The 72089-nt window shown below is 41.1% G+C and overlaps 1 protein-coding gene and 1 long non-coding RNA gene across 2 annotated transcripts; one reads left to right on the top strand and one right to left on the bottom strand.

The window, feature by feature from the left end:
* Positions 1–14141: 14141 nt before the first annotated feature.
* On the bottom strand, positions 14142–29820 carry LOC118938723. Its single transcript, XR_005035983.1, has 3 exons — positions 29266–29820; positions 24299–24724; positions 14142–15901 (listed from the first exon to the last, which is right to left on the bottom strand). It is a non-coding gene; the product is annotated as an uncharacterized LOC118938723 (long non-coding RNA).
* A 19214-nt stretch (positions 29821–49034) lies between these two features.
* On the top strand, positions 49035–59744 carry si:ch211-153b23.7. Its single transcript, XM_036943325.1, has 7 exons — positions 49035–49636; positions 52804–52966; positions 53139–53282; positions 53382–53516; positions 57062–57346; positions 58548–58673; positions 59101–59744. The coding sequence occupies exons 1-7, from the start codon at positions 49512–49514 to the stop codon at positions 59359–59361; spliced, it is 1239 nt and encodes a 412-aa protein (XP_036799220.1). The 5' UTR covers positions 49035–49511; the 3' UTR covers positions 59362–59744.
* The last annotated feature ends 12345 nt before the right edge of the window (positions 59745–72089 follow it).

Raw genomic sequence — 72089 nt, 5'->3', positions numbered from 1 at the left:
TAGCTACCGTTAGCTGATAAACTAGCTAGGCATTTTTCAACTCACCTCTTCCGAAGAACTCATTTTAGCTGTCTTCCCTCGAAGTTCTTTGCCCTTAAGAACTTGTAGCTACAACTTCGGATTATAGGGAAATAGTTAATATCATTATCAACTGTTAATTTGCCAACAGGTAGCTAATTTCACTATTTTGGTTAACTAGCTAACGTTAGCGTTAGTCTTTTAGCTAGCTAGCTCCCACTAGCTAGGTACATATTGTTAGGGTTGCGTCAATTGAATCTGGTATCAGGATAAATATGACACTGAGTCACCGAATTTAATACTATGTATTTCTTATTAGCTAAGCAATAAGTGGTAAATGCAATTTTCGTATATACGGGCTCTCTGTCCCACCTCGCAGGGCAAACAGAGAACTGACTTGTTCCTGACAAAGATATTATAATATACTCTTGACAGAAGTAGTTCCTGCTTCCGAGCCGGCCTGTCAGAGTAGAGACTGGGCGTGGTTTAGACTCACCCAGCGGGTGAGTTGTTGTAGTTGAGTAGAATATACAGTTATCAGGCACTTGGCTCCTGTTATCTAACAAAATACCATTTGTTCTCGCAACACTACGTTCTGAATGTGCCCCCACAACTCATTGCACAGTTCCTGTCTTCATGTTATTCTGTATTTTTCCATCACGAGAAAGGCCCATGGCCCTGAAACTGTTAACAATGTCTCAAGTCAGCTATGTTGCATAACACATATACCCACACAAGCCAACAGCAAATAATATTCCATCACACATGATATGGTAAGGGCTATAGTGTATAACACAGAACCTCACAATACATGGTAGCTAACACTGTAGCTAGCTAGCTACATTACAGTATGTTTCTGTACTGTAATTTAGCACTAAAACGTGTTGATGGTACTAGCTACTGTACATTACCGAGCTAACAAGTTATTCTCAATATAGCTAATAACATAGCAATGTTTTACTAGTTAGAGCCTGGTATTCTAGCTAGCTAACTAAATTACCTACCTTTTGAAACCGTTGTTTGGGAAAAACTACCCAATGTAATCCGACCGTCCACAGCTCAGTCACTCTAAATTAGTCCTACTCTCCCTATTGTTTTTCTTGTGTTACTATTTCCTTTTTTACTTGGAAAATATTTGTCTTTATAATTCTGCATTGTTGGGAATGGGCTCGTAAGTAAGCATTTCACTTTAAAGTCTTCACCTGTTGTATTCGGCGCATGTGACCAATACAATTTGATTTGATCCCTCCTGGAGAGCAAGCAGGATTTTCTCCCAGACCTATTTTAAAGAGAGAGTTCACCCAAATTACAAAATACAAAATGTTTGTGTCCTTACCTTGAAAGCGGTCTATGGACAAGGAGACTGGTGGTCACCCACTACCATCAACCATGAATATGTCCTGTGCAGAGCCCTGGTGTAATGGTAACACTTTCTCTGCATGTTCTGCATACAACTTTCCACCTGAGAACAGAGACCAATCCCTGATTCCAACCTTCCCACTGTTTCTAGCCTTTGCCTATCTCATTTCATTACTGTCTGAATAAAGTGTCAAACCACCTAAGAAAATGCCCCCCATAAGAGAGATGTTCCAAGGGGCAATGACATTCACATAGCAAATCTCACTTTAAGCTTCTTTCAAAATAAAATCTGCCCTGTTGTTAGTTATACCCACAATGATCTAAAATAGGTTTGTTGTTGTTCATTCAGGCTTTTAAATCTTAAATTAAATCTGAAATGAATGACCATGCAGATATATATCCATTGCTTTTACGCTATAGGCTACTGGTCAGATTTTTCTCTGCACCAAGACACAGGGGGGGGGGGGGGGGGGGGGGGGAGAATGAGAGGAAGGTAGACAGACAGGGAGAGAGAGACAGATGGAGAGGGGAAGAAAGAGGGTGGTAGAGAGAGACAGGGAGAGAGAGAAAGATGGAGAGGGGAAGAAAGAGGGTGGTAGAGATAGACAGGGAGAGAGAGAAAGATGGAGAGGGGGCGAAAGAGGGTGGTAGAGAGAGACAGGGAGAGAGAGAAATATGGAGAGGGGAAGAAAGAGGGTGGAAGAGAGAGACAGGGAGAGAGAGAAAGATGGAGAGGGGAAGAAAGAGGGTGGTAGAGAGAGACAGGGAGACAGAGAAAGATGGAGAGGGGAAGAAAGAGGGTGGTAGAGAGAGACAGGGAGAGAGAGAAGGGCCTGTCCAGGGTGTATCCATCAGGTGTGGCAGTAGGTTGGAAGGATGAAAGGATGGATCTGGGCACGCTCCCTGAGGGGCAGAAGAGGTCTTCACTCCCACTGACACAGCACTCATACACACACACACAAATACAGACACACATATACACAAATACAGACACACACACACACACACAAATACAGACACACACACACAAATACAGACACACACACACACAAATACAGACACACACACACACAAATACAGACACACACACACAGACAAATACAGACACACATGCACACGCATACAGAAACACACACACACATAGAGGCACAAACACACATAGAGGCACAAACACACATAGAGGCACAAACACACATAGAGGCACAAACACACATAGAGGCACAAACACACATAGAGGCACAAACACACATAGAGGCACAAACACACATAGAGGCACAAACACACATAGAGGCACAAACACACATAGAGGCACAAACACACATAGAGGCACAAACACACATAGAGGCACAAACACACATAGAGGCACAAACACACACAAAAGAAGGGATAGAGTCATACAGCGAGAGAAAGTGATGAGAAGTTGGTGTAAGAGCAGCGAGCGTGGGACAGGCCCAGCCCTGTAGGCAGAAAGGCAATATCCGTCACCATGGCATTAATTATAGTCTGTGTTCATTAGAGTGGCCCCCCGGGGCCCGGGTTATTAGACAGGCCCCAATTAGGTCTGCGGTGAGCTAACGACACCGCTATCTCAGCCTGGGACGGACACGGAGCGATGGGAGGAATACGGAAGTGTATGTGATCAAATGCCTTCATCAGCCCTTTTCTTTGGGATGGGGGGATGAAGGGAGGAAAGGGGAATAGAGAGATGGAATAAGGGGGATGGAAGGATACTAAAGGGAAGTGTAATCTTCCAAGTAATATTCTGTATTTTTCCTCAGGATTTGGAAGATTCAAATTGTAGCTTTCCTTGCATGGGTCAGGAGGATTATTACTGTGATGTGAATGGGGTCCGTAATGTATTAATTTGATGTGAATGGGGGACGTGTAATCTGGTGATGTCCATGGGGGCAGTGTAATCTGGTACTGTGGTGTGAATGGGGGCAGTGTAATCTGGTACTGTGGTGTGAATGGGGGCAGTGTAATCTGGTACTGTGGTGTGAATGGGGGCAGTGTAATCTGGTACTGTGGTGTGAATGGGGGCAGTGTAATCTGGTACTGTGATGTGAATGGGGCAGTGTAATCTGGTACTGTGATGTGAATGGGGCAGTGTAATCTGGTACTGTGATGCGAATGGGGCAGTCAGTGTAATCTTGTATTGTGATGTGAATGGGGCAGTGTTGTCTTGTGCTGTGATGTCAATGGGGGCAGTGTTGTCTTGTGCTGTGATGTCAATGGGGGCAGTGTAAACTGGTACTATGATGTTAATGGGGGCAGTGTTGTCTTGACCTGTGCCGTCCCCTTTGGTAGGTTGAGGTACTACAGGGAGGAAGGGACGGTAGTGCAGGAACCAAGGTAGAGAAAGATTGTCAGGGAAGGCCAGGGTTCATGTGTGTCTGATCTTCATGTATCTACAGACCGAAGCCCTTGAGAACCAAAACCTAAAATCCAGACCAGACCCCACTGGACACTAGTAGGTCTTGATATGGATACTCCCCATCTCTAGTTTCAGATTAGAGAAGGTAAGGGGGTGGGGGTGTCCTCATTTAAACCCAGTGTCCGTTCATATCACAGAAACTGTAGAAATATCTGTCATTGAGCCAAATTCATAAGAGTCCCTTGAATGACAATGACATCTACCTATTGCTCATCTTTACAGTCCCAGCAGGCAAAACAATAAAAGGTAAATTGAGAATTTGATTTGATCCAGTGGAACAGATGTCCAGCAAAGACAAGAAGACTGGTCTTGGCACCAGTGTAACGTTGCAACCTCGTCTCAGAGCATTTCATATTATTCTGTACGTAAATCAGATAAATACGATTCAGTATGATATGTTATGTTTCATATGGTAGTATTGATTTGTGGATGTCCATCATCCATTTTGTATGACATGTTACAAATTTCAATTCCTACAATATGTTACGAATTTGCAAAAGGTATGATATGCTACGAATTCCAATTTGTTGTTAGCGTTAGCTAGGCTAGGGGTTAAGGTTAGGAGTTAAGTTAAAGGATTAAGGTTAGGGTTAGGGAAAGTTTTAACTAGCGAAAGGGTTAACTAGAAGGCTTAAGGTTAGGGGAAGGGTTAGCTAAAAAGGGTTTGGCCCATAGGGCTCTGGTCAGAAGTAGTGCACTACATAGGGAATAGGGTTCTATCTGGGACTCAGTCTTAATAAACTCCATCTGTGCATTATCTTTGTTGCATCAATGGAGAATTGTGAAACACTGTTTGACCTTGTAGTATATACGTGAATATACAATTTAAGGCCAGATTTAGGAATAACAAAGCCCTTTTTTCTAAATGAAACGGGATGACTGGGGGGATACAAGCTGTCGTGTATTCTAATGTTTGTGATGTATAAGGGTATATTGTAATGGTGCTACTTTTTATCCCATACAGATACACAGTGCTGATCCTGCATATCCTAGTTCCTCTCATAATACAGTAGGCCTATAGCACTCTACTGACCCTGCATATCCTAGTTCCTCTCATAATACAGTAGGCCTATAGCACTCTACTGACCCTGCATATCCTAGTTCCTCTCATCATACAGTAAGCCTATAGCACTCGACTGACCCTGCATATCCTGGTTCCTCTCATAATATAGAAATAACAATTTAGCAGTAGTAAAATGTAATCTATACGTATGTACACCGGGAGAATTGACACAAGATAAGCAGCAGATATATTGAGTGAGCTATGTCAAGAATCCAGTATAGAAATATGCAGTGTGCACAAAAATACAATGTACAGTAGTCAATATATTAAAATTAGCCATGTTGGGGATAGAGTATTGCTGTGAATCAATGCTTGACTTCACATTGAGAAATGTTATATTTTCGGAGGGTCAGATGAATGAAATGCACATATCCATCCTATAGTAGCATAGACAGTATGGTCTCATTTTGTTTAATATCCTTTCATACTATCTCTCCTTCATGCTAAGACAGAGAGCGGGGATGAGGCATCTCCAGTCCAGATCATCAACTACATTCAGCCACAGGATGGTCGGGGAGCCAGAACATAATTACAAATCATTTGTAGACTGTAAATTAAACGCAAGAAGCCCAAACAGATATAATGTTTGACTAAAACATAATAATTACATGCGTATACGATCACGTGTCTCTATCACACACTTGGAAACAGATTTCTTAAATAAAAACCACTTGGACCTGATTTCCTGGTGTTTTTACAGTCTTATGTTCAACAATAATAATACAAAATATCTATATATATATATGTATTATTATTTTTCTCAGAAAACAGGCTATGTGGGCCAAATAAAACTACCTGCAGGTCACCAGTTGGGGTACCCTGACATACAGTATGCTCTCATCTCATTTAATATCCTTTCATACTATCTCTCCTTAAAGCCAAGACAGAGAGAGAGAGGGGCCTCTCCAGTCCAGGTAAAGGCAAGTTCATTGTTTTTGTTGGAGACAGTCAATCAGTCTGCACGCTTCCCTAACTGCGTCCCAAATTGCACCATATTCCCTATGCAGTGCACTGCATTTGACCTGGGCTCTGTCAAAAGTAGTAAACTAGGGAATAGAGTGTCATTTGGGGTGCACTGGGCTGATTAAACCCATTGACTGGTCTGTCAGAGAGGTGGAGGGATAGCCCACCGCAGTCCACCACACTGAAACACATCTCTTCTCTCTTCCTCTCCTTTCCCTCTCAGCCTCTTCACCACATCACCATCAGCTCCTCCTGTCTCCTATATTCTTCTTTCTATCTCTCATCCTCCCCACGTCATCTCCTCATATGGCTAATGGCTCGAACACAAACACCAGATATACACTGCAGGGTTCAGTAAACTCTCCTCAATTTTGTAGTCAAACATTTCAATATTGTTATCCTTCCTAGAATTTCCTAACTAGACTCCTAACTCACTTGGAACTTTCAGTGTACACATGGAGTTCCATTGACAGTCCACCCTCAGTGGGTTTCTGCTGAACTATGTATGACTGTACATGGAGGGCTCTGTGGTTCCACAACCACAAGCTGATTATGCAGTGTTTGCCCTCAACCATATCCCGCTAACGATCCAGGGATTTCATATTTATTAAACTCAGTTCTCCCATGTAACGTCCTGTGGGCCCTGGTCAAAGGTAGTGCACTATATAGGGTACATGGTGCAATTGGAAAAGCAGGCCATGTTTTCAGATTCCACTGTATACTCATGAATGATCCGACTGGTGTCCCACCACAGTTTCCGACTGAAGTGTCCCACCACAGCTTCCGACTGAAGTCTCCCACCACAGCTTCCGACTGAAGTCTCCCACCACAGCGTCTGCTCTTGCCGTGAAAGCTCAGGTGGCTGTGGGTTTCACTTCACACATAGTAGGTCTACCATATTTAGACAGCCCGGCGTCTTCTTTCACCTCTGAAATATGTGTTGCCTGGTTTGTTTATTGTTTGTTGTGATACTGTGTGAATACTCTGAGAACAGCCTGCTCTTCCATCAGGTTCAGAATAACGACCAAAGCATGAGCAAATCACGTCTAACATTCATTAACGTCATCTTGTATATCTGCCCTAACTTCTGAATGTTTTCAGCCATATGTAAGAATGATTCTCTCTTTCTCTCTCTCCCTCTCTTGCTCTCTCTCTCCTACTCTCTCCCTCTCTTGCTCTCTCTCTCTCTCTCCTTCTCTCTCTCTCCTCTCTCTCTCTCTCTCTCTCTCCCCTACTCTCTCTCTCTCTCTCTCTCTCTCTCTCTCTTTCTCTCCCCTACTCTCTCTCTCCCTCTCTCGCTCTCTCTCTCTCTCTCCTTCTCTCTCTGTCTCTCTGTCTCTCTCTCTCTCCTACTCTGTCTCTCTGTCTCTCTGTCTCTCTCTCCTACTCTCTCTCTCTCTCTCTCTCTTTCTCCCTTGGGAGGGCAGAGGAGCCATCCAGGCTTCACTGCCCTGGCTACACACACACACTCTCCTCTCAGAGAGATGAGTTGATTAGTATGTTGGTTTTGGGCCTGGTCTCCACGTTAATTGAACCCATTGATTCTGTCAGACTGACCTAAAGCACACAGGGCAAAGCCATAGCTGTCTAGTCTGGATGTGTAATTGTCCTTTAGGGCTCAGGTCAGATCCCTGCGCCATACATCAACATACACAATACAGGCACACACACATTACACAGGCAGCGGAGTCCTGCTTCCCTCCCGGGAATGGCAGCACGCTGTTCTGAAAATGGCCGGAATGGTAATTTCTGTGTTTTCAGCGTGTATTCTTTGCTGTGTGTAGTCCCTCATGGGGGAGAGCATGGAGCAGAAAGAGGCAGCCAGTGGACATGATGTATTATACTATTAACACAGCAAAGATTACCTCTGAGTTGGAAGGCTTGGGAAGGAAAAGGAGGAGGGGGGGGTAGAAACAGGAGTAGAGGGGTCATGTTGACTGGGTCAAGGCTGTGATTGGTCATCAAAGGGGTCAGTCACAGTCAGTTTGTGGTCTATAGATCTGCCTGAGAATGTTTCCCCACACTGTATAACCCTTGACCTCTATGGTTGATAATGTCAGGTCTTTTCAAATCCATTTGGTCCATGAGGCGTGTCTAATGCTACCCATTGTACAGTATGTACCTGTACCCAGCCACCTGTAGATTACTGTATATAAAGCATACTTCCTGAACATGCATTCATGTATGGAACAACCTCATTCAGAGAGGGTACTGCATGTACCTGTATGGAACAACCTCAATCAGAGAAGTTACTGCCTGTATGGAACAACCTCATTCAGAGAAGTTACTGCCTGTATGGAACAACCTCATTCAGAGAGGGTACTGCCTGTATGGAACAACCTCATTCAGAGAATGTACTGCCTGTATGGAACAACCTCATTCAGATTGGGTACTGCCTGTATGGACCAACCTCATTCAGAGAATGTACTGCCTGTATGGAACAACCTCATTCAGATTGGATACTGCCTGTATGGACCAACCTCATTCAGAGAGGGTACTGCATGTATGGAACAACCTCATTCAGATTGGGTACTGCCTGTATGGAACAACCTCATTCAGAGAGGGTACTGCCTGTATGGAACAACCTCATTCAGAGAGGGTACTGCCTGTATGGAACAACCTCATTCAGAGAATGTACTGCCTGTATGGAACAACCTCATTCAGAGAGGGTACTGCCTGTATGGAACAACCTCTTTCAGAGAATGTACTGCCTGTATGGAACAACCTCATTCAGAGAATGTACTGCCTGTATGGAACAACCTCTTTCAGAGAATGTACTGCCTGTATGGACCAACCTCATTCAGAGAGGGTACTGCCTGTGCTGACGTATTGGTATGGGAGAATTCCACTTCATGCCTGCATGGAGATAGCATCCCAAATGGCACCCTTTTCCCTATATAGTGCACTACTTTTGACCAGAGCCCAAAGGGTGCCATTTGGGACTCAGCCAATCTGTATAGACGTCACCTCATTAGCTTTAGGTGGGACTCCTGGTTCTCTATGTGTGGTGAATTTATGTTTATGTTTGTCTTTGAATTCTCCTCTCCTCTTTGAGTTTTTAATCTGACACTCCTCTACGCTCTGTCTCCCTCTCTCCTTCTCCCTCTCTTCCTCCCCGTCTCTCTCTGTCTCCCTCTCTCCTTGTACCTCCCTCTCCTCCATCTCCCCCTCTCTCCCTGATCTCCCTCTCCCCCTTTGTCCCCCTCTCCCCCTCTATCTCCTTCTCCCTCTCTCATTGTACCTCCCTCGTCCCCTCTCTCTCTCCATCTCCCTCTCTCCCTAATCTCCATCTCCCTCTCTCCCCCTCTCTCTGTCTCCCTCTCTCATTGTATCTCCCTCTCTCCCTCTCTCCCCCTCTCTCCCTCTCTCGGTCTCTCTCTCCCTCTCTCAATTTCAATTGAAGGACTTTATTGGCATGGGAAACATTGCCAAAGCAAGTGAAATAGATAATAAAAAAAGGTCTCTCTGTCTTTCTTTCTTTCTCTCTCTCCCTTTCTCTCCCTTTCTTCCTCTCCACCTCTCTCCCTCCCTCTCTCCCCCCCATCTCCCCTCTCTCCCCATATCAATTCAATAAAAGGGCTTTATTGGCATGGGAAAAATGTGTTAACATTGCCAAAGCAAGTCAAGTAGATAATAAATAAAAGTGGAATAAACAATAAAAATTAACAATAAACATTACACTCACAAAAGTTCCAAAAGAATAGAGACATCAAATGTCATATTATGTGCAAATATTTCAAGTACAAAAGGGAAAATAAATAAATATGGGCAACAGGTCACAAATCTTCTTGCTGCAATGTTACACTGTGGTATTTCACCCAGTAGATTTGGGAGTTTATAAAAATGGTGTTTGTTTTCGAATTCTTTGTGGATCTGTGTAATCTGAAGGAAATATGTGTCTCTAATATGGTTATACATTTGACAGGAGGTTAGAAAGTGCAGCTCAGTGGGCAGAGCCAGGTCTGCCTCCAGAGGCCTTTCTCAATAGCAAGGCTATGCTCACAGAGTCTGTACATAGTCTAAGCTTTCCTTAAGTTTGGGTCAGTCACAGTGGCCAAGTATTCTGCCACTGTGAACTCTCTGTTTAGGGCCAAATAGCATTCTATTTGCTCAGTTTTTTGTAAATTCCTTCCAAATCAAATGTATTTATATACAGTGCCTTGCGAAAGTATTCTGCCCCCTTGAACTTTGCGACCTTTTGCCACATTTCAGGCTTCAAACATAAAGATATAAAACTGTATTTTTTTGTGAAGAATCAACAACAAGTGGGACACAATCATGAAGTGGAACGACATTTATTGGATATTTCAAACTTTTTTAACAAATCAAAAACTGAAAAATTGGGCGTGCAAAATTATTCAGCCCCTTTACTTTCAGTGCAGCAAACTCTCTCCAGAAGTTCAGTGAGGATCTCTGAACATTATGTTTTCGAATGACATCCCCAAGAGGTAAAATATATAGTGAAAACAATAGTGGTCCTAAAACGGAACCTTGAGGAACACCAAAATGTACAGTTGATTTGTCAGAGGACAAACCATTCACAGAGACAAACATATCTTTCCGACAGATACGATCTAAACCAGGCCAGAACTTGTCCATGTAGACCAATTTGGGTTTCCAATCTCTTCAAAAGAATGTGGTGATCGATGGTATCAAAAGCAGCACTAAGGTCTAGGAGCACGAGGACAGATGCAGAGCCTCGGTCTGACGCCATTAAAAGGTAATTTACCACCTTCACAAGTACAGTCTCAGTGCTATGATGGGGTCTAAGACCAGACTGAAGCATTTCGTATACATTGTTTGTCGTCAGGAAGGCAGTGAGTTGTTGCGCAACAGCTTTTTCTAAAAGTTTTGAGAGGAATGGGAGATTGGATATGGGCCGATAGTTTAAAAAAATATTTTCTGGGTCAAGGTTTGGCTTTTTCAAGAGAGGCTTTATTACTGCCACTTTTATTGAGTTTGGCACACATCCGGTGGATAGAGAGCCGTTTATTATGTCCAACATAGGAGGGCCAAGCACAGGAAGCAGCTCTTTCAGTAGTTTAGTTGGAATAGGGTCCAGTATGCAGCTTGAAGGTTTAAAGGCCATGATTATTTTCTTCATTGTGTCAAGAGATATAGTACTAAAACACTTGAGTGTCTCTCTGAGTCCTGGCAGACTCAGGACAACTGAGCTTTGGAGGAATATGCAGATTTAAAGTGGAGTCCGTAATTTGCTTTCTAATGATGATCTTTTCCTCAAAGAAGTTCATGAATTTATTACTGCTGAAGTGAAAGTCATCCTCTCTTGGGGAATGCTGTTTTTTAGTTAGCTTTGCGACAGTATCAAAAATACATTTAGGATTGTTCTTATTTTCCTCAATTAAGTTGGAAAAATAGGATGATCGAGCAGCAGTGAGGGCTCTTCGATACTGTCTTTCCCCTGCCCTCTCTCTCTCCTGTCTTCTCTCTCCCCTGCCCTCTCTCTCACTCCTGCCCTCTCTCTCTCCCCTGTCCTCTCTCTCCCCTTCCCTCTCTCTCCCCTGTCCTCTCTCTCCCCTTCCCTCTCTCTCTCTCCTGCCCTCTCTCTCCCCTGCCCTCTCTCTCTCCTGCCTTCTCTCTCCCCTGCCCTCACTCCTGCCCTCTCTCTCTCCCCTGCCCTCTCTCCTGCCCTCTCTCCCCCTGCCCTCTCTCTCTCCTGCCTTCTCTCTCCCCTGCCCTCACTCCTGCCCTCTCTCTCTCCCCTGCCCTCTCTCTCCCCTGCCCTCTCTCTTTCCTGCCTTCTCTCTCCCATGCCCTCACTCCTGTCCTCTCTCTCCCCTTCCCTCACTCCTTCCCTCTCTCTCTCCCCTGCCCTCTCTCATGCCCTCTCTCTCCCCTGCCCTCTCTCTCTCCTGCCTTCTCTCTCCCCTGCCCTCACTCCTGCCATCTCTCCCCTGCCCTCTCTCTCTCCTGCCTTCTCTCTCCCCTGCCCTCTCTCCTGCCCTCTCTCTCCCCTGCCCTCTCTCTCTCCTGCCATCTCTCTCCCCTGCCCTCTCTCCTGCCCTGTCTCTCTCCCCTCACTCCTGCCATCTCTCTCCCCTGCCCTCTCATTCCTGCCCTCTCTCTCCCCTGCCCTCTCTCTCTCCTGCCTTCTCTCTCCCCTGCCCTCACTCCTGCCCTCTCTCTCTCCCCTGCCCTCTCTCCTGCCCTCTCTCCCTTTCCCTCTCTTTCTCTCCTGCCCTCTCTCTTGCCCTCTTACACTGATCCATCTATTTTTCTCTGTCTCTCTCCATACATCTCTTTCTTTGTCTTTCATCTCTCCCTGTCTCTCTCTCCTTCTTTCTCACCCTACCTCTCATCTCTCTCTTGCTCTCTCTAACGAACAAACAGACACATTAAATCATTAAAACAAAAATCTTTATTACGTGAACCGTGTGGTGTTAGAAAGTGAAGGAACTGATGTCCTGTTTAACAGAAGGGCCAGAGTGTGGTCGTTTGTCCCTTTCTAGGCTTTATGATTAGAGCTACAGTAACATATTGACAGTATCCCATATGGCACCATATTTCATGTAAAGGGATTAGGTTGATATTTGATATGTAGCCATTTATGAGGACATTGGAGTCAGTCATTAAAACAGACAATTTGTTCCCAATTTCTTCTTTTAAATGTAGATTGTTTTTCCCATTGCTGTCAGTATTTCTCAATAGTAGGCCTTTCTCAGTAGGCCTATTTCTCAAGGTGAACGGTCTAACACCCTCCCCACGCTCCACCCTGCGTGCATGTGTCCAGCTCCAAACCGTTACAGGTCATTACGTTCTCAGACAAGAGGCTAAACTCCTATTAGTCCTGCCTGCTGGTCTATGAATCTTCCCAACACATCTGGGATATATTGCTGCAGCAAAACATGTACTTAGATTAGGAATTAATTATGATTAAGATAAAACAAGGCTTAGCCTGAATAACCAACACTTAATTATTAACAATCCCTCAATACAGTTGATTGTTTTCCTGGTGTAGCATATGATTGGTCCATTAACTGAGAATATGGTGTTGTTTACTAGAGATGGAACTGACAAGCAAGGATAACCTGACCTTCAATCACTACCTAGTTTATTTTTTTATAATTTTTTAAAACTTTTAATTTATCTATATGCTATTATACTGAACAAAAATATAAACGCAACATTTAAAGTGTTGGTCTCATGTTTCATAAGCTGAAGTAAAAGATCCTAGAAATATTCCATACGCAGAAATGCATACGCTTAATTCTCTCAGATTTTGTGCACAAATTTGTTTACATCCCTGTTAGTGAGCATTTCTCCTTTGCCAAGATAGTGCATCCACCTGACAGGTGTGGCATATCAAGAAGCTGATTAAACAGCATGATCATTACACAGGTGCATCTTGTGCTGGGGACAGTTTCTCAAACTAGACACTCTAATGTGCTTGTCCTCTTGCTCAGTTGTGCACCGGGGCCTCCCACTCCTCTTTCTATTCTGGTTAGAGACAGTTTGCGCTTTTCTGTGAAGGGAGTAGTACACAGCGTTGTATGAGATCTTCAGTTTCTCAGAACAAGAATAGACTGATGAGTTTCAGAAGAAAGGTCTTTGTTTCTGGCCATTTTGAGTCTGTAGTCGAACCCACAAATGCTGATGCTCCAGATACTCAACTAGTCTAAAGAAGGCCAGTTTTATTGCTTCTTTAATCAGGACAACAGTTTTCAGCTGTGCTAACATAATTGAAAAAGGGTTTTCTAATGATGAATTAGCCTTTTAAAATAATAAACTTGGATTAGCTAACACAACGTGCCATTGTAACACAGGAGTGATGGTTGCTGATAATGGGCCTCTGTACGCCTATGTAGATATCCCATTACAAATCCGCCGTTTCCAGCTACAATAGTAATTCACAACATTATCTACACTGTATTTCTGATCAATTTGATGTTATTTAAATAGACAATTGCTAAATTGTTTTTCTATCAAAAACAAGTACATTTCTAAGTGACCCCAAACTTTTGAACGCTAGTGTACATAATACATATACCATAATCATTGCAGAATAAATTCCTCACTTTTTCTGGCCATGATGAGTTGATATTCCCAAAGTAGCCGTACAACAAATGACCACGCACATCTCTCATTTAATTGGGCCTATTAGATAGGCTATTATAATTTCAATAAATGCCCTACATCCGACAGAGAGCCCAGTTTATAACTTACAGTAGAATTTAACAGGTGAACAGACTGGTGGTCTTTTGTGTGTACTGTAGTTTCCATTTTTTTCCAGAGTAGACAATGTTTCAGAATTTGCCGGCAGTGCAGTATATTTAGGTTTGGGAAAAAATGAATGCAAACATTATTATATTCAAACGATCTGTTTATATGTCCACAATAATTTGTAATTGTTTTCGTCTTTCAGAAATGGTCAGATACAGCAAATGTCACTGTAAAGGAAAACATTCTGCCAACACCTCCAAAGACATTTCATCAAGTTGATAGTACATTGCTATTTCGTTTACATATGGTCTTGGCCTAATTCTAATACTTCCAAAGTACACAGCAAATAAGGGCTTTATTGTCACCATAAAAGGTGCCTGATGGGCGTTTTTCAGGCGGAGTCTTAATGCCCTTTCCCCACACACAGTTTTACGGCAGGCCTGGTTTATAACGGGAAACATGCGCATTTCTGAGGTGCATCAAGTTTAAAAATATATTTTTGTGCGTGCATAGTATTTTTAGAAATGGCACATGCAGCTATTTAGTGTTAAATTTACACAAAGGTTATAAATGAGGCCCCTGGAGAGAAAATAAACTGGCCTCAGAACAACTCCCTACTCGGAGTCAGACCATCAACAGTGAATACATAGAATGATGAAGATGAGAGAATCCTTCTCTGGGTGTGAGTTGCTCATATCTGACAAGACGAGCAACGAAGGATAGGAGATGTGTATTTTATTATGATATCAAAAACAGATTTAAATCTTGCCATGTTTATGATTTGAGGGGGTATACATTTCAGTTCATAAAGATTAGTTAAATATTTACATTTAAAATACACATGCGTAATTTACTATATTTAAATGTGAGTTTCCTGAATATCATATCAGAATAATTCAACATTATCTATCAGAGTTGGGGTCAATTCCATGTCAAGTCCAAATTTTACTAATTGAAAAACATTGGAAGAGAAATGGAATTTAAATTGTACCTCCTGAACTAATCCCAAACCTGGTATCTACGTACAAAATACTTCAGTCATGTTTCTTGATAGAATATAAAGTTACTGAATCTCATTGTCACATTACCATCCTAATTACAAGTGTAATCTTCTTTACTTTTTAAGAACACTGGTGCGTCTTTAGATTTAGAATGAAAGTCTTCCGACACTGGGAGCAGTGGAATGGCTTCTCTCCTGTGTGAATGCGCTAGTTTATTTTTAACTTTCCTGACTTCCTGAAATGCTTCCCACACTGGGAGCAGTGGAACGGCTTCTCTCCTGTGTGAGTGAACTTGTCTATTGTAATCAGTCCCTGTATTGAAACTCTTCCCACACTGGGAGCAGTGGAACGGTTTCTCTCCTGTGTGAGTGCGCTGGGTGTGCTGTTAGAACGTCTATGAAACCAAAGCTCTTCCCACACTTCTTCCCACATATCTTGAAATTTCCTGACTTCCTGAAGCTCTTCCCACACTGGGAACAGTGGAATTGCTTCTGTCCTGTGTGAATGCGCTCATGTATCTTTAAATTTCCTGACTCCCTGAAACTTCCCACACTGGGAGCAGTGGAACGGCTTCTCTCCTGTGTGAATGCGTTGGTGTGTTCTGAGATTATCTTTAATGAAGCTCTCCCCACACTGAGAACAGTGGTGTGGTGTGGCTTTGGCTCCTGGTGGGAGCTGGGTTGAATAAAGCTGTGGTGGTTCCATGGTGTTGTGAGCTGCTGGAGGACATGAGATTCTCTGATCTGATCTCTCCACTCCTCAACAGTCTGACATACTCATCATGGTGACATCTCTTTATGTGCTTGAGGAGGAAGATCTGAGAGGTGAAGGAAAACGGACGGCCAGCGCACGAGAAGATCTGGAAAGACTCAACGTTCACACCTGTGTGTGTGTGAGAAAGAGAGAGAGAAATTAAGAGAAGGGAAATCACAACAAATACATTTACAATATAGATATTATCCTGACTATGTGACCTGCACAGGAACATCTCAGGATATGATAATACACAACAGAAAAAAAGTTTAAACGCAATGATAAATTTGTCATTAGCTAGGCTTCCATTAAATTGTCATCAGATTTTCATGCAAATATAAAAAAAAAAAAATCACATTCAAGACAATATGCGCATTTTCTGACTTAAAAAGCTGCGTGTGATAACTTATTGCACGTAGCAATGACCTCTTAACTCCGATGCCGTTCGGTGGCATTTTCCAAAATGATGCATAATATGAATTGTTTCTGCTGTTTAATGTATATCAATATTGACTGATATAAAGTGCCTTCGGAAAGTATTCAGACACAATGTTACATTACAGTGCTAATGTAACATGATTTACATTACCGTGAGGTTGAAGGAATTCCAAATCAAATCAAATTGTATTGATCACATACACGTGTTAAGCAGATGTTATTGCAGGTGTAGCGAAATGCTTGTGTTTCTAGATCTGACAGTGCAGTAGTATCTAACAAGTAATAGCTATCAATTCCATAACATATACCCAATACACACAAATCTAAGTAAAGGAATTATGAATTAAGAATCTATAAATATTTGGACGAGCAATGTCAGTGCAGCATAGACTAAGATACAGTAGAATATAATAAAGTATATACATATGAGATGAGTAATACAATATTTGTTAATATTATTAAAGTTACTAGTGTTCCATTTATTAAAGTGTCCAGTGATTTCAAGTCTATGTATATATGCAGCAGCCTCTATGTGCTAGTGATGGCTATTTAACAGTCTGATGGCCTTGAGATAGAAGCTGTTTTTCAGCCTCCCAGTCCCAGCTTTGATGCACCTGTACTGCTCCGTGAAGAAATACTTGCAGTCCTCACAGTCTGGGAGAGAGAAAGATAAACAGAACATGTTAAAATGTAAAACACCAGAGTGGGAGAGAGAGAAAGAGAGATGACTCAGAGGTAGTGGTCATCTTTGGGGATCTCATCCTCTGTGTAAGTGATTCTTGGTCTGTCTCTCAGGTTTCTTCCGCTTGTGTGTCTTTATCTTTCCAGCCACTCTGACACACACACACACACACACACAGTGCTTTCAGAACAATCTACAGTGCTTTCAGAACAATCTACAGTGCTTTCAGAAAGTATTCACACCCTTTTTTTCCAGTGTTGTGTTACAGCCTGAATTCAAAGGGAAAACAGGTTGTGAAATTGTTGCACATTTGTTGAAAATGAAATACAGAAATAATATCTAATTTAAATTAGTAGAAGCACCTTTGGCAGCAATTAATGCTCGGAGTCTTTCTGGGTAAATCTCTAAGAGCTTTCCACACCTGGATTGTGCAACATTTGCCCATTATTCAAGCTCGGTCAAATTCAAATCTAATTTTATTTGTCACGTGCCGAACACAACAATTATTACCGTGAAATGCTTACTTACAATCCCTTAACTCTATTTATTGAACTGCATTATTGGTTAAGAAAATATTTACCAAATAAACAAAAGTTTAAAAAAAAAGTTGAACAAGAAATGACATAACAATAACAAGGCTATATACAGGGGGTACCAGTACGGAGTCAATGTAAACAGTCCGGGTGTCCATTTGATTAATTGTTCAGCAGCTTTATGGCTTGGGGGTAGAAGCTGTTGAGGAGCCTTTTGGTCCTAGACTTGGTGCTCCGGTATCACTTGCCGTGCGGTGGCAGAGAACAGTCCATGACTGGAGTTTTTGACAATTTTTGGGGCCTTCCTCTGACACCACCTAGTATATAGGTCCTGGATGTCAGGAAGCTTGGCCCCAGTGATGTACTGGGCCGAACACACTACCCACTGGAGGTGCCTTACGAGCAGTTGCCATACTAGGCAGTGATGCAACTGGTCAGAATGCTCTCAATGGTGCAGCTGTAGAACGTTTTGAGGATCTGGGGACCCATGCCAAATCTTTTCAGTCTCCTGGGGGGGGGGGGGGGGGGGTGTTGTCGTGCCCTCTTCACAACTGTCTTGGTGTGTTTGGACCATGATAGTTCATTAGTGATGTGGACACGAAGGAACGGGAAACTCTCGAACTGCTCCACTTCAGCCTCGTCAATGTTAATGGGGGTTTGTTCAGCCCTCCTTTTCCTATAGTCCACAATAAGATCCTTTGTCTTGCTCACATTGAGGGAGATGTCCTGGCACCACACTCCCAGGTCTCGGACCTCCTCATCGTTGTCGGTGATCAGGCCTATCTACCACTGTTGTCTTCAGCAAACTTAAATGATGGTGTTGGAGTCGTGCTTGGCCACGCAGTCGTGGGTGAACAGGGAGTACAGGAGGGGACTAAGCACGCAGCTCTGAGGGGCCCCAGTGTTGAGGATCAGCGTGGCAGATGCATTGTTTTTTTAATTTAATTTTTATTGAATATTCGAAACATACAATACACTTGCAGTGAAGCCGCTCAATAACTACATCATACCAATCATCCAACAGATTCCCATTCAGAGCGACACACAGAAGCATCCAGGGTCAATGCCCTGCTCAAGGGCATGTTGACCGATCTACCACCAGGCCAAAAAACGTGAATCCGAACCCGCCAAGATCCCCCCACAGTTCCCCAATAGCTGTCCCTCAACCATTCGAGACCCCTCGACACAGCCCCCCAAGGAAGAAAATATAAATACAATTCATTCCATTCCCCACCCCCAAGAAACCCCCAATGCACCAACAACCAAGAGAATGAACTAAAGAGGAAAAAGGAAAGACAGAAGAAAAAAAGCAAACAATGCAAAAATATAAATAATAATACATTTCAAACAAAGGACATCAAGGACAACTAAAATCATCAAATCAAATGTATTTATATAGCCCTTAGTACATCAGCTGATATCTCAAAGTGCTGTACAGAAACCGAGCCTAAAACCCCAAACAGCAAGCAATGCAGGTGTAGAAGCACGGTGGCAAGGAAAAACTCCCTATAAAGGCCAAAACCTAGGAAGAAACCTAGAGAGGAACCAGGCTATGTGGGGTGGCCAGTCCTCTTCTGGCTGTGCCGGGTGGAAATTATAACAGAACATGGCCAAGATGTTCAAATGTTCATAAATTACAAGTCAAACAATAATAATCACAGGCAGAACAGTTGAAACTGGAGCAGCAGCACGGCCAGGTGGACTGGGGACAGCAAGGAGTCATCATGCCAGGTAGTCCTGAGGCATGGTCCTAGGGTTCAGGTACTCAGAGAGAGAGAAAGAAAGAGAGAAAGAGAGAATTAGAGAGAGAATACTTAAATTCACACAGGACACCGGATAAGACAGGAGAAGTACTCCAGATATAACAAACTGACTCTAGCCCCCCGACACAAACTACTGCAGCATAAATACTGGAGGCTGAGACAGGAGGGGTCAGGAGACACTGTGGCCCCATCCGATGATACCCCAGGACAGGGCCAAACAGGTAGGATATAACCCAACCCACTTTGCCAAAGCACAGCCCCCACACCACTAGAGGGATATCTTCAACCACCAACTTACCATCCTGAGACAAGGCCGAGTATAGCCCACAAAGATCTCCGCCACGGCACAACCCAAGGGGGGGCGCCAACCCAGACAGTAAGATCACATCAGTGACTCAACCCACTCAAGTGACGCACCCCTCCTAGGGACGGTATGAAAGAGCCCTAGTAAGCCAGTGACTCAGCCCCTGTAATAAGGTTTGAGGCAGAGAATCCCAGTGGAAAGAGGGGAACCGGCCAGGCAGAGACAGCAAGGGCAGTTCGTTGCTCCAGAGCCTTTCCGTACACCTTCACACTCCTGGGCCAGACTACACTCAATCATATGACCCACTGAAGATATGAGTCTTCAGTAAAGACTTAAAGGTTGAGACCGAGTTTGCGTCTCTCACATGGGTAGGCAGACCATTCCATAAAAATGGAGCTCTATAGGAGAAAGCCCTGCCTCCAGCTGTTTGCTTGGAAATTCTAGGGACAATTAGGAGGCCTGCGTCTTGTGACCGTAGCGTACATGTAGGTATGTACGGCAGGAACAAATCAGAGAAATAGGTAGGAGCAAGCCCATGTAATACTTTATAGGTTAGCAGTAAAACCTTGAAATCAGCCCTTGCCTTGACAGAAAGCCAGTGTAGGGAGGCTAGCACTGGAGTAATATGATCAAATTTTTTGGTTCTAGTCAGGATTCTAGCAGCTGTATTTAGCACTAACTGAAGTTTATTTAGTGCTTTATCCGGTAGCCGGAAATTATAGAATTGCAGTAGTCTAACCTAGAAGTGACAAAAGCATGGATTAATTTTTCTGCATCATTTTTGGACAGAAAGTTTCTGATTTTTGCAATGTTACGTAGATGGAAAAAAGCTGTCCTTGAAACAGTCTTGATATGTTCTTCAAAAGAGAGATCAGGGTCCAGAGTAACGCCGAGGTCCTTCAGTTTTATTTGAGACGACTGTACAACCATTAAGATTGTCAGATTCAACAGAAGATCTCTGTTTCTTGGGACCTAGAACAAGCATCTCTGTTTTGTCCAAGTTTAAAAGTAGAAAGTTTGCAGCCCTCCACTTCCTTGTGTCTGAAACACATGCTTCTAGCGAGGGCAATTTTGGGGCTTCACCATGTTTCATTGAAATGTACAGCTGTGTGTCATCCGCATAGCAGTGAAAGTTAACATTATGTTTTCGAATGACATCCCCAAGAGGTAAAATATATAGTGAAAACAATAGTGGGCCTAAAACGGAACCTTGAGGAACACCGAAATTTACAGTTGATTTGTCAGAGGACAAACTATTCACAGAGACAAACTGATATCTTTCCGACAGATAAGATCTAAACCAGGACAGAACTTGTCCGTGTAGACCAATTTGAGTTTCCAATCTCTCCAAAAGAATGTGGTGATCGATGGTATCAAAAGCAGCACTAAGGTCTAGGAGCACGAGGACAGATGCAGAGCCTCGGTCTGATGCCATTAAAAGGTAATTTACCACCTTCACAAGTGCAGTCTCAGTGCTATGATGGGGTCCAAAACCAGACTGAAGCATTTCGTATACATTGTTTGTCTTCAGGAAGGCAGTGAGTTGCTGCGCAACATTTTTGGGGAGAGGAATGGAAGATTCGATATAAGCCGATAGTTTTTATATTTTCTGGGTCAAGGTTTGGCTTTTTCAAGAGAGGCTTTATTACTGCCACTTTTAGTGAGTTTGGTACACATCCGGTGGATAGAGAACCGTTTATTATGTTCAATATATGAGGGCCAAGCACAGGAAGCAGCTCTTTCAGTAGTTTAGTTGGAATAGGGTCCAGTATGCAGCTTGAAGGTTTAGAGGCCATGATTATTTTCATCATTGTGTCAAGAGATATAGTACTAAAACACTTGAGTGTCTCTCTTGTTCCTAGGTCCTGGCAGAGTTGTGCAGACTCAGGACAACTGAGCTTTGAAGGAATACGCAGATTTAAAGAGTCTGTAATTTGATTTCTAATAATCATGATCTTTTCCTCAAAGAAGTTCATGAATTTATTACTGCTGAAGTGAAAGCCATCCTCTCTTGGGGAATGCTGCTTTTTAGTTAGCTTTGCGACAGTATCAAAAAGGAATTTCGGATTGTTCTTATTTTCCTCAATTAAGTTGGAAAAATAGGATGATCGAGCAGCAGTAAGGGCTCTTCGATACTGCACGGTACTGTCTTTCCAAGCTAGTCGGAAGATTTCCAGTTTGGTGTGGCGCCATTTCCATTCCAATTTTCTGGAAGCTTGCTACAGAGCTCGGGTATTTTCTGTATACCAGGGAGCTAGTTTCTTCTGAGAAATGTTTTTAGTTTGTAGGGGTGCAACTGCATCTAGGGTATTGCGCAAGGTTAAATTGAGTTCCTCAGTTAGGTGGTTAACTGATTTTTGTACTCTGGCGTCCTTGGGTAGACAGAGGGAATCTGGAAGGACATCAAGGATCTTTGTGTTGTCTGTGAATTTATAGCACGACTTTTGATGTTCCTTGGTTGGGGTCTGAGCAGAATATTTTTGCAATTTCAAACGTAATAAAATGGTGGTCCAATAGTCCAGGATTATGAGGAAAAACATTTATTCCATGGGACAAAACTAGGTCCTGAGTATGACTGTGACAGTGAGTAGGTCCAGAGACATGTTGGACAAAACCCACTGAGTCGATGATGGCTCCGAAAGCCTTTTGGAGTGGGTCTGTGGACTTTTCCATGTGAATATTAGTCACCAAAGATTAAAATATTATCTGCTATGACTACAAGGTCCGATAGGAATTCAGGGAACTCAGGAGGCCTGTAAACAGTAGCTATAAAAAGTGATTGAGTAGGCTGCATAGATTTCATGACTTGAAGCTCAAAATACAAAAACGCCATATTTTTTTTTTTGTAAATTGAAATTTGCAATCGTAAATGTTAGCAACACCTCCGCCTTTGCGGGATGCACGGGGGATATGGTCAATAGCGTAGCCAGGAGGTGAGGCCTCATTTAACACAGTAAATTCATCCGGCTTAAACCATGTTTCAGTCAGGCCAATCACATCAATATTATGATCAGTGATTAGTTAATGGACTATAATTGCCTTTGAAGTAAGGAATCTAACATTAAGTATCCCTATTTTGAGATGAGAGGTATCATGATCTGTTTCAATAATGGCAGGAATGGAGGAGGTCTTTATCCTAGTGAGATTGCTAAGGCGAACACCGCCATGATTAGTTTTGCCCAAACAAAATCATAACAGCAATGCCAACTGTATATGTTTGTGTGCATGTCTGCCACTATTACATGTATGTGTGTGTTCTTGTATGTGTTTATTTGAATGAGTGTGTGTTTATGCATGTGTACAAACCCCTGTACGGCATCAGCCTCAGGCAAACCGACATTAGTTGTAAAAACACTGCCACTTAGTGTCATTCAAATGTACTTTTTATTATGTTTTATTTAGAGACTTTTCCCATTATTTTTAAAACTTTTCTCTTTGGGTAGGTCCTACCAGTCTACCAGTCTAGTGGTATCAGGGTAGGTCCTACCGGTCTAGTGGTATCAGGGTAGGTCCTACCAGTCTAGTGGTATCAGGGTAGGTCCTACCGGTCTAGTGGTATCAGGGTAGGTCCTACCAGTCTAGTGGTATCAGGGTAGGTCCTACCGGTCTAGTGGTATCAGGGTGGGTCCTACCAGTCTAGTGGTATCAGGGTAGGTCCTACCAGTCTAGTGGTATCAGGGTAGGTCCTACCAGTCTAGTGGTATCAGGGTAGTGTAGTGACGTTGTATTAGTTAATGTGACGACTGTTGTTCATCGAATGATTAAAAGTTTCTAATTGCGTGATTAACTGAATCTCGTTCTGAACGTCATATATAGTCCATGAATCTGCATGGACCCGGGTCTCACCAATGAGTTCGTACCACACCAATCTTAGTTGAATATTTATTTACTAGAAAGCTAAAATGATGATAAAAGATACACATAGACAAAACACATTATAGGCTATTGATTAAAACTTAGTATAACGGGCCAACACACTATGGCGCGTGTTACCCAAAATGGGGATTTCAAAGAGAGAGAGAAAAAAGAAAGTACACCAGAGATATATACATTTGGGTGAATTTGTCAGCTATGCTATTCTAACCCTAGCCTTGCTCCAAACTGCCGCTCTTATGGGTCAGAATATAGTGATGTAATTACGTGGGGAAGACCTCAGAGGATTCTCTGCGTGGACCGTTCAGGCTGCTCGATGACACACTTCTCCGGCGCACCTTTCCGGTCGTCCTCACGATGTCAGTGTCCTTTTGGCTTAGGAGTCTGTTCCCTTACCCTTGCTCTGGAAGGGGTCTTCTGAGGTCAGACAGCTCTGAAGATCAGAGCTCACAGAATAGGAATGAAACCGTTTAGATACCACGAGTCGCTGGGATTGGATGCTAAGGGGGTCCGGCTTGAATTCACCCGCTTAGACACAGCTACTCATCCGTAGCTTGGGTAGAAAAAGATTGCTTTGTCTTCAAACTTGTGTTGCGTTCTGGGTTTGTTGACTTTTTAGACCTTGGCTGCAGCTTGGGTCACGTAGTCTCCTGTAAATTCTTTACTCACAGGTTTTATACCCTTGTGTCAGAAGTGGGCATAACCGCCTTTAGGGCAATTCTCTGGCCGTACCACTACAGAAAAGCACTACAGAAAGAGATAGACAAATATAATGAGAGTATTTGCTCCATTAATGTTGGAAGCAATCTAATCTTTGTAGCTTTAACAATCCCTACAGTATAGAACAACATATAGGTGTAGAACTTCAGTAGAACCCCTTTAAAACCAAACATCGTTCAACAGCAGTTCCTGTTTTTAAGACGGTATACTTACTCCTGGTGTTAATCAGATCTCCAATCTCCTCTTTCACTGGGTCATCTCTTCCTCCCCCTCTTTCACTGTAACGTCATCCTCTTCTTTCACTGGGACTGTCATCTCTTCCTCCCCCTCTTTCACTGTAACGTCATCCTCTTCTTTCACTGGGACTGTCATCTCTTCCTCCCCCTCTTTCACTGTAACGTCCTCCTATTCTTTCAATCTTGTCAGAGCCTCCCCTTTCATTCCGAAAGCTTATTTTTCCTTCTTCTTTCACTGTGACAGTGATCTCTTTCTGCTCTGCTTTCACTACATAACTCCAGCATCTCTCCAGTCGAGGGGTCCACTCATCCTCCTTGAAGTTACTGGGTGCGAGAAGCGGATCATTGTTCACTAGTTCAAATCTGCCTCTCCTCATAAAAGCAGGTACTGGGGAGTTCAGCCCTGAGGGACACATTCGCACACACAGTAGAGACACTGCTCATTACAACAGTATACTGAAAACGTATAATCTAATGCGCAATTATGTTGATTCCAGACATTCGTTCATTTTTGTACAGCGCAACCCATCAGCTATTATGAGCTGTTGTCAAACATGTGAATCTCGAAAGACTATTGTCTCCTCAATAGTGTGAAATGAATTCTACCTGATGAAAAGCCAAAATGAGTTTGATATCTTGGCACTTAAATCACACTACATTTTCGAAATTTCACATACTATATATATATATATATTAAAAAAATACTAATAATCACATTCCCAAAATGCCTACTATTTAGAATGCATGTACGGGTATTCGAACATGGACAATGACTCCTAAGACGTGTAAAGACACACACAGCTACTATTGTAGCTGGAAATGGATGATTGTTAATGGAATGTCTACATTTATCAGCAACCATCACTCCTGTGTTCCAATGGCATGTTGTGTTAGCTAATCCAAGTTTATCGTTTTAAAAGGCTAATTGATCATTAGAAAACCCTTTTGCAATTATGTTAGCACAACTGAAAACTGTTGTCCTGATTATTAAAGCAATAAAACTGGCCGTCTTTAGATGAGTTGAGTATCTGGAGCATCAGTATTTGTGGGTTCGATTACAGGCTCAAAATGGCAAGAAACAAATAACTTTCTTCTGAAACTCGTCAGTCTATTCCTGTTCTGAAAATGAAGGCTATTCCATGCGAGAAATTGCCAAGAAACTGATGCTCGTACAACGCTGTGTACTACTCCCTTCACAGAACAGCACAAACTGTCTCTAACCAGAATAGAAAGAGTGGGAGTGCACATCTGAGCAAGAGGACAAATACATTAGAGTGTGTAGTTTGAGAAACAGATGCCTCACAAGTCCTCAAATGACAGCTTCATTAAATAGTACATGCAAAACACCAGCCTCAACGTCAACAGTGAAGAGGCGACTCCGGGATGCTGGCCTTCTATAAGCCATATCTCAGACTGGCCAATAAAAATAAAAGATTAAGATGGGCAAAATAACAGACACTGGACAGAGATATGACTTTTAACTCTGCCTAGAAGGCCAGCATCTTCACTGTTGATGTGACATGCAATTGGAACACAGGTGTGACGGATGCTGATAAACGTAGATATTCCATTCCATTTTTATTTTTTATTTTTAAAGCAGCCGTTTCCAGCTACAATAGTAATTTACAGCATTAACAATGTCTACACTGTATTTCTGATCAATTCAATGTTATTTTAATTAACAAAAAGTGCTTTTCTAAAACAAAAAACAAGGACATTTCTAAGTTATCCCAAACTTTTGAACGGTAGTGTATGTCCCAACCCCGGAAATGAGAGAAGGAACTATTAAGACACTGCAGAGCCGGCGAGAGATATGGGTCAGAAACAACATACCTCAATTTTATTTAACCAGGAAAGTCAGTTAAGAACAAATTCTTATATGGTCAATCCGACAGCGGAAGTGGCCGTACAGCATTTACTGCGATGCAGCCTCCCACAGACGTCATGGCTTTCATACTTCTTGCGCTTAGCGGAGCACAGCAGGGCTATTGTAAAGGAAGTAACTTTGTGTTTACACAAGACATACCGCCCCCCACCTACTGTCAACAAATCATGAAACCGCAGAGCTATATGGAAGCCCTACACATTGTTACAAATTGTGGTCATTTGCACTTGTGTCGCAGCTGAAGTGGGAGGGCTGGAGCATGCAGGGAATGACATAGCTTCAGAGGGAAAGATTCATGTTAGGAGAAATTTAGTATTATCATAAGGAGACATTTACTTGAATTACGGAGGAGGAATGGGGGAGCAGAGGAGGTTGAAGAAAAAGAGGGAGTTAGAGGGTGAGCTTGAATTGGTTACAAATGGAAATGGTTTGTTGAAGAATAATAGTAGAACGTGTAAGCAGAGTGAGCTGTACACCAGATCGAAGACAGGAGGAGAAATGGAAGTGAATGAGGGCGAAGTATCGGAGGTGGTAGGTGTGGTGAAGTTATCAGAGCCAGAGGCTTGCACCGAGGGTTAGGATGAGTCTGATGGTAGGAGTGACATTTTTGGAAAAAGTGGAACCTTGCCTTTTGGCTGATCCTTTTATGTTTTCAGGGTGGGTTAAAACGGAATTAGGTGCCGTGGAATCGGTGAAGGTAACCCGAAGTGGTCTTGTGATAATTGTTTGTGTTTGTTGGTGAGAGGGAGAAGGTTCTCCGCATCAAACTACTGGGGACAAGAGATGTGAATTGTTTTTGCTCTCAAGAAAAGGGTGAATGATTACTGGCGTAGCGGTAAATGTGAAAGTGGACCAACTGAAGATAAACATATCCGGTGTTTGTGATGCTCGTTATTTGGTGCGACGCAGACAGGGTGGCGTGTGTGGAGAAACTGAGTCGTTGTCTGTTCTTTTGCGTTTTGATGTTGAGTCTTTGCCCGACAAAAGTGACTTTAGAACATACTTTTGATCATTGAGTGTATGTGGACACCTGATCGTTCCAAAATCATAGGTATTAATATGGAGTTGGTCCCCCCCTTGCTGGTACATCAGCCTCCACTCTTCTGGGAAGGCTTTCCACTAGATGTTGGAACATTGCTGCAGGAACTTGCTTTCTTCAACCATAAGAGCATCAGTGAGGTTGGGCACCGATGTTGTTCAATTAGGCCTGGCTCGCAGTCAGCGTTCCAATTCATCCCACAGGTGTTTGATGAGGTTAAGGTCAGGGCTCTGTGCAGGCCAATCCACACCGATCGACAAATCATTTCTCTATCGACCTTGCTTTGTGCACTGGAGCATTGTCATGCTGAAAAAAATAAAAGGGCCTTCCTGTTTCCACAAAGTTGGAAGCACAGAATCATCTAGAATGTCATTCATTGTATGCTGTAGCATTAAGATTTCCCTTCACTGGAACTAAGGGGCCCAGCCCGAAACATGAAAAATAGCCCCAGACCATTATTCTTCCTCCACCAAACGTTACAGTTGGCACTATGCATTGGGGAAGGTAGCGATCTCCTGCCATCCGCCAAACCCAGATTCGTCCTATGGACTGCCAGATGGTGAAGCGAGATTCATCACTCCAGAAAACGCATTTCCACTGCTCCAGAGTCCAATGTCGGTGAGCTTTACACCACTCCAGCCGACGCTTGGCATTGCGCATGATCTTATGCATGTGTGGCTACTCAGCCATGTAAACCCATTTCATGAAGCTCTCGACTAATAGTTATTGCGCTGATGTTGCTTCCAGAGGCAGTTTGGAACTCGGTAGTGAGTGTTGCAACTGATGACAGATGATTTTTATGCACTTCAGCACTCGGCAGTCCCATTCTGTGAGCTTGTGAGGCCTACCACTTTGCAGCTGAGCAGTTGTTACTCCTAGACGTTTCCACTTCACAATAACAGCACTTACAGTTGACCGGAGCAGATCTAGCCGGGCAGCAATTTGACGAACTGACTTGTTGGAAAGCTGGCATCTTATGACAGTGCCATGTTGAAAGTCTACCGCTGTTTGCTCAATTTTATACACCTGTCAGCAACGGGTGTGGCTGAAATAGCTGGATTCACTAATTTGATGGAGTGTCCATATACTTTTGTACATAGTATATCAGTTATCCCTTACTAGCTTTTGTACCAAATACATTACGTTGTTACATGTGTCAAGCTTATGGGCATGTGGCAGCAGAGTGTAGGAGGGAGGTTCCTAGGTGTGAGAAGTGTGCAGAAGGGCATGAGACAAAATGAATGTGTAGCATTGGGGAAAGAAGCGGTATGTGTTATCTATAGGGGTGCCCATGCGGTTGGGGATCAGAAATGTCCGGTGAGAGTGAGGCAGGTTGAGGGTACCAGGGTTAGAGTACTGCAGAACTTGTCATAAGCGGAAGCAGTGAAAAAATTTAGGAAGATGGGTCAAGGGGTAGGGATCCTGAGAGAAGTGCTGTGACTAGTAGCTCAGTACCAGTACAGATGGACAGGCCAACAAGTGATATATGCTTTAGTAAGATTATATGCAGAGAAGTGTTTGGGTGTACGAGATTTGACATCAGAATAGTTACAGGGTGTGTTGAGTGGTGGTGTCCCATCCTTTCAGGCTGTTGGCCTGAGGTACAACTAGATTTAGTAGAATAGGGTGGTGGGTTTTTAACTAGTGTTGGGTTATATGGTAGGGTATTTGTTGATTTCTACCTTTTTTTTTCAAGCAAAGAGTTATACTCCAGTCTAGTTGGTGGCGGTAATGCAATATTTATTCAATGCCAACAACCGTTAAAACTCATTGAAGAAGATACAAAATGTGAGATGTCCAAGGGAATGTGGTATGGAGCTTGATTTGGCCTCTGTATGCCCCGCAATTGCGTCACACACTCCATAAAAAGCCTAGACCATATTTCACATTTTAGGATCAAGCATAAATTGGCTTTTATTCCGACCCTAGTGCAGCTCAGTGCTAACAAGCGTAATGGTAGGGTCAGGATCTACTGGCTAGATATCTACAGTAACATTAGGCTAGAAATGTTTCAACTCACCTTGTCAGAAGAATTTATAATCCTAATGAATTTGCAGTCGTCCATTGACGACGCTCTTAGTCCCAGACTGAGGCGGTAGCTGCTGCACTTACTAAATTACAGACATAAATTAAAATACAAATTGGTTATAATAACAAGAATGTTGTAATTTTCAGCCAGGTATTGTAAATTACTGGCCTTTTGAAACCGTTGTGGGAAAAAGCTAGATACATTATCCAGTTTCTAAACCCAAAGCCGCAACATCACGAGACTGCCAGGAACACTTGCGAAGGTCGTGGTTTGAGGTATGAGAGAAGTGACAAATTATTCCTTAGTTGTTCATTTTCTCAAAATCTAAAGGCAAAACCGAGATTCGAGCAAATGTCTTAAGTAGTTGAACATGGCATTACCCCAACCTCGTGAAAATGACAAATTGAAATTTTGTCAAAAACTTTTATATCGAACTACGGTTTGCACATGCGTAGTATGGCGCGAGACGACTAACAATGAGAACGTGTTTGACAGTGAAACCAGATGACATGTTACTGCGCATGAGTTTAGCTAGATAACATTGCCTACAAGCGTGATGGGGGATTTCTATTGGAGAAGCAGTTTCTGCCTATCTTTATAATGTACTGTCTTCGATCTGACGTCTACTGCGCAGACGTTGCATACATCAACCAATGATTGTGTCATCCTCTTCTTTTTCTCATGTATAATGGCGGTCCGCAAACAAGCGTCAAGAGGTGCATGCCGCCACCTACTGTACGAGTGGTAAAATATATATATATATCCATAGTAGGAAAGGGGGAAAAGACAGACATCACACATAAAAATAAAATATGATACAAAGTCCACATTTTTAACTCCCTAGGTTGACGAGAAATTTTCACTGGTGCAGGCTCTACTACCATTGTATATTCAACGCTACTCACTCCTTCCACTTGTCTCTCCGCCTCCAGATAGGACACAAGCTGGCTAGCCCTTCACCCGGGCCACCTCTGGCTCCTTCACCCAGGCCACCTCTGGCTCCTTCACCCAGGCCACCTCTGGCTCCTTCACCCAGGCCACCTCTGGCTCCTTCACCCAGGCCACCTCTGGCTCCTTCACCCTGGCCACCTCTGGCTCCTTCACCCAGGCCACCTCTGGCTCCTTCACCCGGGCCACCTCTGGCTCCTTCACCCAGGCCACCTCTGGCTCCTTCACCCGGGCCACCTCTGGCTCCTTCACCCAGGCCACCTCTGGCTCCTTCACCCTGGCCACCTCTGGCTCCTTCACCCAGGCCACCTCTGGCTCCTTCACCCTGGCCACCTCTGGCTCCTTCACCCAGGCCACCTCTGGCTCCTTCACCCTGGCCACCTCTGGCTCCTTCACCCAGGCCACCTCTGGCTCCTTCACCCTGGCCACCTCTGGCTCCTTCACCCAGGCCACCTCTGGCTCCTTCACCCAGGCCACCTCTGGCTCCTTCACCCAGGCCACCTCAGGCCACCACAATTGCAACATATAACCTCTGCTGGCATTCAATACTCTTCATTTCTGCATTTACTTGCCAGATGACAAAATCTTTGACACTGAAGGGGTTTATGCACGAAGGCTCTTACATGGTATCTCATGTGGCCCGACTTAACATAAGGGAGAGACTCTTAATCAAAGAGGAAAAGTATGGATGAAGTGAGTTTCTTCACTCCATCTGCCAATGCGGGTCAGTCGACATGCACCAACCACTCCACCTACATCCTCAGGTATTTCATCTGCACCCACTTCATGCACCACCCCAGAGATAACCCCCTTGATAGGCACTCTGCTTTGAAGATCCATACACAAAACATTTCACTCCGATATCTTTTTGAGGCAGAAAGCCCACTTATTCTGCTCCGCTGATCTAAAAATCTGAATAAGACCATCTCTACAGTGTCATCGACTGACAGATTGCTATAATTGTGGGGCACGTTCCTATGCCCAGTCATTGCTGACGCCAGACAGATCTTACAAAAATCGGGATAGTTATTTTACGTATCTGCTGACCACATCATACGTCATAGCAATCTGTCAGTCGATGACGTAGCACACAACCATTGGTTGATGCACACAACGTCTGAGCAGGGGAATGCAACTATTATGTGGTTAGCTGATAAATACCTATCTAGGCAGCAACGTCTGGGCAGAGGAACGAGCCCACAGTCTCTCCCAACTGACAGAGTTACATTTTGCGAGCCAGCCCACTCTGGTCTGCAAGACGGTTGCAACCTGGCCTCAGAGCATTTAGTATTATTATTTATGTATTTACGGGACACTCCATTTAGAATGATTCTTTATGTATTTTACGGGACACTCCATTTAGAATGATTCTTTATGTATTTTACGGGACACTCCATTTAGAATGATTCTTTATGTATTTACGGGACACTCCATTTAGAATGATTCTTTATGTATTTTACGGGACACTCCATTTAGAATGATTCTTTATGTATTTTACGGGACACTCCATTTAGAATGATTCTTTATGTATTTACGGGACACTCCATTTAGAATGATTCTTTATGTATTTACGGGACACTCCATTTAGAATGATTCTTTATGTATTTACCGGACACTCCATTTAGAATGATTCTTTATGTATTTACGGGACACTCCATTTAGAATGATTCTTTATGTATTTACCGGACACTCCATTTAGAATGATTCTTTATGTATTTACGGGACACTTCATTTAGAATGATTCTTTATGTATTTACGGGACACTCCATTTAGAATGATTCTTTATGTATTTTACGGGACACTCCATTTAGAATGATTCTTTATGTATTTTACGGGACACTCCATTTAGAATGATTCTTTATGTATTTACGGGACACTCCATTTAGTATCACTTGTTAGGTTCCAATGGAATAGCTGTCGAACCATATAAGACAGATGTATCCTAAGTCTTGATTGCACCTGCGTGTTTTGACACGTTTCTTTCTCCAACAGAACCATATAAACATAACACAATGGATGGAACCCTTATATCGTTGCTCACGGTCCTCCCTGCAATTTGATCAGGTATGTTTAGTTTGAGCCATAGAGAATGATAGGAGGCCAAAAGGCTGTGTTAGCATGGGCAACGCCATTGAAGGTTTCCATCATTTTAATATAGTCAACAGAGTGGAAATTCCAACTTCATTGGCTGATCTTTCGGAGTGACCCTGTTGGAGTCAAGTCCAGCCGGGTCACCAGGAGGGATCAGCCAATCGTGAAGAAGAAAATTCACGACTTAAACATTTAGATTTCCTCAATGGCGAGGCCGATACTGTCAGACACTATACTGGCACTGATGCAAAGATGAGTCCTCTATCTATCTATATGGTTTGAGCCAATGATGAGCAGCTAGAATACTGTGACCCCTGAACCTGCCCAGTTTATTGGAACAAGTTCTCACTCCCATCCAATCTTTCCTGATACCTTGTCCATGTTTCAATACTGAGCATTTAGATGTGTGTATTGTTAGATGCTACTGTACTGTTGGTGCTAGGAACACAAACATGTGGATGTGTGTATTGTTAGATGCTACTGTACTGTTGGTGCTAGGAACACAAACATGTGGATGTGTGTATTGTTAGATGCTACTGTACTGTTGGTGCTAGGAACACAAACATTTGGATGTGTGTATTGTTAGATGCTACTGTACTGTTGGTGCTAGTGTCATGTCTTTGGCTATGCCGGATTAAGTGATATGACATGCTATTCTATAAAATAATTTATACGTAATTAATATTACCTGATTGAGCTAATCGTGTATCTGTAATTAACTAGAGAGTCGGGGCACCACAAAATAATATTTATAGATCTGTTATCTTTCGAATACACTCTTAAAGACCAAGTAATATTTTACATCAATATTAATTGTCACCTTAATTCAGTCTCATCTGAAAGTTGTAAATTCTTGGTTATCTTCACGAACCCTGGCTAACAAGTTGAATCAGCAATACAAAATTGGGTTTCATTATTTATTTACTAAATACCTAACTAATCACACAGAATTACATATACACAGAATTAATCATACCTTGATTACAAATTACGTCATAAAGGAAAACGTCCCTAGCAGGCGGAACAGATATGACAGCTGGTTACACAAAAGAAAAGGGGCTGGGTTTGAGTGAAAGAGCAGGAAAACTGAGGAACAAAGGGCAGAAGCTGGGCTATCGTAAATACAGTATTTTATGCATTCTAAATTACCGACCATTTGGAAAAGGAAAATGCAATAAATAATTACTCTGAGTTGCGCTTCGGTAGGTTGGTATTAGATGGAAGGCCGTGTTGCCAAACCAAGTCCTTTGTCCTTTGAAGAATGTCTCTGCTGGTCAATTGGACACGTTGTAGTAACGTTGTTGTGTGATAGACGGGATACTCTGTCTGTTCCTTCCTAACCCTCATTTGCAGCTGCTGTTGCTAACTCAACGGCTAGGAGGTATCACTTCTGTAGTGAATAAGAGTTCAAAGTTTATACCATTCGCAACCAAAGCTCACGCTGATGTTGGCTTCGTTCTGTAGTTATTATCTGAACCATTCTGGCATCGGACCGTCGTCCTCACATCCTCGGAACAGGAGGTTACATTATCATCAAGGCTTTATATAGTGTAGCGAGAAGGTTGTGTCTGAAAAGTTTTATAACCCATGTCTCTTCACAGGGGCGGGCCACTGATTGAGCAGAGCCCTAACCTTATGAAAACCCAAATCTCTCATTTGGAAGCTAAAATTACATTTAATCTCTTCACCAATAATTTTATATTCAAACATTTAAATTGAACCACAATTCCATGTGATTCCGATAACTCTGATGTGTAGACTTTCCACTGTAGAGTTTATGTCATCCTATCATTGATGAGAATGTCCCAGATGACAACCGAACTGACATCATATTCATTAAGTACCACCACATATGTTCAATTGGTCGGATTACCAGAATATAGTTAATTTCCCCCCACCTTCTGATGTTCCCAGAATCTCTATGTTAACCAAGGGGTTTTCAAAATTCACATCAGCAGGGTAGAGAGAGGGAAAAGGGGGGTAGAGGTATTTATGACTGTCATAAACCTCCCCCCAGGCCAACGTCATGACACTAGGAACACAAACATTTCACTACACCCTTAATAAGATCTGCTAAATATGTGTACGTGACCAATACAATTTGATTTGAAGTCTTGTATTTTCATAACTAATAGGCAATTGTAGGATAACTTTTGCAGCCAGTGTTTGTACTTTACATCAACTCAACGTACATTTTGACACACAGATTAATAGATAATGTTATGAATCTCAGCGGTGATAACCTGCCAGGATCGCTAGCTAGGGCTAACAAAACTGCAAAAGCATCATCAATGCTTCGCTGTTGTTGCAGCATTAGTATATTTTTTTAATTAACTTAATATCAACTCTATTCCAACAACACCAATGACGACAATAGAAACAACGACATAAATAATTATCAACATATTAGGTATTTACATGAAATTATAAAATTGTGTTTAAAGTTGGGGCCTAAAGATTCTAACTGACATTGAAACGCTCCAGTAGCTAACATTCATTGTAACTGACATTGAAACGCTCCAGTAGCCAACATTCATTGTAACTGATATTGAAACGCTCCAGTAGCCAACATTCATTGTAACTGATATTGAAACGCTCCAGTAGCCAACATTCATTGTAACTGATATTGAAACGCTCCAGTAGCCAACATTCATTGTAACTGACATTGAAACGCTCCAGTAGCCAATATTCATTGTAACTGATATTGAAACGCTCCAGTAGCCAACATTCATTGTAACTGATATTGAAACGCTCCAGTAGCCAACATTCATTGTAACTGACATTGAAACGCTCCAGTAGCCAACATTCATTGTAACTGATATTGAAACGCTCCAGTAGCCAACATTCATTGTAACTGATATTGAAACGCTCAAGTAGCCAACATTCATTGTAACTGACATTGAAACGCTCCAGTAGCCAACATTCATTGTAACTGACATTGAAACGCTCCAGTAGCCAACATTCATTGTAACTGATATTGAAACGCTCCAGTAGCCAACATTCATTGTAACTGATATTGAAACGCTCCAGTAGCCAACATTCATTGTAACTGATATTGAAACGCTCCAGTAGCCAACATTGATTGTAACTGACATTGAAACGCTCCAGTAGCTAACATTCACTGTAACTGACATTGAAACGCTCCAGTAGCCAACATTCATTGTAACTGATATTGAAACGCTCCAGTAGCCAACATTCATTGTAACTGATATTGAAACGCTCCAGTAGCCAACATTCATTGTAACTGATATTGAAACGCTCCAGTAGCCAACATTCATTGTAACTGACATTGAAACGCTCCAGTAGCCAATATTCATTGTAACTGATATTGAAACGCTCCAGTAGCCAACACTCATTGTAACTGATATTGAAACGCTCAAGTAGCCAACATTCATTGTAACTGATATTGAAACGCTCCAGTAGCCAACATTCATTGTAACTGACATTGAAACGCTCCAGTAGCCAACATTCATTGTAACTGACATTGAAACGCTCCAGTAGCTAACATTCATTGTAACTGATATTGAAACGCTCCAGTAGCCAACATTCATTGTAACTGATATTGAAACGCTCCAGTAGCCAACATTCATTGTAACTGATATTGAAACTCTCCAGTAGCCAACATTCATTGTAACTGATATTGAAACGCTCCAGTAGCCAACATTCATTGTAACTGATATTGAAACGCTCCAGTAGCCAACATTCATTGTAACTGATATTGAAACGCTCCAGTAGCCAACATTCATTGTAACTGACATTGAAACGCTCCAGTAGCCAACATTCATTGTAACTGATATTGAAACGCTCCAGTAGCCAACATTCATTGTAACTGATATTGAAACGCTCCACTAGCCAACATTCATTGTAACTGATATTGAAACGCTCCAGTAGACAACATTCATTGTAACTGATATTGAAACGCTCCAGTAGCCAACATTCATTGTAACTGATATTGAAACGCTCCAGTAGCCAACATTCATTGAAACGCTCCAGTAGCTAACATTCATTGTAACTGACATTGAAACGCTCCAGTAGCTAACATTCATTGTAACTGACATTGAAACGCTCCAGTAGCCAACATTCATTGTAACTGATATTGAAACGCTCCAGTAGCCAACATTCATTGTAACTGATATTGAAACGCTCCAGTAGCCAACATTCATTGTAACTGATATTGAAACGCTCCAGTAGCCAACATTCATTGAAACGCTCCAGTAGCTAACATTCATTGTAACTGACATTGAAACGCTCCAGTAGCTAACATTCATTGTAACTGACATTGAAACGCTCCAGTAGCTAACATTGATTGTAACTGATATTGAAACGCTCCAGTAGCCAACATTCATTGTAACTGATATTGAAACGCTCCAGTTGCCAACATTCATTGTAACTGATATTGAAACGCTCCAGTAGCTAACATTCATTGTAACTGACATTGAAACGCTCCAGTAGCCAAAATTCATTGTAACTGATATTGAAACGCTCCAGTAGCCAACATTCATTGTAACTGATATTGAAACGCTCCAGTAGCCAACATTCATTGTAACTGATATTGAAACGCTCCAGTAGCCAACATTCATTGTAACTGATATTGAAACGCTCCAGTAGCTAACATTCATTGTAACTGATATTGAAACGCTCCAGTAGCTAACATTCATTGTAACTGATATTGAAACGCTCCAGTAGCCAACATTCATTGTAACTGATATTGAAACGCTCCAGTAGCTAACATTCATTGTAACTGACATTGAAACGCTCCAGTAGCCAACATTCATTGTAACTGACATTGAAACGCTCCAGTAGCTAACATTCATTGTAACTGATATTGAAACGCTCCAGTAGCCAACATTCATTGTAACTGATATTGAAACGCTCCAGTAGCCAACATTCATTGTAACTGATATTGAAACTCTCCAGTAGCCAACATTCATTGTAACTGATATTGAAACGCTCCAGTAGCCAACATTCATTGTAACTGATATTGAAACGCTCCAGTAGCCAACATTCATTGTAACTGATATTGAAACGCTCCAGTAGCCAACATTCATTGTAACTGACATTGAAACGCTCCAGTAGCCAACATTCATTGTAACTGATATTGAAACGCTCCAGTAGCCAACATTCATTGTAACTGATATTGAAACGCTCCACTAGCCAACATTCATTGTAACTGATATTGAAACGCTCCAGTAGACAACATTCATTGTAACTGATATTGAAACGCTCCAGTAGCCAACATTCATTGTAACTGATATTGAAACGCTCCAGTAGCCAACATTCATTGTAACTGATATTGAAACGCTCCAGTAGCCAACATTCATTGTAACTGATATTGAAACGCTCCAGTAGCCAACATTCATTGTAACTGATATTGAAACGCTCCAGTAGCCAACATTCATTGTAACTGATATTGAAACGCTCCAGTAGCCAACATTCATTGTAACTGATATTGAAACGCTCCAGTAGCCAACATTCATTGTAACTGATATTGAAACGCTCCAGTAGCCAACATTCATTGTAACTGATATTGAAACGCTCCAGTAGCCAACATTCATTGTAACTGATATTGAAACGCTCCAGTAGCCAACATTCATTGTAACTGATATTGAAACGCTCCAGTAGCCAACATTCATTGTAACTGATATTGAAACGCTCCACTAGCCAACATTCATTGTAACTGATATTGAAACGCTCCAGTAGACAACATTCATTGTAACTGATATTGAAACGCTCCAGTAGCCAACATTCATTGTAACTGATATTGAAACGCTCCAGTAGCCAACATTCATTGTAACTGATATTGAAACGCTCCAGTAGCCAACATTCATTGTAACTGATATTGAAACGCTCCAGTAGCCAACATTCATTGTAACTGATATTGAAACGCTCCAGTAGCCAACATTCATTGTAACTGATATTGAAATGCTCCAGTAGCCAACATTCATTGTAACTGATATTGAAACGCTCCAGTAGCCAACATTCATTGTAACTGATATTGAAACGCTCCAGTAGCCAACATTCATTGTAACTGATATTGAAACGCTCCAGTAGCCAATATTCATTGTAACTGATATTGAAACGCTCCAGTAGCTAACATTCATTGTAACTGATATTGAAACGCTCCAGTAGCCAACATTCATTGTAACTGATATTGAAACGCTCCAGTAGCCAACATTCATTGTAACTGATATTGAAACGCTCCAGTAGCCAACATTCATTGTAACTGATATTGAAACGCTCCAGTAGCCAACATTCATTGTAACTGATATTGAAACGCTCCAGTAGCCAACATTCATTGTAACTGATATTGAAACGCTCCAGTAGCTAACATTCATTGTAACTGATATTGAAACGCTCCAGTAGCTAACATTCATTGTAACTGATATTGAAACGCTCCAGTAGCCAACATTCATTGTAACTGATATTGAAACGCTCCAGTAGCTAACATTCATTGTAACTGACATTGAAACGCTCCAGTAGCCAACATTCATTGTAACTGACATTGAAACGCTCCAGTAGCTAACATTCATTGTAACTGATATTGAAACGCTCCAGTAGCCAACATTCATTGTAACTGATATTGAAACGCTCCAGTAGCCAACATTCATTGTAACTGATATTGAAACTCTCCAGTAGCCAACATTCATTGTAACTGATATTGAAACGCTCCAGTAGCCAACATTCATTGTAACTGATATTGAAACGCTCCAGTAGCCAACATTCATTGTAACTGATATTGAAACGCTCCAGTAGCCAACATTCATTGTAACTGACATTGAAACGCTCCAGTAGCCAACATTCATTGTAACTGATATTGAAACGCTCCAGTAGCCAACATTCATTGTAACTGATATTGAAACGCTCCACTAGCCAACATTCATTGTAACTGATATTGAAACGCTCCAGTAGACAACATTCATTGTAACTGATATTGAAACGCTCCAGTAGCCAACATTCATTGTAACTGATATTGAAACGCTCCAGTAGCCAACATTCATTGTAACTGATATTGAAACGCTCCAGTAGCCAACATTCATTGTAACTGATATTGAAACGCTCCAGTAGCCAACATTCATTGTAACTGATATTGAAACGCTCCAGTAGCCAACATTCATTGTAACTGATATTGAAACGCTCCAGTAGCCAACATTCATTGTAACTGATATTGAAACGCTCCAGTAGCCAACATTCATTGTAACTGATATTGAAACGCTCCACTAGCCAACATTCATTGTAACTGATATTGAAACGCTCCAGTAGACAACATTCATTGTAACTGATATTGAAACGCTCCAGTAGCCAACATTCATTGTAACTGATATTGAAACGCTCCAGTAGCCAACATTCATTGTAACTGATATTGAAACGCTCCACTAGCCAACATTCATTGTAACTGATATTGAAACGCTCCAGTAGACAACATTCATTGTAACTGATATTGAAACGCTCCAGTAGCCAACATTCATTGTAACTGATATTGAAACGCTCCAGTAGCCAACATTCATTGTAACTGATATTGAAACGCTCCAGTAGCCAACATTCATTGTAACTGATATTGAAACGCTCCAGTAGCCAACATTCATTGTAACTGATATTGAAATGCTCCAGTAGCCAACATTCATTGTAACTGATATTGAAATGCTCCAGTAGCCAACATTCATTGTAACTGATATTGAAACGCTCCAGTAGCCAACATTCATTGTAACTGATATTGAAACGCTCCAGTAGCCAACATTCATTGTAACTGATATTGAAACGCTCCAGTAGCCAATATTCATTGTAACTGATATTGAAACGCTCCAGTAGCTAACATTCATTGTAACTGATATTGAAACGCTCCAGTAGCCAACATTCATTGTAACTGATATTGAAACGCTCCAGTAGCCAACATTCATTGTAACTGATATTGAAACGCTCCATTAGCCAACATTCATTGTAACTGACATTGAAACGCTCCAGTAGCCAACATTCATTGTAACTGACATTGAAACGCTCCAGTAGCCAACATTCATTGTAACTGATATTGAAACGCTCCAGTAGCCAACATTCATTGTAACTGATATTGAAACGCTCAAGTAGCCAACATTCATTGTAACTGACATTGAAACGCTCCAGTAGCCAACATTCATTGTAACTGACATTGAAACGCTCCAGTAGCCAACATTCATTGTAACTGATATTGAAACGCTCCAGTAGCCAACATTCATTGTAACTGATATTGAAACGCTCCAGTAGCCAACATTCATTGTAACTGATATTGAAACGCTCCAGTAGCCAACATTGATTGTAACTGACATTGAAACGCTCCAGTAGCTAACATTCACTGTAACTGACATTGAAACGCTCCAGTAGCCAACATTCATTGTAACTGATATTGAAACGCTCCAGTAGCCAACATTCATTGTAACTGATATTGAAATGCTCCAGTAGCCAACATTCATTGTAACTGATATTGAAACGCTCCAGTAGCCAACATTCATTGTAACTGACATTGAAACGCTCCAGTAGCCAATATTCATTGTAACTGATATTGAAACGCTCCAGTAGCCAACACTCATTGTAACTGATATTGAAACGCTCAAGTAGCCAACATTCATTGTAACTGACATTGAAACGCTCCAGTAGCCAACATTCATTGTAACTGATATTGAAACGCTCCAGTAGCCAACATTCATTGTAACTGATATTGAAACGCTCCAGTAGCCAACATTCATTGTAACTGATATTGAAACGCTCCAGTAGCCAACATTCATTGTAACTGATATTGAAACGCTCCAGTAGCCAACATTCATTGTAACTGACATTGAAACGCTCCAGTAGCTAACATTCATTGTAACTGACATTGAAACGCTCCAGTAGCCAACATTCATTGTAACTGATATTTAAACACTCCAGTAGCCAACATTCATTGTAACTGATATTGAAACGCTCCAGTAGCCAACATTCATTGTAACTGATATTGAAACGCTCCATTAGCCAACATTCATTGTAACTGACATTGAAACGCTCCAGTAGCCAACATTCATTGTAACTGACATTGAAACGCTCCAGTAGCCAACATTCATTGTAACTGATATTGAAACGTTCCAGTAGCCAACATTCATTGTAACTGATATTGAAACGCTCCAGTAGCCAACATTCATTGTAACTGATATTGAAACGCTCCAGTAGCCAACATTCATTGAAACGCTCCAGTAGCTAACATTCATTGTAACTGACATTGAAACGCTCCAGTAGCTAACATTCATTGTAACTGACATTGAAACGCTCCAGTAGCCAACATTCATTGTAACTGATATTGAAACGCTCCAGTAGCCAACATTCATTGTAACTGATATTGAAACGCTCCAGTAGCCAACATTCATTGTAACTGATATTGAAACGCTCCAGTAGCCAACATTCATTGAAACGCTCCAGTAGCTAACATTCATTGTAACTGACATTGAAACGCTCCAGTAGCTAACATTCATTGTAACTGACATTGAAACGCTCCAGTAGCTAACATTGATTGTAACTGATATTGAAACGCTCCAGTAGCCAACATTCATTGTAACTGATATTGAAACGCTCCAGTTGCCAACATTCATTGTAACTGATATTGAAACGCTCCAGTAGCTAACATTCATTGTAACTGACATTGAAACGCTCCAGTAGCCAAAATTCATTGTAACTGATATTGAAACGCTCCAGTAGCCAACATTCATTGTAACTGATATTGAAACGCTCCAGTAGCCAACATTCATTGTAACTGATATTGAAACGCTCCAGTAGCCAACATTCATTGTAACTGACATTGAAACGCTCCAGTAGCCAACATTCATTGTAACTGACATTGAAACGCTCCAGTAGCTAACATTCATTGTAACTGATATTGAAACGCTCCAGTAGCCAACATTCATTGTAACTGATATTGAAACGCTCCAGTAGCCAACATTCATTGTAACTGATATTGAAACTCTCCAGTAGCCAACATTCATTGTAACTGATATTGAAACGCTCCAGTAGCCAACATTCATTGTAACTGATATTGAAACGCTCCAGTAGCCAACATTCATTGTAACTGATATTGAAACGCTCCAGTAGCCAACATTCATTGTAACTGACATTGAAACGCTCCAGTAGCCAACATTCATTGTAACTGATATTGAAACGCTCCAGTAGCCAACATTCATTGTAACTGATATTGAAACGCTCCACTAGCCAACATTCATTGTAACTGATATTGAAACGCTCCAGTAGACAACATTCATTGTAACTGATATTGAAACGCTCCAGTAGCCAACATTCATTGTAACTGATATTGAAACGCTCCAGTAGCCAACATTCATTGTAACTGATATTGAAACGCTCCAGTAGCCAACATTCATTGTAACTGATATTGAAACGCTCCAGTAGCCAACATTAATTGTAACTGATATTGAAACGCTCCAGTAGCCAACATTCATTGTAACTGATATTGAAACGCTCCAGTAGCCAACATTCATTGTAACTGATATTGAAACGCTCCAGTAGCCAACATTCATTGTAACTGATATTGAAACGCTCCAGTAGCCAACATTCATTGTAACTGATATTGAAACGCTCCAGTAGCCAACATTCATTGTAACTGATATTGAAACGCTCCAGTAGCCAACATTCATTGTAACTGATATTGAAACTCTCCAGTAGCCAACATTCATTGTAACTGATATTGAAACGCTCCAGTAGCCAACATTCATTGTAACTGATATTGAAACGCTCCACTAGCCAACATTCATTGTAACTGATATTGAAACGCTCCAGTAGACAACATTCATTGTAACTGATATTGAAACGCTCCAGTAGCCAACATTCATTGTAACTGATATTGAAACGCTCCAGTAGCCAACATTCATTGTAACTGATATTGAAACGCTCCAGTAGCCAACATTCATTGTAACTGATATTGAAACGCTCCAGTAGCCAACATTCATTGTAACTGATATTGAAACGCTCCAGTAGCCAACATTCATTGTAACTGATATTGAAATGCTCCAGTAGCCAACATTCATTGTAACTGATATTGAAACGCTCCAGTAGCCAACATTCATTGTAACTGATATTGAAACGCTCCAGTAGCCAACATTCATTGTAACTGATATTGAAACGCTCCAGTAGCCAATATTCATTGTAACTGATATTGAAACGCTCCAGTAGCTAACATTCATTGTAACTGATATTGAAACGCTCCAGTAGCCAACATTCATTGTAACTGATATTGAAACGCTCCAGTAGCCAACATTCATTGTAACTGATATTGAAATGCTCCAGTAGCCAACATTCATTGTAACTGATATTGAAACGCTCCAGTAGCCAACATTCATTGTAACTGATATTGAAACGCTCCAGTAGCCAACATTCATTGTAACTGATATTGAAACGCTCCAGTAGCCAACATTCATTGTAACTGATATTGAAACGCTCCAGTAGCCAACATTCATTGTAACTGATATTGAAACGCTCCAGTAGCCAACATTCATTGTAACTGATATTGAAACGCTCCAGTAGCACAACATTCATTGTAACTGATATTGAAACACTCCAGTAGCCAAAATTCATTGTAACTGATATTGAAACGCTCCAGTAGCCAACATTCATTGTAACTGATATTGAAACACTCCAGTAGCTAACATTCATTGTAACTGATATTGAAACGCTCCAGTAGCCAACATTCATTGTAACTGATATTGAAACACTCCAGTAGCCAACATTCATTGTAACTGATATTGAAACGCTCCAGTAGCCAACATTCATTGTAACTGATATTGAAACACTCCAGTAGCTAACATTCATTGTAACTGATATTGAAACGCTCCAGTAGCCAACATTCATTGTAACTGATATTGAAACGCTCCAGTAGCCAACATTCATTGTAACTGATATTGAAACGCTCCAGTAGCCAACATTCATTGTAACTGATATTGAAACGCTCCAGTAGCCAACATTCATTGTAACTGATATTGAAACGCTCCAGTAGCCAACATTCATTGTAACTGATATTGAAACGCTCCAGTAGCCAACATTCATTGTAACTGATATTGAAACGCTCCAGTAGACAACATTCATTGTAACTGATATTGAAACGCTCCAGTAGCCAACATTCATTGTAACTGATATTGAAACGCTCCAGTAGCCAACATTCATTGTAACTGATATTGAAACGCTCCAGTAGCCAACATTCATTGTAACTGATATTGAAACGCTCCAGTAGCCAACATTCATTGTAACTGATATTGAAACGCTCCAGTAGCCAACATTTATTGTAACTGATATTGAAACGCTCCAGTAGCCAACATTCATTGTAACTGATATTGAAACGCTCCAGTAGCCAACATTCATTGTAACTGATATTGAAACGCTCCAGTAGCCAACATTCATTGTAACTGATATTGAAACGCTCCAGTAGCCAACATTCATTGTAACTGATATTGAAACGCTCCAGTAGCCAACATTCATTGTAACTGATATTGAAACGCTCCAGTAGCCAACATTCATTGTAACTGATATTGAAACGCTCCAGTAGCCAACATTCATTGTAACTGATATTGAAACGCTCCAGTAGCCAACATTCATTGTAACTGATATTGAAACGCTCCAGTAGCTAACATTCATTGTAACTGACATTGAAACGCTCCAGTAGCCAACATTCATTGTAACTGATATTGAAACGCTCCAGTAGCCAACATTCATTGTAACTGATATTGAAACGCTCCAGTAGCCAACATTCATTGTAACTGACATTGAAACGCTCCAGTAGCCAACATTCATTGTAACTGATATTGAAACGCTCCAGTAGCCAACATTCATTGTAACTGATATTGAAACGCTCCAGTAGCCAACATTCATTGTAACTGATATTGAAACGCTCCAGTAGCCAACATTCATTGTAACTGACATTGAAACGCTCCAGTAGCCAACATTCATTGTAACTGACATTGAAACGCTCCAGTAGCCAACATTCATTGTAACTGACATTGAAACGCTCCAGTAGCCAACATTCATTGTAACTGATATTGAAACGCTCCAGTAGCCAACATTCATTGTAACTGACATTGAAACGCTCCAGTAGCCAAAATTCATTGTAACTGATATTGAAACGCTCCAGTAGCACAACATTCATTGTAACTGATATTGAAACGCTCCAGTAGCCAACATTCATTGTAACTGATATTGAAACGCTCCAGTAGCCAACATTCATTGTAACTGATATTGAAACGCTCCAGTAGCTAACATTCATTGTAACTGATATTGAAACGCTCCAGTAGCCAACATTCATTGTAACTGATATTGAAACGCTCCAGTAGCCAACATTCATTGTAACTGATATTGAAACGCTCCAGTAGCCAACATTCATTGTAACTGATATTGAAACGCTCCAGTAGCCAACATTCATTGTAACTGATATTGAAACGCTCCAGTAGCCAACATTCATTGTAACTGATATTGAAACGCTCCAGTAGCCAACATTCATTGTAACTGATATTGAAACGCTCCAGTAGCCAACATTCATTGTAACTGATATTGAAACGCTCCAGTAGCCAACATTCATTGTTCATAAATACACTGTTTTTCTTTCTTTCTTTGCAGACTTTCTTTGTCTGTACATATTCATTCACTTTCTTGGTTCTTCTCACCCAACTCATAGGCTCTTTTAAGATCCATTCTCTCTCTCCATCTCTCTCTCGCTCCTCATACTCTCTCTGTGTGTTCTCGGTCTGTCTGCCTGCACCTATATGTCTGCCTTAGTGGGTCGGTTATTCTACCTGTCTGTCCATCTGTCAGTCAATCAGTCTGCCTGCCTGACCTGCCTGTCTGGCTGAGCTGACTGTCTCCCTGAGCTACCTATCTGCCTGAGCCACCTATCTGCCTGAACTGCCTGCCTGCCTGTCTGCCTGACCTGCCTGTCTGCCTGAGCCGCCTGTCTGCCTTAGCTGCCTGAGCTGCCCGCCTGTCTTAACTGCTTGCCTGAGCTGCCCATCTGCCTGAGCTGCCCGTCTGCCTGAGCTGCCCGTCTGCCTGAGCTGCCCGTCTGCCTGAGCTGCCCGTCTGCTTGTCTGGCTGAGCTGCCTGTCTGAACTGCTTGCCTGAGCGGTCTGTCTTCCTCCATCACAACAGGCACATAGTATGGCTTTGACTTCAGAGGATGATGCTCAACTGGAAGAGCTTCTGAGTAGGGTTGCAAAATCCCGGGAACTCTCAAACAAATTCCCTGCTTTTCCAGAAATCCTGATTGGAGGATTCCGGATTTCCTGCATGTTCCCTGCCGATTCCAGCAGGGATTTAGGGAAAACCATAGAATGTATTGAAAATCCAGGAATTTTGCAACCCTACTTCTGAGACAATGGCAAGCCTGTGGTCTGGCGGTCAACCCAGAACTGGTAATGTGATTTCAAATAAAAAAATGGATCCAAACAGTTTGACGTGTAGTCTTGGTCCCCTACCAGAACCCTTTGTCACAGCTAAAACACTTTTATCGGAGAAACATGTTTTCTTAGAAACCTTTCAGAGGTGAACATCTTTAATGAATCGGTTAACCGAAAAAGTATGTAATGGGCCAGGAATAGTAGCAACAGCAAATGACAATCCAAAGAAACAAATTATTAATGCCTACCATGAGTGTAATCTAAACCTTTTTTTAGGCTGAAATGTTGGACACCCCTGCTCTAGCATGTCATCATTTTTAACATGTCTGTGTGTTGTTGTCTCATCTCCAGCGGCGATCGGAGCTAGCGACAAAACAACAAGAGCCAACAGCAACACAGCTGATGACACTGTTGAAGACATGGACCATACAGAGTCACATCTAGGTTAAGTTTAGGGAAATGAGCCCAATAGCATATTTGTAAAAAATATATATATATATTATTGTTTTAAACATATTGGACTATGTATATAGACTATGCATGGTCCATATTATCCGGTATGCTATTAGCAATAAGCATTATCACCTGTAGCCCAACTGATGCAGTATAGGGATGCTGATCTGCCCATCTGCATTTACCATGGGCTAATCAGTGTTAGGGAAGCTACTCTGAAAATATAGTTTACCAAGCTACCAATTACTTTACACTGGAAGATGTTAAGATACACTAAAGCTACCCTTAAGAAAAACACTGGCTAATCATTAGCTAATCCCTAGTTAGCATGTATTGATGAATGTAAACATGACAACACATTAATAAGGTATTTGGCTTCAGATATTCAAACACAAGAGGCATGGCAGTGCCACTCATAGTCCTAGATATACCAAGAACCGTATGAAACCTTAAAGACAGAATAACACAATACAAAATGAACAAGGGAAATGTATTTTTAGGCGAAGGATGTCTGAGTGTGTAATCATGTTGGCCATATTGTATTCTGAAGAAAATTGATTTACACCAACACAGTCTTTATGGTCATTAGTATTATGGAAGCCATATTTGATTTTCAATTGATTTTCAATGCCATAATGGATTTGAGGCTAAATCCAGTGCGGACCCAAAGATAATCTGTGGCAGCCCCCTGACTAAATTACAAATGTAGAGGCTAAAGATACAAAATCCTTCAAGGAACCTTAGACCCCAAAACATGTAATTCCGATGTCTGAGCCCACTTGTTTTCCTTAGAGCTGATTCCAATAGCCACAACATCAAAAGACAGGTGTAACTGTATGTATTGTTGTCTAGCAGGATCATACAGCACTGAATGAGAGAACATTTGACTTAGAAAGTTGTCTACTATATTTACAAGATGTATTAAGAGATCCTAATACTGGTTGGTTTGTGTATGTAGTTACAGGTCTATATTTACAAGATGTATTAAGAGATCCTAATACTGGTTGGTTTGTGTATGTAGTCACAGGTCTATATTTACAAGATGTATTAAGAGATCCTAATACTGGTGTGTTTGTGTATGTAGGGCAGACAACTGGCTACTTGTATTCCACATTTGAGCAATATCAGATCTTGTAATATTGGGTTACACGAGCTTATGTGGCCCATCCCCCTCCAGCCAGGCATTTTCTGAACTTTGAGTTCAGGGAGTGTGTCACAATATCTATAAATCTAACCACTTTTGCAGTCAAATATTTTGTTGGCTGCTTTGTGATAATAGCATTTGTGTGCTTTTACTGACATGTAATGCCTTTGATTTAGTAACTGTGATACTTGTGAGATTGGGGACTGGTCAGTTGCTGGTACATTGAGAGTATGCTGTGAACTCCAGACTACACTCACACACAGAGAGAAACAGAAGCATGAGCATGAATGGAATTCCCCACTGATGTCATACTTCTTTATTTGTACGCAAAAAATACCTTCGAAATCTTTGGAACAACCTCTTAAAAACCCACACTTTGAAAGTAATGACATAGAAACAGAACAATACGTACCTATTGTTCAGACCCAGACAGAGTTGAGATGAGTTCTGTGACTTGCCATTCTCACATTGTAAATGCTAAGTTTAAAAACCCTCTGACAGAGTTGAGATAAGTTGAGTTGTTCTGTGACTTTCTATTCTCACATTAAAAATATTAAGTTGAAAAACACTCTGACATAGTTGAGATAAGTTGAGTTGTTCTGTGACTTTCTATTCTCACATTATATATACGATGTTTAAAAACAACCTAAATTGTTCTGTGACTTCCTATATTCTAACATCATTTGCATGTGGGTGCAGGCAGCAGGGTATGTTTAGACTTCCTTTTTAGGTAGACAGACAGACTGAAAGTCATATTCACTTTCCACCATATGCTCTGTGGAGGCTTTATACAACTTGGGTGTGTGTTCATCACGTCAGAGGATTCTGGATCAGTTGAGAATTGATTTGAATTTGGTCAATACTTTGTGTTCATCACTTCAGAGGATTCTGGATCAGTTGAGAATTTAATTTTTGTCAGTCTTTTGTGTTCATTACGTCAGAGGATTCTGGCTCAGTTGACAGTTGGATCAGGTCAAATACAAGTGTAAAATCTGCACACTAGAGAAGACAGCCTTGACCAACACTAGAGAAGACAGACCTTGACCAACACTAGAGAAGACAGACCTTGACCAACACTAGAGAAGACAGCCTTGACCAACACTAGAGAAGACAGCCTTGACCAATCTTGACGACTTACTTAATTCTTATTTGTTTTTTTCATTTCATTTGAGTGGAGTTTTTCAACTTTTGTCAGGTTCATTTGTTGGCTCAGATCAGTCATGGACGGAGGTTCACTTTCAGCCTCATCCTCATCATCGTCTGAGCAGGAGGCAGATTCTTCACCCTACAGCGTCAGTGCTCTCCTACAGAACCCAGAGGGAAATGGGGCTATAGAGGAATCAAGGTATGCATGTCCAAAACACCACCACAGTGTGGATGATTAAAACCAGCTGACACATTTGTCTCCTTGGAAGTTGTGGGAATGTACGTTTTTGATTTCCCATTGGTTCTGGGAACGAAGCCATATGTTTCCTGACCGCTAAAACGGAATGTTTTTTTTTAAACCTTCTGAGAACAGCATTAAACATTTAGCCTGTTCTGGGAACATACATTGTTTTGGTTGCAGTGAGGTTCTGAGAGCATTTTACTGCTAGCTTAGATTAACTGTTTTGAATTCCAAGCACAAATATGACACATAGAAATGAATTTGCTCAGGCATTAATCATGCAAACATAACTTTTTTGTTATTTTGACATGGCATCAGTGAGATTTGAACCTAACCTTGCTATCCATGGAATAAGTCCACTACGCCTCAAGGATCACAATAGTATGCCATGTTTTTATCTCATACAAACCTGTTCATTTTAGTCTATTCAACCAGACTCTATTTTAAAGGGAAAAACACACTTAACCAGATAGAGGATAGAGACAGTTTTGTTGATACTGAGAACAGAATGTTTATGTTTTTAAATAATATTCATTACATTACACGTTTTTTTATTGGATTTTTTATGGATTTTTTTTGTTATGTTCTGAGAACATCACTTGAAATAGAACCATAAGGATACCTGTGGAAAACTTTATGCTGAAGTACTGAAATTCCAACCGAAGGTTTTTTCTTAACGTTCTCTGAACAATTTGAGAACATCACTTTAAATATAGCCGTAAGGAAACCTGTAGGAAACATTATGGACAGGTTGTAGGCAAAATAACCATAATACAACCAGGCTCTCACCAAATTCTACTAAACACATGGTTCTTAAAACGTTATGTGCTTGCTGGGAAAACACTTGCAATACTATCAGTGAAAAACAGGGTGTATGTGAATAAATCGGATGTGGGTGGTTCCATACATTAAAAAAGGAACTTGGTACTTCAGGGGAGTTTCCCAGGTCAATAAGTTGAATTGTCCATCACTGTTCCGGTCACATGACTACTGCTGAGGCTCTATGACTTGTTCAGTAGCATTAAAGGGGAACCAAGAGCTATGTTCTAGAGTTATAGTAAGTGCCAGTACACTACCGCCTGTGTCAATAAGGCACAGACTTCTCAGCAGAGGCTGTGGTGCATTCACATACAAAAAAATAAAAATCATTATTTGGCAATTTGTTTCCAAATAAAACACTACTTAGACTGCAGTGCAATGATCTGTTTACTCCTGTGGAATGACATTGCAGAATGATAATTAGATCATTGAGTCCTGTTGCACGGAAGGTTTTTATCCTGAAATTGTTTTCGTCCCAGAAGTGGCTGAGACTAGATTGTGCAATGACCCAATTATCAATTCTTCTGATAGTAGTATAGCCTGCTACTGCACAGCACCCACACATCAAAAGACATTAACGGCATCCCAAATGGCTTCTTATTCCCTATATAGTGCACTACTTTTGGCCAGAGCTCTATGGGCCCTGCTCAAAAGTAGTGCACCATGAAGGGAATAGGTTGCCATTTGAGACACAGCCATTATTTGGTTCATAACGTGTAGGCTAGTAGTAAAGCCATACTCCCTACTCAGAGAGAAGAGGCTAGTAGTAAAGCCATACTCCCTACTCAGAGAGAATAGGCCAGTAGTAAAGCCATACTCCCTACTCAGAGAGAATAGGCCAGTAGTAAAGTCATACTCCCTACTCAGAGAGAAGAGGCCAGTAGTAAAGCCATACTCCCTACTCAGAGAGAATAGGCCAGTAGTAAAGCCATACTCCCTACTCAGAGAGAATAGGCCAGTAGTAAAGCCATACTCCCTACTCAGAGAGAATAGGCCAGTAGTAAAGCCATACTCCCTACTCAGAGAGAATAGGCCAGTAGTAAAGCCATACTCCGTACTCAGAGAGAATGGGCCAGTACTAAAGCCATACTCCCTACTCAGAGAGAAGAGGCCAGTAGTAAAGCCATACTCCCTACTCAGAGAGAATAGGCCAGTAGTAAAGCCATACTCCCTACTCAGAGAGAAGAGGCCAGTAGTAAAGCCATATTCCCTACTCAGAGAGAATAGGCCAGTAGTAAAGTCATACTCCCTACTCAGAGAGAATAGGCTAGTAGCCATTGACCATTTGTATTTTGATAGGATAATCCATTATTTCCTCAGCATGGCAGCCTGCTAAAGAGGAAGGAAGTTATAATTTATATTTTTTCATGTTAGATTACAATAAATGACCAAACTGCCACGGGAAGAAATAGCATCTTGGTGTCCTTCCAAGACAGTGTTTATGATTGAAAACTTCCTTAATCTGGGTCACATTAATCTGCAGTCCAAGAGGAAGAAAACATGTTGGATATTCAGGACACAGAAGGGCTGGAGATCCATCTGTGAGGTTGAATGGACTAGACAATGTTGTTGATGGACATGCTCTTTAACTCACTATAACATACTATATTGGATTCAAGCCAAATCAAAACATGGTGGTTATGCCTCAAAATTAGTGTTCTTTAATTCTGATGATACCCTAGTTTTGAGAAAAACAACCTTATTCTGGAAACAAGAGATTATAAGTGGACCTAATTTGCATTAAACACACAAAAACATCTTAACTGAAATCCTTACCTTTATCATTGAGTTGATGAAGCCATCAAGGCTTGAACAAGCTGATCTCAGGATGCAGCGTTTCCTCTAGACACAAGAAGCGTGCAGGAGGCACAGCACAGGGATCATTAGATGGCGATGATGATTTGAATCTGGTTGACAGGTAGCTCACAGGGGAATGGACTAGATCAGGAGTAGACAGCCTTGTTCCAGGAGTGCTGCAGGATACTGAAGGATTTTGTTCCAACTAGGCACCACACCTGCCCAACTGAGCTAATTGGGTGTTTGAGAGTGATGGTGGTTGTGTTTGCAGGCATGTGTAAATGCTACATGGTGTTACTGTGTATGCGTGTGTGTAGGTGTGAGGTCCTGCATAGTAGTAGTTCATGCTCCTCTATGTGAGTACAAGTATGTTTCTATCTGCTTGCAGGTACGCTATGTTCAGGCGAGTGCTGTTGGTTTCCTACACAATATTCTCACTGTGTGTGTGTGTGTGTGTTTTGGTGTGTGTCTGTGTGCTTGTGTGTCACTGTGTGTGTGTGTGTGTACAGGGCGAAGGTGGTGGAGGAGGAGATAGTCCCTGCTGGTGAGAGGTTGTTGTCCGGGGAGGACCAGGGGTCTCTGATCACTGACAGTATGTCAGTCACCTCAGCTGACCAGGAGAAACTACTACTGCTCAACAGGAACACTGAGCTACGCAGAGTCAACAAAGAGGTGACACACAAAACTACACCGCAACTAACTATAGGAATTAAACCAGAGACAAGTGTACCACATTCTGTGAATACAAACTATTTTGGACGAGGTCAGAACGGACGATGGTGATGATGATGATGTATGTCTGTATCAGCTGATGACGGTGGCGATGATGATGTGTCTGTGTTAGTTGATGAAGCTGAATGAAGACTGGGACCATGTGTATCGCAGCACAACTCTGAGTCTCCAACAGAGAGTCGAGACTCTGGAGCAGGAGAGCAACACAGTCAAACAACTCAACAATACGCTGCTGCTCAAAGTAGACCACGAACAGGTACCGGCAGAGGACACACACGCACACATGCACAAACACACTGACAGACACACACACACGTACACACACACTGACTGTATCCTGACTGTGTTTCTGTAGAACAAGAGGGAGTACTATGAACACACACTGATGCAGGAGTTGAAGAAGAACCAGCAGCTACATGAATACGTCAGATTGCTGGAGAATAGACTACATCACACAGACACCACCAGAGACTGGACAAAGAGCACACAGGTGAGCCCCATGACTATCATTATTATTACCTCTAGATCCTTTTAAAAGTGTATGTACTCTGTCATGCTTTCTTTTAGACTGTATCTATCTATACTATATACAGTTGAAGTCGTAAGTTTACATACACTAAGGTTGGAGTCATTAAAACTCGTTTTTCAATCACTCCACAAATTTCTTGTTAGCAAACTATAGTTTTGGCAAGTCGGTTAGGACATCAACTTTGTGCATGACACAAGTCATTTTTCCAACAATTGTTTACAGACAGATTATTTCACTTATAATTCACTGTATCACAATTCGAGTGGGTCAGAAGTTTACATACACTAAGTTGACTGTGCCTTTAATTAAACAGTTTGGCAAATTCCAGAAAATGATTCCAGAAAATTACCTCCACAAATCTGGTTCATTTCCAAACGCCTGAAGGTACCACGTTCAGCTACACAAACAATAGTACGCAAGTATAAGCACCATGGGACCACGCAGCCGTCATACCGCTCAGGAAAGAGACGCGTTCCTAGAGATGAACATGCGAAAAGTGAAAATCAATCCCAGAACAACAGCAAAGGAACTTGTGAAGATGCTGGAGGAAACAAGTACAAAAGTGTCTATATCCACAGTAAAACTAGTCATAATTTGACATAACTTGAATGGCAGTTCAGCAAGGAAGAAGCCACCTCTCTAAAACCGCCATATATAGCCAGACTACGGTTTGCAACTGCACATGGGGACAACGACCGTACTTTTTGGAGAAATGTCCTCTGGTCTGATGAAACAAAAAATAGAACTGTTTGGCCATAATGACCATCGTTATGTTTGGAGGAAAAAGTTGGAGGCTTGCAAGCTGAAGAACACCATCCCAACCTTGAAGCACGGGGGTGGCCGCATCATGTTGTAGGGGTGCTTTGCTGCAGGAGGAACTGGTGTACACAAAATAGATGGCATCATGAGGAAAGGAAAATTATGTGGATATATTAAAGCAACATCTCAAGACATCAGTCAGAAAGTTAAAGCTTGTTCGCAAATGGGTCTTCTAAATGGACAATGACCCCTAGCATACTTACAAAGTTGTGGCAAAATGGCTTAAGGACAACAGAGTCAAGGTATTGGTGTGGCCATCACAAAGCCCTGACCTCCATCCCATAGAAAATGTGTGGGCAGAACTGAAAAGGTGTGTGTGATTAAGGAGGCTTACAAACCTGACTCAGTTACACCAGCTTTGTCAGGAGGAATGGGCCAAAATTCACCCAAGCTTGTGGAAGGCTACCCTAAACCTTTGACCCAAATTAAACAATTTAAAGGCAATACTACCAAATACTAATTGAGTGTATGTAAACTTCTGACCCACTGGGAATGTGATGAAAGAAATAAAAGCTGAAATAAATCACTCTATTATTTTTCTGACATTAACTAACTGACCTAAAACAGGGCATTTTTACTAGGATTAAATGTCAGGAATTGTGAAAAACTGAGATTAAATGTATTTGGCTAAGGTGTATGTAAACTTCCGACTTCAACTGTATTAGATATATGTACAGTGCCTTGCGAAAGTATTCGGCCACCCTTGAACTTTGCGACCTTTTGCCACATTTCAGGCTTCAAACATAAAGATATAAAACTGTATTTTTTTTGTGAAGAATCAACAACAAGTGGGACACAATCATGATGTGGAACAACATTTATTGGATATTTCAAACTTTTTTAACAAATCAAAAACTGAAAAATTGGGCGTGCAAAATTATTCTGCCCCCTTAAGTTAATACTTTGTAGCACCACCTTTTGCTGCGATTACAGCTGTAAGTTGCTTGGGGTATGTCTCTATCAGTTTTGCACATCGAGACACTGAAATTTTTTCCCATTCCTCCTTGCAAAACAGCTCGAGCTCAGTGAGGTTGGATGGAGAGCATTTGTGAACAGCAGTTTTCAGTTCTTTCCACAGATTCTCGATTGGATTCAGGTCTGGACTTTGACTTGGCCATTCTAACACCTGGATATGTTTATTTTTGAACCATTCCATTGTAGATTTTGCTTTATGTTTTGGATCATTGTCTTGTTGGAAGACAAATCTCCGTCCCAGTCTCAGGTCTTTTGCAGACTCCATCAGGTTTTCTTCCAGAATGGTCCTGTATTTGGCTCCATCCATCTTCCCATCAATTTTAACCATATTCCCTGTCCCTGCTGAAGAAAAGCAGGCCCAAACCATGATGCTGCCACCACCATGTTTGACAGTGGGGCTGGTGTGTTCAGCTGTGTTGCTTTTACGCCAAACATAACGTTTTGCATTGTTGCCAAAAAGTTTCATCTGACCAGAGCACCTTCTTCCACATGTTTGATGTGTCTCCCAGGTGGCTTGTGGCAAACTTTAAACGACACTTTTTATGGATATCTTTAAGAAATGGTTTCTTCTTGCCACTCTTCCATAAAGGCCAGATTTGTGCAATATACGACTGATTGTTGTCCTATGGACAGTCTCCCACCTCAGCTGTAGATCTCTGCAGTTCATCCAGAGTGATCATGGGCCTCTTGGCTGCATCTTTGATCAGTCTTCTCCTTGTATGAGCTGAAAGTTTAGAGCGACGGCCAGGTCTTAGTAGATTTGCAGTGGTCTGATACTCCTTCCATTTCAATATTATCGCTTGCACAGTGCTCCTTGGGATGTTTAAAGCTTGGGAAATCTTTTTGTATCCAAATCCGGCTTTAAACTTCTTCACAACAGTATCTCGGACCTGCCTGGTGTGTTTCTTGTTCTTCATGATGCTCTCTGCGCTTTTAACGGACCTCTGAGACTATCACAGTGCAGGTGCATTTATACGGAGACTTGATTACACACAGGTGGATTGTATTTATCATCATTAGTCATTTAGGTCAACATTGGATCATTCAGAGATCCTCACTGAACTTCTGGAGAGAGTTTGCTGCATTGAAAGTAAAGGGGCTGAATAATTTTGCACGCCCAATTTTTCAGTTTTTGATTTGTTAAAAAAGTTTGAAATATCCAATAAATGTCGTTCCACTTCATGATTGTGTCCCACTTGTTGTTGATTCTTCACAAAAAAATACAGTTTTATATCTTTATGTTTGAAGCCTGAAATGTGGCAAAAGGTCGCAAAGTTCAAGGGGGCCGAATACTTTCGCAAGGCACTGTATAATGTAATGATTTTCCTCCTCTTCTGAGGAGGAGTAGGAAGGATCGGACCAATATTCAGAGTGGTAAGTGCCCATATTTTAATGAAATATAACTGAACACTGAATACAAAAGAACAAGTTCTGTATGGTAACACACAGACACAGAAAACAACTACCCACAAATCATAGTGGGAAAACAGGCTGCCTAAGTACGGTTCTCAAACAGAGACAACGATAACCAGCTGCCTCTGATTGGGAACCATACCAGGCCAAACACAGAAAAAACACAACATAGAACAACACATAGAATGCCCACCCCAACTCACGCCCTGACCAAACTAAAACAGAGACATAAAATAATGTCAGGACGTGACATATAATATATCTACTGTATGTGTCTACCCTCTCCTTCCATCCTGTAGACCAGTTTGAGCACTGTAACCCATCTTCCAGAAACCTCCACCATCTCTGATGCTCCTGGGGGGTCGAATCTGTCCCCCAGCCTCAGCCATGGCACCATACACGGCCTCTCCTCCTCTTCCGGCCATGGCCCACCATCCCTTCTCTTCTCCTCCTCCACCCCAAGTAGAGGCGCCCTGAGTAGTGGTAGAATCAGTATTGGCCCCTACAGGGCACTAGAGGACCAGGCAAACCCCCAGAAGGAGGTGCAAGACCTAAAGGAGCAGCTGGAGGCCCTCAGATGCCAGGTAGTTCACCTCACTTCCCCCTCCGCACCCTCCTCCCTCCTTCTCCTTACCCCATCCACTCTCTCCTCCATAACCCCTCCACACCCTCCTCCCTCCTTTTCCTTACCCCCTCCACTCGCTCCTCATTACCCCCTCCATACCCTCCTCCCTAACCCCTCCACTCTCTCCTCCATAACCCTCCACACCCTCCTCCCTCCTTCTCCTTACCCCCTCCACTCTCTCCTCATTACCCTCCTCCATAACCCCTCCACTCTCTCCTCCATAACCCCTCCACACCTTCCTCCATCCTTCTCCTTACCCCCTCCACTCTCTCCTCATTACCCCCCTCCATAACCCCTCCACTCTCTCCTCCATAACCCCTCCACACCCTCCTCCATCCTTCTCCTTACCCCCTCCATTCTCTCCTCATTGCCCTCCTCCATAACCCCTCCTCTCTCTCCTCCATAACCCCTCCACACCCTCCTCCATCCTTCTCCTTACCCCCTCCACTCTCTCCTCATTACATCCTTCCATATCCCCTCCACTCTCTCCTCCATAACCCCTCCACACCCTCCTCCATCCTTCTCCTTACCCCCTCCATTCTCTCCTCATTACCCTCCTCCATAACCCCTCCACTCTCTCCTCCATAACCCCTCCACACCCTCCTCCATCCTTCTCCTTACACCCTCCACTCTCTTCTCCATGCCCCCTCCACTCTCTCCTCCATAACCTCTCCACACCCTCCTCCCTCCTTCTCCTTACCCCCTCCACACTCTCCTCCATGACCCCTCCACACCCTCCTCGATACCCCCTCCACTTTCTCCTCAATTCCCCCTCCACTTTCTCCTCGATACCCCGTCCACTTTCTCCTCGATACCCCCTCCACTTTCTCCTCGATACCCCCTCCACTTTCTCCTCGATACCCCCTCCACTCTCTTCTCCATGCCCCCTCCACTCTCTTCTCCATAACCCCTCCGCTCCCTCCTCCTCCTTACCCCCTCCGCTCCCTCCTCCTCCGTACTCTCTCCTCGATGCCCCCTCCCCTCTCTCCTCGAGCCCTCTCCACTCTCTCCTCCTTACCCGCTCCCTCCTCCTCCAAACCCCCTCCACTCCCTTCTCCTCCAACTGTGTTTCACCTAGCATTAACTACCAGTGTCCCCATCCTCTGTCCCCAGACTGTTTTACCTAGCATTAACTACCAGTGTCCCTGTCCTCTGTCCAGACTGAGATCTATGAAGCAGACTACCAGACGGAGCACAAGGACCACAAACACACCCAGCAGGAGAACAAGAGACTGAGGAGGACAAGAGAGGAGATGAGACAACAGATGGCCCTACTACAGGAGCAGGTAGTGGGATATATATATACACACACACACATATATATATATATATATATATATAATATACATGCACACACACACACCTGAATTAATAACGACAGCTGGGCAGACGGGATGTATCGTAACAGATGAGGACATAAACTGACATCGGGTTAAGTTGAACGTGAAAATAATGGGACACAGCATATCCGTAATGACCACATGGTTTTACGAGATGTCTGGGAGATTTGCTACATGTGAATGTACCAACAGGGCTTTGCTGTAAAGATCACTTTTATTTTATATCCTAGGGTCAGAGTCAATTCCATTTTAGGAGAAACTTCTATTCCATATTGTAATGTATTTTCAAAAGGATTTCATCAAATAGGGATATATTTCTTGAATTGACTAAAAATGAACTAACTAACCACTGTCTCTGGTCTCCTGTGTCCAGCTCAAGGTATACGAGGATGACTTTAGGAAGGAGCGGTCAGACAAGCAGGTCCTGCAGCGTCTACTGATGAAGAAAAGTCTCGCTCTGGTCAAACAGCCTGTCCTGGTCCACCGCTGTAATAATGAGCAGCAGCCAGCAGGGGGAGACAGGAGGCGGCAGAGAGAGGAGCAGAGAGACGCTCACACCAGTACACCCCAGCCAGACCACCACCCGCTGTGCCCCAAACACTGTGAGAGGAGGAACACTGAAGAGTCCACATGAGGCAGACGACACACAAACATGCTCACACACATTGAACTTGTATTACGATGTTGGTATTACCACTAACGCATTGAGGACTAGCCTACTCCAGTCCTGAGTGACTGTGTCTATCTGACAATGAAAGGATTTGTATCTATTATCTTTCTCTCAAATTGTATGAACCTTATGTTATTTCCTAATTCTGCCGATAATGTTTATTATCGACAAAGGGACGGAGTGATTTTCCAGTTGTCTCTTCCTCCTACTTAGATAACATGGTCAACATTACCACCTAGTGGTTTTCTTAATCCTACATAATGTCATGCTTTTTGATGCAGTTGTTGGGACATCTCTGTAAAAGCCACAGTGAATTCATCTAATTAAATACACCCCTTGATTTCAAATAACACCAGGATGTCCTTAAATACAAGTGATCAACTTCAGATGTTGTCATTTTCTTAAAACAAATATAACAAATGTATAAAATCTATGAAATACCGTTTTGGTCATTCTTCTAATTTCCCTGAAATAACTCAGCGTCACCCGTCCTCCACACCCCCCAACCAAGCCAAGTCTCCTACATAGGCCACCATGCTGTAATCCACAGAAAAAGGGGACTGAAGATGGGTGGATATTTTCCAAACATCTCCCATCCACACCTGCTGGTGTCAGTCCTCACCAAAGCTACAGCATACTGCCAATATAGCTTCTAAAATGTCTGATCCCAAATGGCACCCTATTTCCTACATAGGGTGCTACTTTTCCCCAGGGCCCAGTGAATAAGGTGCTACTTTTCCCCAGGGCCCAGTGAATGGGGTGTTACTTTTCCCCAGGGCCCAGTGAATAGGGTGTTACTTTTCCCCAGGGCCCAGTGAATAGGGTGCTACTTTTCCCCAGGGCCCAGTGAATGGGGTGTTACTTTTCCCCAGGGCCCAGTGAATAGGGTGTTACTTTTCCCCAGGGCCCAGTGAATAGGGTGCTACTTTTCCCCAGGGCCCAGTGAATAGGGTGTTACTTTTCCCCAGGGCCCAGTGAATAGGGTGTTACTTTTCCCCAGGGCCCAGTGAATAGGGTGCTACTTTTCCCCTGGGCCCAGTGAATAGGGTGCTACTTTTCCCCAGGGCCCAGTGAATAGGGTGCTACTTTTCCCCAGGGCCCAGTGAATAGGGTGTTACTTTTCCCCAGGGCCCAGTGAATAGGGTATTACTTTTCCCCAGGGCCCAGTGAATAGGGTGTTACTTTTCCCCAGGGCCCAGTGAATAGGGTATTACTTTTCCCCAGGGCCCAGTGAATAGGGTGTTACTTTTCCCCAGGGCCCAGTGAATAGGGTGTTACTTTTCCCCAGGGCCCAGTGAATAGGGTGCTACTTTTCCCCAGGGCCCAGTGAATAGGGTGTTACTTTTCCCCAGGGCCCAGTGAATAGGGTGCTACTTTTCCCCAGGGCCCAGTGAATAGGGTGCTACTTTTCCCCAGGGCCCAGTGAATAGGGTGCTACTTTTCCCCAGGGCCCAGTGAATAGGGTGCTACTTTTCCCCAGGGCCCAGTGAATAGGGTGCTACTTTTCCCCAGGGCCCAGTGAATAGGGTGCTACTTTTCCCCAGGGCCCAGTGAATAGGGTGTTACTTTTCCCCAGGGCCCAGTGAATAGGGTGTTACTTTTCCCCAGGGCCCAGTGAATAGGGTGCTACTTTTCCCCAGGGCCCAGTGAATAGGGTGTTACTTTTCCCCAGGGCCCAGTGAATAGGGTGTTACTTTTCCCCAGGGCCCAGTGAATAGGGTGTTACTTTTCCCCAGGGCCCAGTGAATAGGGTGTTACTTTTCCCCAGGGCCCAGTGAATAGGGTGCTACTTTTCCCCAGGGCCCAGTGAATAGGGTGCTACTTTTCCCCAGGGCCCAGTGAATAGGGTGCTATTTGGGACGTAACCATTGAATCTGAACACAACACACAGCTAAAAGCAAGGGTGGCATTCAGACAGTTTTTTTTTGTCTCAGATGAATACGTTTTGCACATGGAAATCTCCTCTACGATAACTCTGCTAGGGCTGTGAGATGGAATGGGATGGTACTGTAATGTGAAATCAAAAACACTCCAGAACCAGGGTTGCCTACACCTGCCATAGCATAACAACATTATTGGTCTAATGCCATCTGTGTATCACTGTTAGCGTTGCCACTCCCACATACATAGCCTGTACTGTCTTTAGGCATTCCTCGAGAGGCTGATCTTTGGTGACACCCAAGCAGCTCTGTGGTGAGTGGGGATTTCTCTCACAGGTTTACTGGTGCTGCACAGATCAACATCTCACACCCTCTCAAATAGCAAGTTTACTGGTGCTGCACAGATCAACATCTCACACCCCTCAAATAGCAGGCCAGGAAAGAAGAGGTCATGAACCCTCTCCTGCAGGGGGCTGAATCAGGGTCACAGAGTATTTCTTGGTAGTCTTAAACAAATCTACTTTGAAACAAAAGTATACACCTAACACACATGGTTATGGGCTTAAAAAAAAGAAGACACCTGCACCATGTCAGATATAGAGTGGAAATGTATTTTTAATTTTGAGTGCATCCCAATATTACACTTGATATACATCACAGAAGACTGAAATATAACAAAACCGTTTGACATAGAAACACCAGATTTATATATAGATATTTTTTAATAATGTTTGTTAATTATACAATTATGATAAATAGGAATACCACCAATGACACCATTTGGTCACTTGACTGCAGGAATGGGCTACGGACTGTCCACATGTGGAAGAGGAGTAAAGACAATGCCACTTCATCAATTATCCTACTGTAGCATCTCACTGTTTCACTAACATTATATAATATTATGGAATCACACACAAACACACTATACATAATGTATTCTAAGATGGCACATCAAATGCATGTTTACATCCCATCTAACCCGGATACATGACACGACCCCCACCATGTATCCGCATTCAATTCCATCTGACGATAAGTACTTGATTAATTAACGGTACACTTCTCCACTACAGTCTTATTCAAACCAAGCCTTTTGAAAACTACTGTAGAGGTTTATTGTATAGAAAATATTTGAATGACCTGTAAGACCAAATGCATAGACATTTTTTAAAGAGTTTTGAAAATAAAACTTTTCACTTGAAATGTTCAATGGTCTTCCATCTGTAATTAAGCTTGTGTGTGCACCTATAACGACTGATCATCATTGAGAACAACCCTTTCATTAAAATGTTGGAAGTGTAAAAACAATGTCAGTGGTCCCATGATATGGAGCATCCATTGGATTGTATAAATCCACCGTAGAATTACCATTCTGTTTACAATTTGTTTTTTACATTTGACTGATTTAGCAGATGCTCTTATCCAGAGCCACTTACAGGAGCAATTGGAGTTAAGTACCTTACTCAAGGGCACATCGATAGATTTTTCAACTAGTCAGCTGGGGTTTTTGAGCCAGCAACCTTTCAGTTACTGGCCCAATGCTCTTAACCACTAGGCTACTTGCTGCCCCCCAAATGACAACCATTCACTACTTTCTAACTGCCCTTCACTATTATCTAACTGCCCTTCACTATTATCTAACTGCCCTTCACTATTATCTAACCCTCCTTTACTATTATCTAACCCTCCTTCACTATTATCTAACCCTCCTTTACTATTATCTAACACCCCTTCACTATTATCTAACCGTCCTTTACTATTATCTAACCCTCCTTCACTATTATCTAACCCTCCTTTACTATTATCTAACCCTCCTTTACTATTATCTAACCCTCCTTCACTATTATCTAACCCTCCTTCACTATTATCTAACCACCCTACACTATTATCTAACCCTCCTTCACTATTATCTAACCCTCCTTCACTATTATCTAACCCTCCTTCACTATTATCTAACCCTCCTTTACTATTATCTAACCCTCCTTCACTATTATCTAACCATCCTTTACTATTATTGTAACGGCATTCCTCTTCCTCTTCTGAGGAGGAGAAGTGAGAAGGATCGGAGGACCAATGCGCAGCGTGGTAAGTGTCCATAACGTTTATTTAAAGACATAAACTGAACACTACAAAACAATAAACGTGAAACGAACGAAACCAAAACAGTACCGTGTGGCAACAAACACTCACACGGAAACAAACACCCACAACTCAAAAGTGAAACCCAGGCTACCTAAGTATGATTCTCAATCAGAGACAACTAACGACACCTGCCTCTGATTGAGAACCATACTAGGCTGAACTCAAAACCCCAACATAGAAAAACACACATAGACTGCCCACCCCAACTCACGCCCTAACCATACTAAATAAAGACTAAATAAAGGAAATAAAGGTCAGAACATGACAATTATCTAACCATCCTTAACCATATAATAAAATAGTGTTTCACTCTCAATATTTGCAACATAGTTAAGTTTACATTAACTTTGTAATTAATTGAATGTGGGAGTAGCATTAGGCAAATATATCCATAATATACAGTATTACATTTCTGAGTAAGACCACTGACTTCTCCATTCCTTTACAGTGCAAAACTGCTCTAGACAAAGGTCCATTAACACCAAGCTATAGAGAAGTTCAAGCATCCAAATACAAAAGAAAAGGTAAAACAATTATTTAGACATATTTAGACATGGATGACAACAAAACCTAGATCCTTTATCTTAATCTGGGCCTATTTCTGACGATGAACTCATGTTTTTGCTGCTATATTCTTCTTAGGAATCAGCCAGGCAACAACCCATAGGCTACTGTTCCATTAAGAAGTCAGCCAGAGTTGATATCAAGATTGATGCGGGCCATCATTCAAACAAAGATTCCTCCCTGGTCACCATTGCATATTTTCAAACTATGTTTGCATATAATGACAATCTAATCTCAAAACTATACTGGCATTCTTTTTGTCCGTTAATTAATTGTTTAAAACATTATATTCTTAGCTAGAAACGTTACTATTTATTAGTAGCCATAACTCATCGTAGTACCATTACTACGGTTCTATATGGAACCAATTTTGCTTCAGTTAAGAAGAACCCTTAGGGTTCTGATCAAAGAACCCTATAAAGAGGTTGTATATATAATTGTTAAGGGTTTTAAATATGAAGCATGCGACAGAACCCTTTTTGGTTCTATATGGAAGTTGGAACCTTTTTTTATGAGAGTGAGTCATAAACAACGTTTTTTTAATAAAGTTACAATCCAACATACCACTCACTGCATGACAAGTATAACACAGGTTTCCAGGACTGCAATAGGCAGGGAATTGTGAAATGGGTGGACAATGAAGACACAGAGAATCCTACTATCTACTACCTTCCACATCACACAGTCACAAAAGAGACTGACCAATAAACTCCTATTGTATTGAATGCGTCATCCCACGCGCAAGGCAGTAGGCCTACATCACTAAATAACTTCATCAAGGCACGTTGAAAGAAAACATGGAAAAAAACAGGGAATGAAACACTGTTCTGAAAGTTGGACCTGGAGAGCAGAGAATGACAACATTGAATTCGAGCTGTTGATACAGGACAGAAATAATAGTAAAAGAGGACTGCACCAAGGATCTTCGATCTGATTGGTTTCCTATTCGATCGCAATTCACTCCATTCCCCAAGCAGCTTCAAATGCTTAGTCTTATAATGTAGACTGAACAAATTAAAAATGCAATTCTTAAGAGATATTTTGACAGTAAAAATATAGCAACAAGAGCCTGGATATGTTAACTTTTTTTTTTACATTGTTTTATCATACCATTTTAATTGCATTGTGAATGACTTCATACCATATTACTCAAAATGTGTCATTGAAAACAATCAATGTAACCTACCATGAGTGTGAATACAGGAGACGATTCAGATGACATCCAGGACCTGTTTGAATTTTTCACCTTTATTTAACCAGGTAGGCAAGTTGAGAACAAGTTCTCATTTACAATTGCGACCTGGCCAAGATAAAGCAAAGCAGTTCGACACATACAACGACACAGAGTTACACATGGAGTAAAACAAACATACAGTCAATAATACAGTATAAACAAGTCTATATACGATGTGAGCAAATGAGGTGAGATAAGGGAGGTAAAGGCAAAAAAGGCCATGGTGGCAAAGTAAATACAATATAGCAAGTAAAACACTGGATTGGGAGATTTGCAATGGGAGAAAGTGCAAAGTAGAAATAAAAATAATGGGGTGCAAAGGAGCAAAATAAATAAAATAAATACAGTAGGGAAAGAGGTAGTTGTATGATTAGTATATCAAAATAAATTATCTAATGTCTACTGTGTCAGACACAATGATGATGTCATGTGGAACACATTTGGCACATGGTTGACATCACAATAGCCCACAAGATCACAGCCAACCCTGCAGAGAATCGACCTAGTGCTTGTTGTTAAAATGACATGTCAAAATGATGTAAATAAACACAGCACAAAACAGACACTACCAGTATTATAACTATAACCAGTCAGTACCATTACTACTGCAGACACTACTAATACTATAACTATAACCAGTCAGTACCACTATTATAACTATAACCAGTCACTACCATTACTACTGCAGACACTACTAATACTATAACTATAACCAGTCACTACCACTATTATAACTATAACCAGTCAGTACCACTATTATAACTATAACCAGTCAGTACCATTACTACTACAGACACTACTAATACTATAACTATAACCAGTCAGTACCACTATTATAACTATAACCAGTCAGTACCATTATTATAACTATAACCAGTCAGTACCACTATTATAACTATAACCAGTCAGTACCACTATTATAACTATAACCAGTCAGTACCACTATTATAACTATAACCAGTCAGTACCACTATTATAACTATAACCAGTCAGTACCACTATTATAACTATAACCAGTCAGTACCACTATTATAACTATAACCAGTCAGTACCACTATTATAACTATAACCAGTCAGTACCACTATTATAACTATAACCAGTCAGTACCACTATTATAACTATAACCAGTCACTACCACTATTATAACTATAACCAGTCAGTACCATTACTACTGCAGACACTACTAATACTATAACTATAACCAGTCAGTACCACTATTATAACTATAACCAGTCAGTACCACTATTATAACTATAACCAGTCAGTACCACTATTATAACTATAACCAGTCACTACCACTATTATAACTATAACCAGTCAGTACCACTATTATAACTATAACCAGTCACTACCACTATTATAACTATAACCAGTCACTACCACTATTATAACTATAACCAGTCAGTACCACTATTATAACTATATCCAGTCAGTACCACTATTATAACTATAACCAGTCAGTACCACTATTATAACTATAACCAGTCAGTACCACTATTATAACTATAACCAGTCAGTACCACTACTACTGCAGACACTACTAATACTATAACTATAACCAGTCAGTACCACTATTATAACTATAACCAGTCACTACCACTATTATAACTATAACCAGTCACTACCATTACTACTGCAGACACTACTAATACTATAACTATAACCAGTCAGTACCACTATTATAACTATAACCAGTCAGTACCACTATTATAACTATAACCAGTCAGTACCACTATTATAACTATAACCAGTCAGTACCACTATTATAACTATAACCAGTCACTACCACTATTATAACTATAACCAGTCAGTACCACTATTATAATTATAACCAGTCACTACCACTATTATAATTATAACCAGTCAGTACCAATATTACAACTATAACCAGTGAGTACCACTATTATAACTATAACCAGTCAGTACCATTACTACTGCAGACACTACTAATACTATAACTATAACCAGTCAGTACCACTATTATAACTATAACCAGTCAGTACCACTATTATAACTATAACCCGTCAGTACCACTATTATAAATATAACCAGTCACTACCATTACTACTGCAGACACTACTAATACTATAACTATAACCAGTCAGTACCACTATTATAACTATAACCAGTCAGTACCACTATTATAACTATAACCAGTCAGTACCACTATTATAATTATAACCAGTCAGTACCACTATTATAACTATAACCAGTCACTACCACTATTATAACTATAACCAGTCAGTACCACTATTATAACTATAACCAGTCACTACCATTACTACTGCAGACACTACTAATTCTATAACTATAACCAGTCAGTACCACTATTATAACTATAACCAGTCAGTACCACTATTATAACTATAACCAGTCAGTACCACTATTATAACTATAACCAGTCAGTACCACTATTATAACTATAACCAGTCAGTACCATTACTACTGCAGACACTACTAATACTATAACTATAACCAGTCAGTACCACTATTATAACTATAACCAGTCAGTACCACTATTATAACTATAACCAGTCAGTACCACTATTATAACTATAACCAGTCAGTACCACTATTATAATTATAACCAGTCAGTACCACTATTATAACTATAACCAGTCAGTACCACTATTTTAACTATAACCAGTCAGTACCACTATTATAACTATAACCAGTCAGTACCATTACTACTGCAGACACTACTAATACTATAACTATAACCAGTCAGTACCACTATTATAACTATAACCAGTCAGTACCACTATTATAACTATAACCAGTCAGTACCACTATTATAACTATAACCAGTCAGTACCACTACTACTGCAGTCACTACCACTATTATAAGTATAACCAGTCACTACCACTATTATAACTATAACCAGTCACTACCACTATTATAACTATAACCAGTCAGTACCACTATTATAACTATAACCAGTCACTACCATTACTACTGCAGACACTACTAATACTATAACTATAACCAGTCAGTACCACTATTATAACTATAACCAGTCACTACCACTATTATAACTATAACCAGTCAGTACCACTATTATAACTATAACCAGTCAGTACCATTACTACTGCAGACACTACTAATACTATAACTATAACCAGTCACTACCACTATTATAACTATAACCAGTCACTACCACTATTATAACTATAACCAGTCAGTACCATTACTACTGCAGACACTACTAATACTATAACTATAACCAGTCAGTACCACTATTATAACTATAACCAGTCACTACCATTACTACTGCAGACACTACTAATACTATAACTATAACCAGTCAGTACCACTATTATAACTATAACCAGTCAGTACCACTATTATAACTATAACCAGTCACTACCATTACTACTGCAGACACTACTAATACTATAACTATAACCAGTCAGTACCACTATTATAATTATAACCAGTCAGTACCATTACTACTGCAGACACTACTAATACTATAACTATAACCAGTCAGTACCACTATTATAACTATAACCAGTCACTACCATTACTACTGCAGACACTACTAATACTATAACTATAACCAGTCAGTACCACTATTATAACTATAACCAGTCAGTACCATTACTACTGCAGACACTACTAATACTATAACTATAACCAGTCAGTACCACTATTATAACTATAACCAGTCAGTACCACTATTATAACTATAACCAGTCAGTACCACTATTATAACTATAACCAGTCAGTACCACTACTACTGCAGTCACTACCACTATTATAACGATAACCAGTCACTACCACTATTATAATTATAACCAGTCACTACCACCATTATAACTATAACCAGTCAGTACCACTATTATAACTATAACCAGTCACTACCACTATTATAACTATAACCAGTCAGTACCACTATTATAACTATAACCAGTCACTACCACTATTATAACTATAACCAGTCACTACCACTATTATAACTATAACCAGTCAGTACCACTATTATAACTATAACCAGTCAGTACCACTATTATAACTATAACCAGTCACTACCACTATTATAACTATAACCAGTCAGTACCATTACTACTGCAGACACTACTAATACTATAACTATAACCAGTCAGTACCACTATTATAACTATAACCAGTCAGTACCACTATTATAACTATAACCAGTCAGTACCACTATTATAACTATAACCAGTCACTACCACTATTATAACTATAACCAGTCAGTACCACTATTATAACTATAACCAGTCAGTACCACTATTATAACTATAACCAGTCACTACCACTATTATAACTATAACCAGTCAGTACCATTACTACTGCAGACACTACTAATACTATAACTATAACCAGTCAGTACCACTATTATAACTATAACCAGTCAGTACCACTATTATAACTATAACCAGTCAGTACCACTATTATAACTATAACCAGTCACTACCACTATTATAACTATAACCAGTCAGTACCACTATTATAACTATAACCAGTCACTACCACTATTATAACTATAACCAGTCAGTACCACTATTATAACTATAACCAGTCAGTACCACTATTATAACTATAACCAGTCAGTACCACTACTACTGCAGACACTACTAATACTATAACTATAACCAGTCAGTACCACTATTATAACTATAACCAGTCACTACCACTATTATAACTATAACCAGTCAGTACCACTATTATAACTATAACCAGTCAGTACCACTATTATAACTATAACCAGTCAGTACCACTATTATAACTATAACCAGTCAGTACCACTATTATAACAATAACCAGTCAGTACCACTATTATAATTATAACCAGTCAGTACCACTATTAGAACTATAACCAGTCACTACCACTATTATAATTATAACCAGTCACTACCACTATTATAACTATAACCAGTCACTACCACTGTTATAATTATAACCAGTCAGTACCATTATTATAACTATAACCAGTCACTACCATTACTACTGCAGACACTACTAATAATATAACTATAACCAGTCAGTACCACTATTATAACTATAACCAGTCAGTACCACTATTATAACTATAACCAGTCAGTACCACTATTATAACTATAACCAGTCAGTACCACTATTATAACTATAACCAGTCACTACCACTATTATAACTATAACCAGTCAGTACCATTACTACTGCAGACACTACTAATACTATAACTATAACTAGTCAGTACCACTATTATAACTATAACCAGTCAGTACCACTATTATAACTATAACCAGTCAGTACCACTATTATAACTATAACCAGTCAGTACCACTATTATAACTATAACCAGTCAGTACCACTATTATAACTATAACCAGTCACTACCACTATTATAACTATAACCAGTCAGTACCACTATTATAACTATAACCAGTCAGTACCACTATTATAACTATAACCAGTCAGTACCACTATTATTACTATAACCAGTCAGTACCACTATTATAACAATAACCAGTCAGTACCACTATTATAATTATAACCAGTCAGTACCACTATTATAACTATAACCAGTCACTACCACTATTATAATTATAACCAGTCACTACCACTATTATAACTATAACCAGTCACTACCATTACTACTGCATACACTACTAATACTATAACTATAACCAGTCAGTACCACTACTACTGCAGACACTACTAATACTATAACTATAACCAGTCAGTACCACTATTATAATTATAACCAGTCAGTACCATTACTACTGCAGACACTACTAATACTATAACTATAACCAGTCAGTACCACTATTATAACTATAACCAGTCACTACCACTATTATAACTATAACCAGTCTGTACCACTATTATAACTATAACCAGTCAGTACCACTATTATAACTATAACCAGTCAGTACCACTATTATAACTATAACCAGTCAGTACCACTATTATAACAATAACCAGTCAGTACCACTATTATAATTATAACCAGTCAGTACCACTATTATAACTATAACCAGTCACTACCACTATTATAATTATAACCAGTCACTACCACTATTATAACTATAACCAGTCACTACCACTGTTATAATTATAACCAGTCAGTACCACTATTATAACTATAACCAGTCACTACCATTACTACTGCAGACACTACTAATAATATAACTATAACCAGTCAGTACCACTATTATAACTATAACCAGTCAGTACCACTATTATAACTATAACCAGTCAGTACCACTATTATAACTATAACCAGTCAGTACCACTATTATAACTATAACCAGTCACTACCACTATTATAACTATAACCAGTCACTACCACTGTTATAATTATAACCAGTCAGTACCACTATTATAACTATAACCAGTCAGTACCACTATTATAACTATAACCAGTCAGTACCACTATTATAATTATAACCAGTCAGTACCACTATTATAACTATAACCAGTCACTACCACTATTATAATTATAACCAGTCACTACCACTATTATAACTATAACCAGTCACTACCATTACTACTGCAGACACTACTAATACTATAACTATAACCAGTCAGTACCACTACTACTGCAGACACTACTAATACTATAACTATAACCAGTCAGTACCACTATTATAATTATAACCAGTCAGTACCATTACTACTGCAGACACTACTAATACTATAACTATAACCAGTCAGTACCACTATTATAACTATAACCAGTCACTACCACTATTATAACTATAACCAGTCAGTACCACTATTATAACTATAACCAGTCACTACCACTATTATAACTATAACCAGTCAGTACCACTATTATAACTATAACCAGTCAGTACCACTATTATAACTATAACCAGTCAGTACCACTATTATAACTATAACCAGTCAGTACCACTATT

This window comes from Oncorhynchus mykiss, chromosome 14 (assembly GCF_013265735.2).
Source record: "Oncorhynchus mykiss isolate Arlee chromosome 14, USDA_OmykA_1.1, whole genome shotgun sequence".
NCBI lineage: Eukaryota > Metazoa > Chordata > Actinopteri > Salmoniformes > Salmonidae > Oncorhynchus > Oncorhynchus mykiss.
This window is presented reverse-complemented; position numbering and strand designations above follow the sequence as displayed.

What these genes read in the sequence shown, in the direction of transcription:
- si:ch211-153b23.7 (XM_036943325.1), top strand. Translation starts at nt 49,512, where the DNA reads ATGGACGGAGGTTCACTTTCAGCCTCATCCTCATCATCGTCTGAGCAG. An exon ending in TGGAGGCCCTCAGATGCCAG is followed by an intron (nt 57,347 to 58,547) that starts GTAGTTCACCTC and finishes TCCTCTGTCCAG; the next exon opens with ACTGAGATCTATGAAGCAGA. An exon ending in TGGCCCTACTACAGGAGCAG is followed by an intron (nt 58,674 to 59,100) that starts GTAGTGGGATAT and finishes TCCTGTGTCCAG; the next exon opens with CTCAAGGTATACGAGGATGA.